This window comes from Phragmites australis, chromosome 24, assembly GCF_958298935.1.
Source record: "Phragmites australis chromosome 24, lpPhrAust1.1, whole genome shotgun sequence".
In the NCBI taxonomy this organism is placed as follows: domain Eukaryota; kingdom Viridiplantae; phylum Streptophyta; class Magnoliopsida; order Poales; family Poaceae; genus Phragmites; species Phragmites australis.
The window spans coordinates 7,389,096-7,461,184 of NC_084944.1; the positions used below are offsets into that span (position 1 = coordinate 7,389,096).

The window sequence follows — 72,089 nt, forward strand, 5'->3', positions numbered from 1 at the left end:
GCATGAGGCTCCTGGGCACATTCAGCGGTGACACCCTCCACACATGATGATCAATGATTTCGATGAGAGGGTAACTAGGTCCAAGTCTACTCACCTTGCTCATTTTACTGATTCTGCATTTGTTGCTTCCTTTAAGCCCTATGATGTTGGATATGCTTTATCTGATTCAAATTGGGTCAATGTCATGCATGAAGAACTTGAAAATTTTGAGAGATACCAAGTTTGGGTCCTTCTAGAGCGACCCCCTAATGTTCACACCATAGGCACAAAATAGGTTTTCAAAACTAAACAGGGGGAGGATGGGTATATAGTGAGAAACAAGGCTAGACTAGTGGCTCAGGGTTTCACTCAAATAGAGGGGATAGACTTTAGAGAGACCTTTGCACCGGTAGCTAGGCTAGAAGCCATTAGGATCCTTCTTGCTTTTGCGGCATGCCAAAGTTTTAAGCTGTATCAAATGGATGTCAAGAGTGCGTTTCTAAATGGTTTCATACAGGAAGAGGTCTATGTCAAGAAACCCTCAAGCTTTGAACACACCAAATACCCACATAGAGTATACAAGCTTTAGAAAGCTTTGTATGGTCTTAAGTAAGCATCTAGAGCTTTGTATGATAGGCTTAGGTATTTCTTGTTAGAGCATGGGTATGTCATGGAGTTAGTCAATAAAACATTATTCATTCTCAGGAATGGCAAAGATTTCCTACTTGTTCAGATTTACGTGGATGATACCATTTTTTGTGGCTCTTCTCATGCACTTGTGGCCAAGCAATACAAGCATGGTACATTCATCCACTAAACAACGTGCACCAAGGAGATGTTGAAGAAGTTAGACATTAGCGACGCGAAGCCCTTGGCAACATCGATGGCTACCTCAATTGTGCTTGATTAGGATGAAGATGGTGAAGCGGTGGATCAGCGGGAGTTCAGGAGCATGATTGGCTCTCTCCTGTACCTGATAGCAACAAGACCGGACATCCACTTTGTCATCTGCCTTTGCGTGCGCTTCCAAGCTTCACTGAGGACATCCCACCACCAAGCGGTGAAACATATTCTAAGGTACCTCAAACACACTCTCGAGTATGGACTCTAGTTTTCTGCTTCCCCTTCACTTTCTCTTCGAGGTTTTCCGATGCGGATTTTGTTGGGTATAGAATTAACAGGAAGAGTACTTATGGTATGTGTCATTTCTTGGGTACTTCTCTTGTATGTTGGTCTTCTCATAAGTAGTCTAGCGTTGCGTAGTCTACTACTAAAGCTGAATATGTAGCTACCGCTAGCTGTCGCTCATAGATTTTGTGGATGGTTGCTACCTTGAGAGACTTTGGGTTAGATTTCAGGAGTGTGCCACTTTTGTGTGACAACACCAGTGCTATAAGCTTAGCCAGTAATCTAATCCAGCACTCCAGAACCAAACACATAGATGTGAGATTTCACTTTCTGAGAGACCACAATGAGAAGGGGAATATATACTTGAAAAACATTGATACCTAACACCAGCTAGCTGACATCTTTACCAAGCCTCTAGATGCTACTAGATTTTCTATTTGAGGGGAGAGCTTGGTGTGTGTCATCCCTATGGTATTGTATGAGGCGAAGTTGCCTTTATATATACTCTATCTTATTTTTGTTGCATTTGCATTGCATCGTATTATGTAAGATAATCATAGTAGTTGAGCTTTGACTTGTATATCTTTAGTATTTTCGATTGCTAGACTTGAATTTAGACTAAGTTGAGTAGTTGTACAGAGCAAGCTTGTAATCTTAGGCTCATCTTGATGCTTTTACATGAAATATTTCAAGCAAGCTAGCTTTCTTTAAGATGAAATTTGGTAATTTTATAAATTATGTATACTATGAAATGCTATATTCTTGATCACCGTGTTTGTAATTGCTTTGGCTTAGTCAATTCTTGTGTTAAGGCTAGTTTGATGAATGTCTTGCTCTAGGCTTCTTAGTTCAAGTCAGTGGATTAGAGAATATTGCACTATATTTTTTGTCTTTATCAAATATTTAGCTCATGATAGAACCTTAGGGGAACATATGTTCCTTATATCACAAAGACACTACTTGAATTGATCTTGTGAAACTTTGATAATTTGCAGAAAATTGAGTAACCTTGAAAAATCAAGTTTCTTGTGCCAAAATGTGATCCAATATGGTTGCCTTGAAGCCTCAAAGTGTTTGTCGTACCCATTCATGCGACACTTTGCTTGGATAAAAGGCAACTTGAGGATAAAAATAAAAAAATGTGCCTAATTGCTCAATTTTGTTTTAAATCACTAGATCTATCTAAGTCCTCGTTCCATATGTGAGCATTTGTAAAGCCTACTATCCTGAATGCTTGTTCATCTAGTTTGAGATTGAAGTTGGCTAGTTCTTAATGCTTATATTGCCTCGGCACGAGTGGATGTTTATGTGGTGGTTGCTTTGAACATGATTCGCCTATGTGAAATTAAATACGCTAACTAATTCTTCGTGTTTAGCTTGTATAGCTTCATGTTCTTATGTCACTGTTTCTTTTTGAGCCTTTGTGCAATTGTGAGCTCCATCTTTTACTTTTCATAGCTCTTTGACGTTTCTAGCTTTTTTAAAGGCTTTGTGGTATACTTGTGAAAGCTCATTAGGATTGCATATTCATGCATTGTATAATGTTTTGTCCTTGATGTTTGCATTGCTAAAAGGGGGGAAATGAAAATTTTGCACCAAATCAAAGAAAAATCTTGCATAAATGAAAAATATGCATTCATCAAAGGGGAGCATTTGATTTTGTATTTTTGAGTTGTTATTATTATTTTGAGATTTTTTTTATTGTCTTTGCCTCTTTTAGGCCTTATGCAACCCTTCTTATGTCAAGTGACATGTTTTTGCTATTTCTTGAGTTTTTGGTCACTTGGATAAGTCTATCTTATTCAAACTAAAATCTTTGTACTTTGAGGTGTTGCCAATGCACTCACAAAGGGGGAGATTGAGAAACCAAGTTGAAATGTACCTTGGTTTATATGTATGAGTGATTGACAAGGTTGTCGATTTGGTTTGTTGAGTTTTGGATTGCTTAAGCTTGGTTTGAGTATTTTGATTATGGACTAACTGGAGTTGGAGTTGGAGAAATATGTTTGCTTATCTCATGTTGTATCTCAAGATGTGCAGGTGACGAATGCAAGTGGCGATCGACGGTGGGTGATCGGGGTTAAGCGGGTGCTTGGTGCCGAACGAACAAGGAGGCCGGGCGGAGTTAAGGGTGATCTTAGCTGTACACGTGGAGGTCAAACAAAGCATTAAACAGAGGATGAAGACGGCGTGTTGAAAAAGTTGAGTAAATGGGAGGTCGGTGCAAGTGACAAGGTGGCCCGAGGGATCAGGAGAGAAAGAGACTTTTTAGTGGTCAGGATCTCAAGACGGAGTACACGTGTCGACATCAGAGCGCTTGCTCAAGGAGTAAGCAAGTGGTGAGTCACGATTTGAGAAACGTACAGAGAAGTTTCACGGTTGGGCCTCAAAACCATGGGAGGATTGGAGGAGTATGTGGCACCACCATGAAGCTTGCGTCGAGGCGAAGCTAAATCGTGAAGGTGTCGTAGATGTTCGATGGACGAAGCAAGAAATGGACCAAAATGCCCTCGGTAGTTGGTAGGAGTATACTACAAGAGAGGGGTATTTTGGTAACAAGTTAGAAAACTTAGGGGTCAAGTTTTCTAGACCTATAAATAGAGGGGTAGAGCTTTGGGAGAATTTGAACCGGCCACTTGAGTCCTTTGTGCCATCCATTTAAGAGCCTAGTGCTACGGTTTTAGAGGAAAGGAAGATAAGTGCTTAGTCTATGTAATAGGTGAGAGTTTTTGAGAGAAAAGTCCTTGTAATCCGCCTAAAATATGGTTGACCTCTTTGAGTAATGAAATTTATGTTTTTGCAAATGCTTGAATTTCCCTCCTTCTAGTCTCTTTCTATTAGTTCCCTTGCAAGTTTGCAAGTTTTTCTTTTTCGGTTGTGATTTTCTTCTTCTTTTTGAGCTGCAATTTTTTCACCTTTGTCAAGTAATTCTTCTTGTTGCTAGAGGTATAAATGTTCACATACTCATGTATTTGAGAGGGTCTTGAATCCCCTTCCCTCCAGACTATCAACTTGGAGAGTTGCTTCTTTTGGTGACTATCTTTTCGCTTTGTTGTTCATTCAAGTTTCAAACTTTTATGCATAAAGACACATGAAATGGTCTTTAATAGAGCCTATAGTTCATATTCCATCCGTTGAGTCATTTTGCCTTAGAACTTTCTTTCTCTCTTTATCTTTCTAAAGTTTATGCTTTCGTTTGTGCATTTTTTATTACCGTTGGGTGAACAAGAAGTAGACCATCTATTTCGCAAGACATTTATAAGGTGTCTATTCACCCCCCCCCCCCTCTAGTCGCCTATCTTAGTTCTACAGATAGGCATCACCTTCACTCGCTTAGACCGTCAGCGTAACGCTCTCTAAATAAATCAAAAAATGCATTGCATAAATAATCAAATGGTGTAAAAGTGTGCATATAATGCATGCTTGAATATTAATAGAGCGACGTGTTTCAAAAATATTTGCAAAAGACTGCCAAATGATTAGGGTTTCAAAGTTTGAAACCCCAAACAAGGTAACCTAAGTACATACAACTTTGAATGGCTGGCGATCAGATCGACGTGGAACTGGCAGTATGACCGTCTATCTGTAGATGGCATCTGACAGTCAGACTGACAGTATGTCGACGGTCAGACCATCATCTGATGGTCAGACCAACTCTAATGGCGGTTAGACCGTGAGACTCTGCCGGTAGCACCTTTCGAGACTGCTGGTGAAGGCTCCGGCAAAACCTTCGATCACGAAGGGTACCGAAATGCTCTATGGGGCTAGTGGAGTGCTTCTAAAGTGATTTGGATAATATTCACCAAGCTAAACTCAAAATACCCTTTGGATAAACTATAGGCTAGGGTTAAGCTTGGGTCTAAATGGAATGGGGATCTATTAGAGCTCAGGAACGATAGAAAAATGGTAGGGAACGTCTCACCTTAGCATAGGGAAGCCTTCTATTGGAGGGGATCACTCCGAGGAAGCTCCGCCGATTTGGAGATTGGGCTCTGAGGTGGTATAGGGGCTTGAGGTGGAAGAAACACGCATAGGAACTCCCCCGACAAAGAGGATGAAGGGGATGAGCTCGAGGAAGTTCCCTCCATTGATCTCTGGTCGTCATGGACGTCGAGGTGGTCTCTCCCTCTCTCTTGGTGTGGGTGAAGGAGTGAGTGAGAGTGAGAGTGTGAGAGTGAGCGAGTGTGAGAAAGTTGGCCGATTTCCTTAAGTGGAGCTTCTGTGCTGTGGCGGTCAGACCAAGGGAAGGGTCGGTTAGATCACGAAAAGCCCACGTTGCAAGCCTACATGGCTGCCCCTTGGCGGTAAGACCGCGGTTGAGCCCGGTCAGACCGCGAGAAGGGTTTTTGCTAAATTTGTTCTACTTGCCCTTTTCTATTATTTTTCATCTCCAAGGCATTTAGAGTTTTCCTAAAGGGCTCTAAACTACCTTCAAGTACTTTTAAAATATGTTTAAACTCAAGTTATCAAATAAATATGCATAAACATAATACTATGATGATTATAAATGCTTAATCATGCCATTAGCGTTTTGGGACGTGACACCGACAGAGAGAGAAAGATGTGCGGTATTATGGAAGAAGGGATAAGGTCACGAGCAAGTGTTTCCTCATCATTTTACTGTGTGTAGTCAGGATGTGTCCAAGCTATAGGATAGGATGCTTAAAGCTTTGTCGTATGGTCACTTCGTGTGTAAAGCCTGAGTCATGATAGAGGTGTTATCATTTCATGGTTAAAGATAAGTCGTGTGGTCATTTCGTGTCTAAAGTGTGAGTCACGACAAAATACTGTGTTGCAGCAAGGTGTTGTCATTTCATGCTAAAAGCTGAGGCGTGTGGTCACTTCATGTCTAAAGCACCATGTTCTTGTTTGGAGCCTTTGACGGTGATGCCTCTTTACTCATTGATAAATAATATTTACAGAAAGTAGAGTATACATCTGATTGCATCTATTTTGCAAAACAATGTAAAGAAAGAACATGTGTTACCACATCTTTCCACTACCGCCGAGACGTCTTGTATATAAACACAACCTAATCGATTCTCTACTCACACATCTCCTGACCTCGAATTGAATAGAGAGAATGGTGTGTCCTCATCCTCTCGATGGCCCCATCGATTCACCACCTCCACACCTCCATTTAGATGTCTATGTTAGAGATTTCTACGGAAACCACGATGCTCTTTGCTCATTTTGGCCACCATGTCGACATGGAGATAATGTTGTAGTCCAAGTTTATGAGCATTTCGGTAACGCGGGATGTCGATTCTTCCGTGGTCTATATTTTAGAGTACGAAAAAATAATACTCACCTTCTCCTGTTTTCACAACACCATTCAATTATCTCATCTATAATTTTTTCTAAACGGATGATTGTAGGTTCCAGTACAAGATTGACCCACGCATAGAACCACACATTCAAGAATATATATGTCACCTTCACATTGTCATCGAGAAACTACAGGAACAATTGTGTTAAGAGAGATCTAGAAACATCAGAAGAAGCAATATCTCGTCTCGCATTGCGAGTCAGAGAAACAACTGGGAGTAATATCGATGTGATCTTGTGGTAGGCAGAGGATTTAATTTTGTATTTGACATGTACTATTTTTCATTCCCTAAGACATGTAAGGTGAAGCGTCGGTACACCACAAGGGGTATCGTATATGCCATCGTACATTCGGTCAACATGTTTTTCATGCCACTATTATGAAATCGTCATTGTACCAGTAGTTTGAAGAAAGATATTATGACAGTAACAATAACATAGTACTTTGAAGAAAGACAATTACATAACACAATGAAAGTAGCAATGACATATTTGCCTACAAGTTACATACCCTTTTAGGGATGAGGCCCCTGGTCGCATCCGTCATCGGGACCCTACGCCTCCTCGCTCTCACCTAGTTAGCTAAGTACGTGAGGTGGTCTAGTAGGCCGCACAGGACGTCCAACAGGCGGTGGAGTGGCGTACTCATCCTGGGAGGGCTTTGTCCCTAGGAGTGGCGCGCTGGGTAGCTATGACCCACCGAGCTCATCGCCCTGTCGAAAGATGAAGTCGTACCTAGGGACTTGAATAACGTCCTTGCTAAGCAACTCCATGTAGCTACCATGTGCCTCTACATCTCGAAGATCCTCGATCTCTGCACATGGAACAACGAAGAAAACATGTTACCATCGATAAACTGTGACATACGTAACAATTTATTATGCATGAAGCGAGTGTCGTACATGAGCCGGGGACGCGAGCACTCGAAGAACCTGGGTCCGCGAAGTAAGGGTGTGTCATCCCGCTGGTGGCATCGAAGGGGTCACCACCATTGGTGAAGGCTGGCCTAGATGCTGTGACGCCGTAGTGCAGGTCAACAATGCCGGAGAATGAAAGCCGAGACAACATGCCACTGTACTGAGGGTGACTAGCCTTAGTGAAGGACCGCCTCAACGTAGTAGGGTTCAAAGAGGAAGCCGGGGTCAAAGACGTCCTCGACGGGTCAACGTTGAACCTCGGACGTACCGGTGGTGCGGCAGCTCGGTGAAGGTGGCAGACGGGCATGACGAGATATGAGCCGACACTCGTGGTCCTGTCGTAACGTCCGAGGATGAACTACATCTCATCGATCAGAAGACCTTGGCCATGTTTCAAACATGCAGCCAAATGCCACGCGCATCTCCGCCCTTGAGACCTCGTCGCCACTATTGAGTCGCAGCTTCGACGCACGTGCCTCCACATCAATCTGGTGCAGTATGTCCCTCTGCAAAGGAAACCTTCAGTTAATGAAACAATTTTTTTTACCATCTATTGTAGTAAATATGTACTCGCATAGTGTTATTCATACCTCAAGAGAACATGCATGGTCCCTGTGTGTCGGGTACGTGTCGTGGAAGCTTAGCTACTGTGTATGTCACCAGAATCCATGTCTGAGGCGTGAACAATGAGAGGTATGCCATGTATGCCTCCTCAAAGTGTGGCTGATCCTCATCGACAACATGCTCGACAACTTGGTACCATTCGTTAACCCACCGCTGCACATGTGACACAAACATGCTGTGGAATGAGCCCCCCTCCGTGTCAACCAGGAAAAATAAATATATGTGAACAGGAGTAGAAGAGGGTCGTATGAAAAACGTAATTATAACATTACGCACATGTGTATGTTGATAGGCACCGACCTAGCCACCTATAGCGGGAACACTTGGAACTTCCCGAACTACCACATCATGCGATGCAGTGAGTACTGCTCGACGTGAATGTTGAAGATGAGGGCGCAAGTCGTGAGCCAGTACTCCCAATCACATAAGCAGAGCATCAAAAGTCCAAGTGGAGCGCGTCAATGTATCTCGTCCTCCTTGTACCGAGTCCAGTTGATATGTCCACCTTCAACTCATCGAACTAGTGAACAAAGTCCGGGTACGCGTGTTATGTCTGCGCGCTAGACCAACTTTGTTGTGCAACTAAACTAAGTTAGAGAAACAAAAAAAAATCCGTAATGAACATATACGTACACAAGTAGCATAGCACTTTCCTATGTCTGGACAACAAGGACCCCATGGTCGGGCCATCGACACCGTCCACAGTAAACTGGTACGAGCTATGGTCGACAATTGATCTGCTGATGATGATGCGCTCGTACGATCACATCTGAACCAGCAAGGGACACCCGTCCAGGATGGCGTTGATGTCGGTCTTTGTGCAACCATCGCACAGTCCGCGGTACATTGCAGCCAGCATAGCTAAAGCTTAGCTGTACTATAGGACCTCCCCAGAGTTGGCATCCGCAACCTCTCTGGCGTAGAGGATCGTGATCCTCAAGACCGTGTTGACGTGGGTCTCGGTGAATATGAACCAACCGAACAACCACAAGAGGTACACCTCCAGGTGGCATGAGACGTCCTCGTCGCTTGCTTGTGGGTGGATGTTGTCCGCCTGTAAAAAAGGAACAAATACCAATATCTTATTCTGTTAGTAATGTAACGGAGATGAGAAAATAGTATGAGATATACGTACAACAAACTGAACGAGAAAGGCCTTCGTCGGGCCATGCTTCCTGGTCCCTGGAAAAGGCCTGAATGGGGCTACGTTGTTCCTCCATTCAATGGCAGAGAAGCGGGCTAGCATCTTGTTGCGCTAGCCCACGCCCATGTACCTAGCCCTAACTACGACACCCATGCAAGGCAGGCCTATTAGAAGCGAGACGTCCTCGAGCGTGGGCGCCATCTTGCCACACGAGAGGTCGAACGTGTGCGTCTCGAGAAGCCATCTGTCGACAAGAACCGCGAGGAGGGCCCTGTCATAGCTTAATCGCTTGGCCACCTTTGAGGCCCCCGCCAATGCGTCCACCTTCACCAGTCGACAAAACGGAAATAGGCCAACAACACGTAACTTGCAAACATAATACAGTTAACGATGAATAACGATAAAAATCAGTATGAAACATTAAATATGAAATGAACAAATCTCGAAATCCAGCGCTCATCAATCCTCATGAGCTCATCTGGCACACGAGGTCATAGTACTAGGAGCTCATCAACCTGCACCTTGGTGCAGTACAAACATGCCTAACGTCGACCTCAAGGTCAAGCAGCTCCAGGTGTGCCATACCTGTATGTTCACAAGTTATTTAGATTTGTATATGCAAAACAAACATGGAGTAAGAAGTGTCGACCACTCTAGACCTGGTCTAAATTAGTCTTTATTTATGGGAACTGAATAAATAAACGTCCAACATATAACATGACATAATAGATTGTTCAAATCGTACATAAATATGTGAAAAATCACAACCAAACACGTTACAACCTCGCACGTAGTGATAGTCTCAGTACTTAAATAGTAAAGTACAATGTTGTGCACATGAATATCCATCACACCATGAATTACAACATTTATCGATCTAAATGAGCTGAAGCCGACGACCGATGACCCCGAGGACGTCTGCCATCTGCACTAGACCCGGAAGGACCTGGTTCCATGGGGTTCACACCAGGGACAGTAACAGTGCATTTCTTGTAAGTGTGCCCTATTCTATTGCACTCGCTGCACAATTTCATGTGACGCCCAGCTTCTGCATCATCCATGTCATTATGATCCTCGTAGTCCTGTGTTGTCCCTTTTTTGCTTCATCTTGTCAGGATCAGGGATGAACACACAATCGGGCCATGGTTCCTTCATGAAAGAACCATAAATCTTGAAATCATAGACCTCATGGTTCCAAGTGTCAAAAAAAGCTTCCTTCTTGAAGTAGTCGGAGACGTACCTCTGAGTCCTCATACCCATCACAGCACATGTGGCAATCATATGGGAGCTTGGCTTCTGTAGTAGACTTGGCTTGCAGGTGCAAAGGCACCTATCATTAAAGATGGTGCACTCGTGGATAATTCTTTCACGCTTGTCCGCTCTCCTTCCTTTGTCCCTGCATACAATCGGGCCCATGTTCCTTCGTGATAGAACCATAAATCCCGAAATCGTAGACCTCATGGTTCCAGGTGTCGAACAAAGCTTTCTTCTTGAAGTAGTTGGAGACATACCTCCGAGTCCTCATACCCATCATAGCACACGTAGCAATCATTTAGGAACTTGGCTTTTGCAGTAGCATCGGCTTGCAGGTGCAAACGCGTATGTCATCAAAGACGGTGCACTCGTGGATAACTCTCTCATGCTTGCCCCCTCTCCTTCTTTTATCCTTGCATAGAATTTCGTATCTGTGCTGTGCAGTTTCCATTATCTTTACCCAGTGCATCTTTGTCTTATCCGCCTTGTCTTCCATGCACTTAGTCATCTTCGTCCTATAAATCATAGTAGCATTATTTAGCATCATGTGCGCTACTGCATAGCGGTTCCTGAAATAATTGCATGTCCCTTGAAGTATGAACTTTACAATCCCCACTAGCGGTAACCCCTTCACACCTTTCATCACTAAGTTGTAAACCTCTACTAAATTTGTAGTCATAATGACGTACTTAGCCCCATTTGTGTCGTAGAGAAGAGCCCACTTCTCCTTCGGCTCATTCTAAATCTACTCGATAAAAGACCTATTAGATGAGCTGATCCTCCGTGTGATGCCTGCTTCATTGTCCTTTGGCAAGGACTCAAGAGGTACTGCTTCGTCCTCTGGCCCCCTCATTGGCCTCCCTGAACGCACCTATGTTTGCTTTTTCATCAGCACATCTAGTGTCTTTCAAAGAGCATCAAACTTCTGCTACTGGTTCTGACTGCATAACCACTTGAACATGTTCATGAGATTCTTTTTTTTTAATTGGCGAAAGAAGTTTGCACTCAAATGCCTCATGCACCACCTACTCTGTAGATCTAGCCACACATGTCCAATAAAGCTAACGTCCGTTCCATTTTGAAGTCTAGAATTGCCTTGAGCATCCCAGCATGCCGGTCATGTATAATACACACGTTCAGCCGACCACAAACAATTATCATCCTCACACGGTACACAAACAATTATCACCCTCCACAAATGCAAAGGCCAACGATAGAACTTGGGTGTTCCCATCGACCCCAATAGTAGTTAGGATATGTCACGTGAACTTACTGGTAAGGAAAATGTCGTCGATACATAAGATAGGCCAATAATGCTTGAAAGCTTCGATACATGCCCCTATTGCGAAGAAATATCGCGTCAGGATGAACTTGTCAGGTTTGAACAACAATGGGTACTTATCAATATCATAATACTTGCCAGGTTTGTATTCCTTCAAGCAATGATCGGTAGTAAATGTGGTAGATTCTCATGCGACGCTTTATAGGTCTCGAACCACATCTCAATTACCTTCCTCTTCGCCCTCCATGCCTTGTTGTAGATGATAGTTTACTTATACCCCTCCTCAATTTTCCTGATTATGGACCTTGGTTCATAGTTCAGGTTGTTCAGAATATGGGTGTACATCACATTGGCGATAAAGGATGAGGTTATATTCCTATGACTGGGCTTAAGTTTGTCCATAATGCAAGTGTGCTCAACCATAATCGACACCTCCGAATAGTCAACCCACTTTCCCTTAAAGTCGTGCACCCTCCACGGGAAACCCTCATTCGCACACTTATCATCATATTCCTTTTTGCTTGACATGACAACATAAAACTGCCATCGAAGCGATGTCGCCCATAGAGTCACAACATCCTTCATGGTCTAACTGGTAGGATACCTAGCACCTTGAGTCACCTCATTCTACGTATACTCCCAAACCACTTAATTCCCCCTATTCACCATAAGGTTGTTTAAGTTGGGATTGTCCTAGTCTATGAGAATTGGAGCATCGTCCTCATCATCTGAGATGTCATACTCAGGGGATTCGTAGCCTCACGATTATCCTACTCCATCTGTTTAATTAGAGAAACGATTTGTTCCCCCTCATCTGCCTCACCGGTAGGTTCATTTGAATAATCCGGTGAATGTGCACCATTTAGATCGACATACTCCCCATACTCTTCCTCAACACCCTCCTCCTCCGCGTACCCCCCACCCTGTATCTCCCAAATTGGCTCCTTATTCTTTCATTGCACAAGCAACATAGGAGGACAACCTCTATGCACAACATCCTACATATACCTTTTCCACACTTCATCTTCCCATAGCGGAAACACCTCACACTACACACCTTCTCTGTAACGGTTGCCCACAATATTAATGATCATCTCTTGAATCTCGGGGTCAATTTTGAAACCCCGCATCAACCAGGTATACAAGTGTCCGGCACTTTTATGCATAGGTCTAGAGATACCCTTATCCATTGACTGAAGGATAATACTACCCCTTTCGGACCATATAATATTTCACTGTCCTTATAAAAAAAATCCTAAACTGCTACATATCCAACATACCTGACAATCATTGACAAAACCCTTAACATTATTGCCAAAAGAACATAAATAATTATGTCAAACTACATCTACAGTGGAACATTCATTACAAACGTAGCCCGTCATATAATCTATACTGCAACAAAATATTTCCGGGCCATACTACAAACACCTCTAAATCCTACATCTACCACATCAGTTATGACTATACTACATCTAAAACCTACAATTACTAAAATATGCGTATAAATATAATCTAATTGCTAAACTATATTAAACCCTAATTCTAAAACTAGATCTATATATAACCTACATCTAGTGGCTATCCTACCAGATTTGTAAAAAAAAATCTAAATATAATATCTAAGCTATGTTAAAACCTAGCACTAGTGACTATCTTACCAGGTATATAAATAATCAGAGAAAAAAGCATATATTTTTCCTCCGGTAGAACTTCACCACACAATTTCCTCCTCTCCGCTCCCTTGCCCTCCTCTCCTCTCCTCTCGGCTCAGTGGGAAACAAGGCGTGACATCGGCAGGGCCGGCCATGCCGATTTAGGGGGCGAGACCTTTTGGGTGGGTCCATACGGCGGAGACGCCATGAAGGTCTCGCCCATTCAGCGGGCGAGAATTCGATCTCGCCCGATGAACGGGGGAGATATTCCTCTCTCCAGTTATTTAATTCGCTGACTGTCGGGGTCCACAAGATCTCACTCCTTCAATGAACGAGAATAAGGCGACGATAGGTTAGACATGTAATTTTTTAAAACAGTTATGTATTTTGAAAATATTAAAGAAATAAAATATATAAAAAAATCGAAGAAGCAGGGCATTGTTGTGTTGAGTCGTTTGGAGTTACCGGTTGTTGCGGCCTGGCCTATTAAAGGGCCCAGGTGAACCACAAGACCCTTTTGTCTGATTGCCGAGTTTTTTTAAAAAAAATCTTTTATTTATTTAATAAAGTTTAGCAAAATTTTTATAAAATTAATAAAAATTAGGCCCACGTCGTCCGCTAGACGACGAGATATAAATATCACGGAATGAAAAGGTGACAAGAAGGTAAGGTTCGCCGTTTGCAGCACGGATGTACATGCATCAATTGTTTCCTGCACTGCGTTGAGCGGGATCTGAACAAGGCACTGCTCCCATCCACATCAGCAGTCAGCACCAGGCACCAGGAACTTTGTACTGGCCGTTCACGATAGCACGCTAGAACTCGATCGATCATCAGAACGCAATGCAGCTAGGGTTTGAGCGCGTTGTCGGCACGTCGCACAGCCCCGCCGGCGGCCTGGCTTCAGGTTGGACGTCCCACGGTGGCCCGGTGACGGTGAGAGGCTCGCGCCTGTTCGCACCAGTGCCAACTGGGGTCAACGGCGCCACGACCACACGCTGCCCTGCAGTGATTGATACTCACCTCTGGAGCGGAGCTATTTGACTTTTTCGTTTCATCCGCGGGCGGGGAGGGGACTCGTCAGCGGCGGCGCACGTCGCCGTTGGTGCCGACTGGGCCGCCATGGGGAACTAGCTACTTCACAGCAGGGCCTTAGTGGGCTGTTTGGAGCTACACCCACGGCCCGTTACGAGGCCTGATAGGTCACAAGGCCATTCGCCTGGTGATTTTTTGTTTCTATATTTTTAAAATCCAAAAATTACATGTGTGTATATATATGTCTGTTTTCAAAATATGCAATTCTATACTCTTGTCGTCCGTTAGAAGGGTGATAGGTCTACATGGCCTACCACAATAGACATGTCTCGGTACATGTTGCCCTTCCAACAGGGTAAGGGTAATAGGTAGTTAGAATTATTTAATTTTAAATAAAATCAGGAAGGATTATGAAATAAAAATTTTTGAAATAGTAATAATTTTTAAATGAAATTAGGAATGGTTAATTGTGAATCCATTTTAGATATATTTTAAAAAGTGGATTAATCTGATTAGGAGGTAGAAATCGGCAATTTGATTCGCAAAGGTAAACGTCTACGATTAATACAAATTTCGGTACATGGTTGTAAATATTACAATGCTATGGATAGAACATGAATTCTGCGTGAACAGGAGATATTTTCCTCTTCTTTCACGTGCCACTTCGCGCTCCTTTTCTTCCTAGGGACGCAGAAGAGCTTGACGCCTCTGAAGTAGTTCCGCCCGCTTTTGAAGCTCCCCAGTCTGCCGCTTTTGTTCATGCTCTTGCATATGGTTTGTAAAAATAAATATTAGGATTAGAATATTTTCATTCACCACAGATGGATTCTGACAAGGCTTCGTGAAAGGACAATGATGTCGCCTAGAGGATGGGTGAATAGGCGTTTTTGAAAACTTTGTCACCTTGTTCAATTGGTGGATAACAAAGTGACATCCTCTTGGATAAAAAAAAAAGTCATATTGTGCTCTTTATGACGTGATGATGAAGTAAAGCACTCTTCAAATGACATCAACGAAAAAAGACATTGTTCATCCCATTTTGGCTTGTCATATCTTTATTTAAGTGTTGTCCACATGAGATAAGCATCTTCAAGCGACATCATTGTTTCAAATACATCTTCGCTCGAAGCATTGAATAAAGCATTAGTAGCTTGATCATTGAGATATATACATTTCTCTTCCTCATCGAATGATATGAATTTATCACTGAGAGGAAAAATACTCGTATCTATAACTTGATCTATTTGAGAACCCAAAATCCTAAAAATAGTAAGCATCGAGTACTTTACTCAAAATAATTTGAGCCATTTAATAGTAGTGGTTCTATGTGCACTAATTCACTAGTCGTCATATTTACTTTCTAGACGGTAAAGCACTAAAAGAGAGATTTGGTTCTGATACCAATTGAAAGGACAATGATGTCGCCAAGAGGGGGTGAATAGGCGTTTTTTAAAACTTTGTCCTCTTATTCAATAGTTGGCCTAAACTTGTAATAGAAATAAACTAACGAATTTTTCACAAGTAAAAAACCTAAAATATACTAGACTCAACTAGTGCATAAACACCCTAAACAAATGTGAAGGCTACAACCATAGGGTGACAAAGATTATTCAAATCTCATAAGATATGCTAGAAACTCTAATTGAAAGGTCCGAACCTACTAATCGGATGTTCCGATACTATTTATCAAATGCTGGTATAGTTCATCGGATGTTCCAATATATATATAAATAGCTAGATTAAATCTCACAAAATTAACTCAATACACAAACAAATAAGCATACAAGCTATTAAATCAATGTAATGCATAAGAGTAAGGAAATACAGAGATAAATGATTTGTTACTAAAGTTCGGATATCCACTGATATCCTATGTTTCCGTTGAGGAAGCTCGATCACACTTAAATTGTGTCTCTTTCAACTATTTTCCTCACGAGGTTGCACAAAGCACTCCTCGTCTCTACTATGGTCAACTCTTTCTCCACTCTAGAGATAGTGAGTTACGCAACCACTTTCGAGCCTCCTAAAAATCTTCACTTGAGGAAATCGTCGGTAATCCACCACCGAGCCATCTGGGAGATAGTGGTCTCTAAGAGTAATAAACTCCCGAGCTTATGCAAGATCAACACCGAGTGCTCAATAACGAAACTAATGCGACACATGCAAGCAACTCAAGCTTCATACACCTCAATCTATCCTCACTAAGCCATAAAGGCTTGATTCTCACAAATTCTTGATAGAGAGAGGAGTGGAGCACTCAAAGATGGAACATTAAGTTCTAACACCTCTCACAAGCACCACAAAAGGTAGCCAACCAACTTCTAAAGACCTGCCCCCACACAATGAGGCAAAGGGGTACTCATACCCCCACTTTAAAAAACTAGCCGTTGGACAGACTCTACACTGATCGAAACATCCTATCTTTCGAATCTCAACAGTTAGATATGGTAAAAACAACACATCAGAATCCAATGCTAGGATCGGAACATTCGATCCAAATATCAACTCAAACCTGAGAACCTCATATTTCTGAAAATATGATGTTCCAACACATCGGAACTTCCGAAATCAGCACAACTGATCCTCTGAAAAATGACAATAAATTTTGAGCCCGATGTCCGATTTCGATGATCTCGAACTCTGTGGAAAGGTTATTCAGATGGCTACACATCCCAACTGAATTCATAATCTCAACCATATTGTATCAAAACTACTAAGAATCTGAAAGTCAATTTGGACACTTTCACCCATTGTATAGAGCTTAATCCCCCAAGATTAAACTAGGTACCACATGGAACATACCAAACACCACTAAAGCTTGGCCACTACCACTTTGCGCCACTAAGACTAACAATAATAAAGGGTTAAATCCAAAACATATTTTAGATGCCCTAAACTCCTAAAACGAACTCTCAATACAAACGCATCACGCACTATGCACATAGTTTGAGCACTCAACACAACAATTGAGCAACGCTTTTGGTAACCCCTCTTGATAGTATGGCTATCAATCCTATAGCACGATCTTCCACTAGGCTCCTTGAGTCTGGCAAAACTAGAAAACTTATGTTAGTTATATATTTGCCTTGAGCAAACTCATTCGGACTTGACTAACATATCATCCAAGCACCGCCACTTCTCATAGCTCTTCAAGGCTCATCATCAACTCATCTTTTCTTGATGACAATGATCATCCTCACTTCCATCTTGATTTTCACCCGATCTCCAGATGCTTAATGAAGTTCACTAGATTGCTTCCCATGCACCAAACATAGGAGAGACTTAACTCTTCGCGTCATCTTCATTTGATACACAACCAAGGCATGAACCGCAGGCATCAAATATATAAGTTGTCCACTAAGCTTGTGTTGATCTTGCTCTTACAACTTGTCATATTAAATATCTTAATTCAACTCATGCTTCCTTATAGAATCTAACTCTAACTCGCTCTTAAGCATAAAACACATGGCTTAGTCAATAAAACATAATTGACAACTTTATACCTTAAGTCACTTAATTTTCACAAGTAACTTGGCATTTATTCTTATTGTCAATCTTCACATAGAACCTAACTAAAGGTATCGGTGACGTCCTAAGAGAGGGGTGAATTAGGACACTTAAAATTAATCGACTCTAAAAACTTTAAAAGATAAACCTATATCAATTTCTATCTAAATATGCTCTAAGTTCATCTAATGTGTCTACTCTACCGTTCAAAGGTTTACAACTGATAGCTAAACCTATAAAACTACTCTATGAAGGTAAATATGCAAGGATAGATTGTAAAAAGTAAATACGGAAACATAAAGATGGTAGAGAGAACAAATTCGGCACAAGGGATTTTTATCCCGTGGTATTGATGGCACAAATACCACCTCTAATCCATGTTGGAGCAGCCATATAGGCTATAGCTCCCAGACGGCATCCAATCACGTCCCTTGAGCCACCAAGGCCTCAAGTAGGTTGAGGCACCAAGTCGCCAAGGTAAGACCTCACCACAAGCCTCACTTTCGATCACTTGCCGCTGTCTTCACTTTGGAGCTTGAGCCCATAAGGCAAGAGTCTCCGCGTTCCCATACAACAATCTTGCCACCACTCCACACCAAGTCGGAGGGTCAATAAGCTTGAGCCACCGAGGGTCAACAAGCCCGGCGAGTCACTACGACTCCAAGGTGCCGGCGTACCACTTGATACAAACTAGGATCACTCCTTAATCCCCTCTCTAGGCAGAAACACCTAGACACAATTCTCTTTAGGCCTTTAGCACTAATCACTCTTTAATCATGTACTTAATTGCCTTAGATGATCACTTTAAGCACTTTGGTGGCTTAGATATCTTCTTAAGTGTATGTGAACTTATCTGGACAGCAGCACCTTCAAATGACTGAGTGAAGAGGTATTTATAGCCTCAACCTCGTGAACTAGCCGCTGCCCCAACAGTCACATTTCGTTGTACTCACCTGATGGTCCGACTTGTGCAACATTACAAGCGTCGGAACACCCAGCGTGTATTCTCTACGAACTAATCGTTGGAACTCCACTTTCTTTCTTGTGAATGCCAGAAGGTCCGGCGTAATGTACTCTTTGAACATTGGAACATTCGGCATGCATACGATGCCTACCGAGCTATTTGCAACCTCTTTGGAAAAAATGGTCTGGCGTGTTTATTTTGTGAACATCGGAACATCCGAAGTGTATTAGACTTCGCTGTAGACTTTTTGTGAATGCCAAATTATTTTTCATTGTGACTGCCAGAGTATTTTTGTGAACGTTGGAGCTTTTTCTTTGTGAGCGCTAGAATATCCGGCGTGTAAAATTTCAGCAGAAACAACAATATGTATTTTGGGCATAACTTTTCGTTTCAAACTCCGATTTTGATAAACTTAGACCCTATGGAAAGATTGTGAACCGCTATACAAGATTGTATAGAAATCAATCTCATTTCATCACATCAAAATTCATGGAACAAGTCCAATTCATTCATTTCTTTGTCCCAGCTTCGGTGACTTCTCTTTTGTTGCATCCATGAGAGCTACTAAAGCATATACTTGACAAACATGTTTATCTCATTGACTATGTTGTCATTAATAACCAAAATTACATACATGCCCTAAGATGGTCATGTTTGCTACAATCTCTCTCTTTTTGGTTATTGATGACAACACAACCAAAGTAAGAGGCAAATCATAAATGATACTAATTGTAAAGGACACAAGACATTACCTCTTTGCTTAGATGTATGGTAAGAACAACCAATTGATACCAAATGTAAGGAAAATATCCCATCTTGTCATACCTTGTTCTTACCTTCATTTTGTTTTCCTTTTATTGTGCCCGTCATGAAGACAATTCTCCTCCTTGCTCTATCACCACTATCTCCCTTGACCGACCAATGCAAGAGCTCATTGCTTCTTCTCCTCCTTTGCCAACCTTGGCATCTCTAAGCATTTTGCTTCCTTCCTTGTTCTTCCCCTAGGCATGTCATCTTGCTTCATATAACTTGAACTTGTTTTGGTTGCCAAAAGTCTCCTCCTTTGTCAACAATCTCAAAAAGGCTACAAACACATATTAAACTCAAAGGAAAACGTTAGAGCACATGGGAGAGAACTTCATGAACTATGATCCAATAAAATGGTACCAATTGTTGGGATTCAGTTCAAAGATATGATAACAATTGAGTTGAAATGAGTTATGTGGATATCATTTGAAATGAAAATACATAAATCACAATTCATAAAAATCACATAATATAGTCTAAACTCCCCCTATATCTGTGCATACATATGATAAGGGTGAAACATATGCACAACTTAGACAATATAGAAAGATATGAAGTTTAAGCTATATTATGCATGGAGGTAATTGACAATGATACCAATTGACGAATAAGCATTGCATACCTCCAGGAACTTATAGTTTACTCCATGAGACTACAAAAGATATCACTTGCAACACATGTTACTTTTAAAATCACAATTCATAGCATATGCTCCCACTAAATAAGTGCATACAAGTGTTAAATACTTGTGAGAGATATCTTCTTGTCATTGATAACAATGGGGAATTCATCCTATAGATTGGACTCATATCACATAAAGAATATCAATTGAAACAATATGTCATGTAAAGAACCTACAACTAATAAACTATTTAGGTTTCTCATAGATTATAGAGAAACACAAGCAACCTACTATAAGAAAAACCTACACTAGGTATTGTAATAAATTGAAATATGCATATGCAATCCTAGACATGGCAAATGTACTAGATGCAAAACAAAATGCATGAATAAAAATTTAGCTACCATTACCTCTTTTACCTTTGGATAGGTGATTTGGGTATATGATGATCAATGTCTTCATCAATGTGTCCAATCTTGTATACATGGCTTCTTTGGTTGAACCTTCACTTCATCTTCTACGTCAAGTCTTCAAATCTCCGTGCTGACTCGTGGACTTCAATTATTTGGAACCCAAACCGATTGAGGTCCCTTCAGGTTTGTGATGACTACCTTGGGCATCCAAATTGATTAGTTCCACCCTCGATCCTTTCTCCCAACCATGTGTGCAACTACTTTGCTATTGCCCTTCTTCTTGAGCTTGTAGTGGTTGCTCTTGGTCTTGATCTTGTAGTTGGACTTGGTATAGAGGTTGGAGGTCTTGTTGGAGATATTCATCATCTTATTCTTCTTCTTCTTGGTCTCCTTCGTGACTTTCTTGCATTGGAAGGACTTATGATCATCTTGATGATACTTGAAGCATGTCACGGTTGACCCATCTGTAAGCTTCTTCACCATGGTACAATGGTTATCTTGAGAAGGTTGGATATGACCATTGCCCTTTAATATTACCAAGTTCTTTTTGAGCTTCTCCACTTCTTATTTGAGCTCATTATTTTCTTGTGCAATGAGATCATTAGATAATTCTACGACAATATTCTCAAAACATATCTCATTACAAAGGGGTGAGCTAGATAAATTGATTAAATCATCACAAGAAATAGAAGCATATACCTTAGGATTGAAATTAAAAAGAGTTAGATTGCTTCAAAGGGACCTTAGGTTGAGATTCAATACACTTAAATTTTGCCTTAAACTCTTCATACTCCTTATTTAGCAATTCAAATTTGCTCAATAATTATTTATAATTAGATACAAAGGTAGCATCAATATCATTAAGGGCATTTAATTTCTTAATTTCTTTAGATTGTTTCTTTATGGCTCTTTGTTGCTTATTGATTAAATCAAGAAGTCTTTCTTGAGAGGGTGAATCCTCATCGAATTTATCATCACTTACATTGCTTTCCATACCTTTTGTCATAAGGCACTTGTGTGATGACTTGAGTGATGATGATCTTGAGGAAGAGCTTCTCTTAGAGGAGTGGATGGTGAAGCTCTCATCACTTAAGTTTGAATCTTGATCTTCACTCACCCATCTTCCTATATTTGCAAATTCCCCTTGTCTTCCTCTTATTCTTGGACTTCTTCTCCTTCTTAATATGATCAATTATATTGACCAAATTCTTTATGGAGATTGGATGATGGATCTTGGTTTTGATCTTCTTGAGGTTATTCTCCACTTGTGAGATGACCTTGGCTATCTTGGGATCCATCTTTTTTTCACTTGAGGTACTTTACTCATCTTCTTCATCGCTCTCTTCATCGCTCTCTTTATCTTGATCACAATCATCTTCACTTGAGTTTGACTCTTTCTCTTGCCTCCTCATCTTCGTCTTCATATGTGGGCATGGAGCTTGCTTGTGAGAGCAAAGTTCTTGGCGTCGGATGAGGAAGAAGCTTCAATCCGTATGTTCATGGTCATCTCATGGGCGATGATCGTTTCGAGCACTTGACTTGGAGTCATCTTCTTAATGTCATTGTTGTCGTAGATGATGGAGACTATCAACTTGTACTATGGAAGAAGAGCTTGAAGTATTTTTCTCACCACTTGATCATCTTTAATTGACGTCAAACCTAGCCCATTAATCTCATTGACAAGAATATTCAAACATGAATACATTTCATTAACACTTTCATAGTGATGTTGCTTGATGCCATTAAGCTTAGAGATTAGTATATGATATTTTTTATTACACACATCTTTTATACCTTTATGTATTTTAATGAGGTTAGTCTAAATATCATGTGCATTGGTGAGAAAATAAACTCTATTGAAAGCATCGATGCATAGAGATGATAAAAGGATACTCTTCATCAACACATCTAATTATCTTTCCTTGTTCGTGACATGTGGTCATATTCCTTCTTCGGTGACTCTCTAAACATCTAAACCTCGAGCCTACAAATAACAAGACATTATAATTTTTCAACAGGAAAAGTAAGTACCATCAAAATATGGAGCACTATAGGTATCCATCCCAAGCCTAGATGTCACAACTCTAGGTAATTAAACTTATCAAGAGCATTAAGCTCTGATACCAATTGAAGGGATCGATGATGCCCTAAGATGAGGTGAATTAAGACACTTCAAATTAATTGGCTTCAAATACTTTACAAGATAAATCTATATCAATTTCTATCTAAATGTGTTTTAGGTTCATCTAGTGTGTTTACTCTATCGTTCAAAGGTTTGCAACCTATAGCCAAACCTAGAAAACTATTGTATGAAGGTAAACACGCAAGGATAGATTGCAAGAAATAAATACAAACACGTAAAGATGTAGAGAAGTAAACTCAGCATAAGGGATTTTTATCCCATGGTATCGATGGCATAAACGTGACCCCTAGTCTACGTTGGAGCAGCCACCTTGGCTATAGCTCCTGGACGGCACCCGATCATGGTACTTGAGCCACCTAGACCTCAAGTAGGTTAAGCCACCAAGACAAGACCTCACCACAAGCTTCTCTTTCGGTCACTTGCTGCCGTCTTCACTTCGAAGCTTGATCCAACAAGACAAGGGTCTTCATGTCCTCATACAGGAGTCTTAACACTGCTCCATGCCAAGTCGGAGGGTTAACAAGTTTAAGCCACCAAGGTCCAAGGTGCCAGCAAGTCACCAAGACTTGAATATGCTGGCGTACCACTTGGTACAAGCTAGGATCACTTTTTGATCCCCTCTCTAAGCAGAAACAGCTAGATACAACTCTCTCTAGGTCTATTAGCACTAATCACTCTCTAATCATGTGCTTAATTGCCTTAGATGATCACTTTAAGCACTTTGGTGGCTTAGATATCTTCTCAAGTATATGTGAGCTTCTCTAGACACCAGCACCTTCAATTGACCGAGTGAAGGAGTATTTATAGCCTCAAGCCTGTGGACTAACTGTTGCCCTAACGGTCACATTTCGTTACTCACCGGATGGTCCGGCGTGTGCAACATTACAAGTGCAGGAACATCCAGCTTGTACTCTCTACGAACTATCAGTTAGAACTCTACTTTCTTTCTTGTGAACGTTGGAAGGTCCGACGTAATGTCCTCTTTGAACACCAGAACATACAGCATGCATACGATGCCAACCGAACCATTTACAACATCTCTGGAAGAAATGGTCCAATGTATTTATTTTGTGAATGCCAGAACATCCGGTGTGTATTAGATTTCGCTGCAGACTTTTTTGTGAATGCTAAAGTATTTTTCATTGTGAACACCAGAGTATTTTTGTGAATGTCGAAGTTTTTTCTTTGTGAGCGCCAGAATATCTGGCATATACAATTTCAGCAGAAACAACAATATGTATTTTGGGCATAATTTTTCTCTCCGAACTTCGATTTTGATGAACATGGACTCCATGTCTTGTGAAGAGCTCTATAAGATTGTACAGAAATCTATCCCATTTGATCAAATCAAAATTCATGGAACAAGTTCAATTCATTCATCTATTTATCCCGGCTTTGGTGACTTCTCTTTTGTTGCATCCATGAGACCTACTAAAGTATATACTTGACAAACGTATTTGTCTCATTAACTATATTATCATTAATTACTAAAATCACATACTTTCCTTAAGAGGGACATGTTCACTACACTAACCTCACTCACTCTCAAACACATAGCACATGGGTTAGTCCATAAAATCTAATTGATAATATTATACCTTTAGTCACTTAATCTCCATAAGTGACTTAGTATTCACGCTTATCATCAATCTTCTTGAGCTTTATCGTCAATCTTCTTAAGCTTCTCCTTCATCTCATGAGCATCATTTAGAGCTCATTTATCTTGATGCATCTCTCTTGATCACATGACATTTCTCAATGAATTCATGATCAATCCTCCATATATTATCTATAAAACAACTTACTAACAATTTTTAATATAATTATTAATCCATATATATTATCATTAATTACTAAAATCATACTTAGGGTCTAGATAAACCTTCACTTCGCCGCTTTCCTCTCCCTCCGCTGTCCTCTCCTCTCACTCTCAGTCAATTTACTGCAAAAAGCAGAAATGAGCATTGTGCTCGATGCAAGGGCTGGTGCCCCTTAAATAGAAAAAAATTGTTACCCGTTGGAATGATGGCATGCTACCTATCTCTCTTTCAACGGGCGACAAGCCGCTGCTAGCTCTTATCGTCCGTTGAAAGGGTGATAGGTAGCATGTTACCCTTTCAGTAGGCAACAAGAGTATGGAATTGTAAATTTTGAAAACTAAACATATATATTTGCAATTTTAAGATTTAAAAAAAAAACCTTCATCTGGTCATTAGCTCAGTGAGGCTCAGGACCTCAGGGTTCAACCGAAGTCCCAAACCGATGTCACCGCTGGCTTTTCAGTGTGCTCCCACACATTCCGCACTGATCGTTCAACGTGCGATGATGGTCAGTGCCGTGGGCAGAGCGGCGCATCTGCGGACCATGGATGTGGTCAGGTGAGTGATACGCTACATGCTACGTACCACAGCGATAAGCACGTACTACATGAGTACAAATTTCATAGGCAAACCTTCGAAGCTTGAGCAACTGCTCATATTCTTTTGGTTCCTGTTAATGATGGACCCAATTTTTACCACACCCTAGTTTGTAATCCTGAAATGCTGGATCCGTGCCAAACATGGTGTAAACTGTTGTTGGCCATGGTGACCCGATCGAACGGCTTCCCCTACGTTGGCCCCTGTCAGGCCCTATGCTCTTCGTTTTCCCTAAATGCATACGAGAGGAAAGTGGACGGTGCGGCAATCATTCGGGAGTAAGGTGTTGTATCATTTCCATTTATTGGCATGTTTGTATAAGTTCGAAGCTGTTCCAAGTCAAATGGATGTGTGAACAGTTTATTGTATCCAAGAGTCAGCGCACATGCTGCACAGATGCCATGAAACAGCATTGCGTGCACGCATAATATAGAGCCGACCTTTTACGTGCATTTTTTCAGCCAGCTATGAATTATGTCGTCCGGGTTGATAAATAGTGCTGGGTTCCGAGGGCTTTGACCATTTTTTTTTTGCAGAATTTTGGAGGCAAAGAATAGCTTGATTTTCCTTTTTTTTCCAAGAATATGAATGGTAATTAATAATACTCCTAATCACACCACCTCCATTTAGTTTGTCATTTTTTCGCCTTTTGTTTCTGATGTAACATTTGTCAGAAATTGTCAGTTTTGTTACTCTCGGTACGGAATAATGAATTCAAATTTTTTATATGTGAGTAGGACAATTTCAGGAGGACATTTTAAAAAAATCAAAATCTTTTTAATACTAATTTGATATAAAAATATATGTATGCAAAATGGCCGTTGTGCACTAGATATTTACCCTTAAATTAAAACACGCATTACACACACATAGTGGAATAAAATATCGGCATAAAAAAGTTTGTGCACGTGAAGCAAGCGCCCACTCCTGACCCGATAGGCCCCTTCTCGCCCCCACCCCTCAGTCCCCCTTCTTCTTCCCCTCCGACGGTCTTGCCGGCAATGAGAGGGAGATCGGACGTCACCTTCTTATAAATCTATATAGTTAGAGTAGTTTAATCCCTTAATAAATTTCCTAGTAAATTAGGTCAGCTTGGGTTAGGGTTTAACTTCCCCAGGAGGACGGGTGAGCATCATCCATTTCTACATCGGCACTGACGGTGGCTTACAGGAGTTCTCTAACAAAGATACGAGAACAAAGGTCTGTTTTGCTTAGCTTGATTGCGAACATGTTCGAAGGAATTTTGCTCTCCTGGTTTGGGTGCTCCTTCTTCCGGATTGTGAATGCTTCAACCAGCGGTACCGATTCTGTGTTCCAAGTTGCTGGCTTGTTTGGTGGCGCCAGCTTATTGATCTGCTAGGAAACCCAAGATGGTGACCAATGCTCGTTCATAGACTTGCACTTGTCTAGTTGGTCAGTGTTGAGGTTGCACTCATCTGCATGCATCTCCTACTGTGTTCCAAAGTCTGAAGCCTCTTCGTTTCATTTTGGTGGATTGTTTGTATCCCATCCTTCGTGTTCTTCGTCTCCACATGCTTGTACAGTAGTCCGACGTAGCATGAGGTGGTTGGGACCCATGCCAAAGTTGGATATGAGAATTGGGGAATGTATTTGTGTAATTTAATTAATCTCCAGAATCCTTTATGTGAAACAACGGCTATAATCATTATCATTATTTCAATTAATTCATGCTCTGTTTGTGAAAAAAAATCCAATGCAACGTAATCATAGATCGAATCAACCACACACTCCATCAATTAAAGAATAATCCAAGCGTTAGGCAACAGATTCAGTTCCAATATTCCCTCTGCAATTACTTGGATATATACTACTACCAATCAGTAGTAGCAGCCAACCCTCTCGATTAACTAACAAATTAATCCCCATCAATAATTACACCACAGCTAACCATAGCCAGCAAGACTCGTATGATTGCACCCTGCCGGTCGTCTCCTTCACCTCATCAAACGGCTACGCGCCATGGCACATGTTTTAGTCCAACTGGGGCGGTCTTCGTCAACGGCTGAAGCGGATATACCTCGGAACATTCCGAGCACCGGTTGCCTTCTCGTTGGACTGACGCAGTTTTGTGCTTGTTGGTTTCCCATGGCAACTTGTTGTGTCCGGCCAACCATGGAGATATAGACTGGGCTTCATGTGCCGTGTGTAGAATCGACAGATCGAAGCTACCTCTGTGTTCGTATGCCCCACGACAATCTCGAAATTCACATGTTACGCGGTTGAACAAAAGTTCTACGCTTTACGCGTCCGAATAAAGGTGGTATATATTATGCAATTGAGGCTGAATAATATCATCTCTAACCATATTTCTTTCATTTCGTTCTTTTTCTGATTCTCTTTTCTGTTCCTATTCTCTTTTTTTTTTATCTACAACAGCTTCCCTTCGAGGAGAATCGCGAAGAGAAAGAAGAGAAAATGCCGTTCTGAAGAGAATGACGCTGGGAATACTTTCTTGATGGGAACTGTGAAGGAAAACCGTTGGAGCGCTGAAGGGAAAGAAATTCCTTCACGACAGGATTTTCACCCGTGACGGGAATTCTTGGGCATAGTCTAAAAGGCTGTACTCATTACGCGTTTACGGTTGAGTGATACATGTGGTTATGATGGTACCGGTGGATCCAAATATTATCTTAGAAGGTGAAGACAAAAAACAAGTGTAAATTCTTTATATGATCCTAATCTCAGGTACTCTTCATACTCAACCTCCGGTTAACCCTCAAAGTAGTACCAAACGATTCGTGATCGGTGGTAAGACGTCACACCACTAGCACTTCAAAAAATCTCAACGAGATGCTGATCTATATATGATGGAATATTTGAAGAAAGTGTAACCGACGTATTTTTCAGAACTCCATCAAGCCTCTGGTGAATTGGCGGGCCTCATTGTAGTTCACATCCATAATAGGAATAGAGCGTTTCGTGTGAGGGAGCCTTAAAAATTATTTGGTGCCACGTTCTTGTTTCTTTGAGCCTCCCTCGTGGACGTTACCTCTGTATTTTGTTTCTAAAATTTGTTTCTCCTTCCACATTAATTGAGACAGAACTGCTGCCATTTCCAAAAAAAAAAGGGGTTGGTTTGATTTGCGCCCTCCTTGCGAGGACTCCGGCGTTAGATCATCCTCAATCATATTCCTTTCATTTCGTTTTCTTCCTAATTTTCTTCCCTGTTTTCATTCTCTTTATTTTCTTTCATACGAACGAAAATCCCTTCACGATAGGATTTTGTCCCAAAAGAAAGTCGTTGGGGCTAGTCTTATAGGAGTATACAACATGGACCAAAAGCTCACAATTTTTTTGCTAAAAGCAGAGTTGTCTAAACTTTTTTTTCCTCGCGCCAACAATGTTTTTACCACCTCACGTGCTTTGTGTTTCAACTTTCAACACAAAACTTTAGGGTGAAATAAAAGTTTGAGACAGATCCTAGTTTCCACTACACGCAGATGATTGCAAAACTGCAGACACTAACATCCATGGATGGTACACGCCAGCACTTATATATAGTAGTACTAGTTTACTAAATTCAAAAACTGATTGGCAGATAACAAAGTAAAGTCAAGCAACAAGCACGGAAGCTGGGAATCAACTCACTGATTAAGTATTATAATCTGACAGCGCTTGCAGGATTAATCAAATTAGTAGTCTTCTCGTAGAGCAGAGAACCGTAGAAGCTAAAAAACATACACATGCACTAGTTGTTTGGTTTGACGAAAAAGATTGGTGACGGATCATCCTATCCTAGTTCTGAACCTATTATATTTGTTTGGTTTGAAGAATCAGATGGACTGGTGCATCCTTCATTTCTCACAAGAACAATATTAGTGTGAATACAAAGAATAGGATCATTATACAAAAATTCATAGGATGATCCCAAGTTGATCCTTTGAAAATAACATGGCAGGAAAGAGACAGGCCAGCGTTGTGCTGCATGCTTCGCTACTTGCACACCTCAGCAAATAAGGCATCTTCCTCCTCCGATAGTGCATTGTTGCATTTCTTTTTACTTACTTTTATGAAAAATTATTGCAGCACTTCTTTGACTTTGAGTACTACTCCGAATGCGATTTAATCAATAACAGTACATTTGAACTGAAGTGCCGCAATTTGAACAGACTTCAACAATAGTAGTATCCGAATGTCTCATCCTCAGTTGCCTGAAATTCGTTGAATTCTCTAAGTCAACGAGCTCCACCATTGAATTTACCTTGTGATTCATGCTTGTTAGGTGCTCACCTTCCTCCCCTCCAACACCGTCTCTCACCATTGCACCATCGGGTTTTCAGGTTCAGGGTTCACTTAGGTCCCAAACTATATAAGGAGGGGGGCGTGGTGGCGTGACGGTGGGAAGTGGCGGTGCCACTGACCGCCAGAATGCAAGAGGGTGGTGGGCGGTGTTCCATGAACGGGATTCAAGGTCGCCACCGAGCTTCCAAGGCAACGACCGTGATCTTCTCCAAGAAGGTGATGACAGAATAAGAAGACCTGACAGTGTGGGCCATCGGAGACGAGGGAGACAGGGTGGGAGGCGGTGGTGTGATAAAGGTCGAGGTGGCAGGCAGCTCTAGTTCTACCCACGGTGCCGGTAGCCGCATAGGGAAGCGTCGTTGGGAGGTGGTCGACGACATAGATTGCCAGTGCCTCAGAATTTCCATCGCAGGAGACGTGAGGTGTGGTGGCTCTGGTGTGGGAACGTGAGGAGAAGATGGAGCGTTGGATTTCCATCCTATGCTTAAGAACAGTGACTGAGAGTTGACTCATCTTTAGTCGCCTAGGGATGAGTCATGCCCTAGTAGTATACACAAAGGACTCCAATAATTCAGAATAGTCTCCTATTGTTACGCTGTCTTTTTGGTCCACACGGCACTGCCTGGGGCGAAATAATCTGTTCTAATGGTCGGATGATAGGGACCAGGACGCGTCAATGGCCGCTTTCAGAGTGATAGCTACGTTTTGTAGTTTCAAATTAAGTGAGCTTACCAAAATGATTTATCAAACTGGGGTTCAAAGATTAGTAATAAACGCTGTGGATTAGTGCATAGCTACGTTTGAAATTGCGTAATCGCCCGCGCAATTTCAGGGGAGGCTGAGCTGCGATCATGAGAATTGTTTTCTGACAACACAAGATCGCTGTGTAGTAATCAAGGCTCAAGAGTCATCGATGGTTGCTATTAACTATTGCTACCAGCGGTCACACTTCAGACGGTCGCTGTCAACTTGTCACAGCAACCAAATTCACGGAAATGCATGGCTCAAACAATGGAAACTTACAGACCTGCAACTCTGACTCGCGGAAACGGTAACCTGTAGCCCAAAAGAGAAGCAGTTCATCGACTGATACGATGCAGGAGATCGATCATAGAGTGAAATTTGGCGACAGAACCGAGGCTTTTTGGTTGAAACGTTGTAAATCACACCCACGGTAGAATCCGTGTTCGCCGAAGCTTTTGGACGAATCGATCGGTGCGATGGTGCGAGAACCCCGTGAACGCGCGTGCGACAGAGTTACACTGCACGCGCGCAAGTCTGCGTTTGCCCGTGTGCTTCTTCTTCGTGCCACGCATTCCAGTCATGCACGGCGAGGACAGCCGACTCCCGGTGTAAACACGCCGAGCGCCAGCCGCAGTGCACAATGGAGCCTTGTAATATTCGCTTCGGATTCCCCGGCAGAGCTCTACTCCGTTTACTTCCAGCGGCCTACTTATACCCGCGGTCGCCGCGCCATCTCCCCACACCACCAGAGCTCCCATTCCTAGCTTAATTTGCCGACCGCTTGGTGCCAGGGTCCTCTAGTTCCCGGTGCACGGTTGGCGCCGGGCCATGGCGCGTGGGGGAGAGTCGCTGCAGGTGCTGAGCGCGCTGGACGCGGCCAAGACGCAGTGGTACCACTTCACGGCCATCGTCGTCGCCGGCATGGGCTTCTTCACGGACGCCTACGACCTCTTCTGCATCTCCCTCGTCACCAAGCTGCTGGGCCGCATCTACTACACCGACACCGCCAAGCCCGACCCGGGCTCGCTCCCGCCCAACGTCGCCGCGGCCGTCAACGGCGTCGCCTTCTGCGGCACGCTCGCCGGCCAGCTCTTCTTCGGTTGGCTCGGGGACAAGCTCGGCCGCAAGAGCGTCTACGGGATGACGCTTATGCTCATGGTCATCTGCTCCATCGCGTCGGGGCTCTCGTTCGGCCACACGCCCACGGGGGTCATGGCCACGCTCTGCTTCTTCCGGTTCTGGCTCGGGTTTGGCATCGGCGGCGACTACCCGCTCTCGGCGACCATCATGTCCGAGTACGCCAACAAGAAGACCCGCGGCGCGTTCATCGCCGCCGTGTTCGCCATGCAGGGCTTCGGCATCCTCGCCGGCGGCATTGTCACGCTCATCATCTCCGCCGCCTTCCGCGCGGGTTACCAGGCCCCTGCGTACCAGGACAACGCCGGCGCCTCAACCGTGGCGCAGGCCGACTACGTGTGGCGCATCGTCCTCATGCTCGGCGCCTTGCCTGCGATACTCACCTACTACTGGCGGATGAAGATGCCGGAGACGGCGCGGTACACCGCGCTGGTGGCCAAGAACGCCAAGCAGGCCGCTGCCGACATGTCCAAGGTGCTCCAAACGGAGATCGTGGAGGAGCAGGAGAAGCTGGAGGAGATGGTCACAGCCCGGAGCAACAGCTTCGGCCTCTTCTCCCCGGAGTTCGCGCGCCGCCACGGCCTACACCTCGTCGGCACGGCCACCACCTGGTTCCTCCTCGACATCGCCTTCTACAGCCAGAACCTGTTCCAGAAGGACATCTTCACCAAGGTCGGGTGGATCCCGCCGGCCAAGACCATGAGCGCGCTCGAGGAGGTGTTCCGCATCTCCCGTGCGCAGACGCTCATCGCGCTCTGCGGCACCGTACCGGGCTACTGGTTCACCGTCGCGCTCATCGACATCGTCGGCCGCTTCGCCATCCAGCTGCTCGGCTTCTTCATGATGACCGTCTTCATGCTCGGCCTCGCCTTGCCGTACCACCACTGGACCACGTCCGGCAACCACATCGGGTTCGTCGTCATGTACGCCTTCACCTTCTTCTTCGCCAACTTCGGGCCCAACAGCACCACCTTCATCGTGCCGGCCGAGATCTTCCCGGCGCGGCTGCGGTCCACGTGCCACGGCATCTCGGCCGCCTCAGGGAAGGCCGGCGCCATCGTCGGGGCGTTCGGGTTCCTGTACGCGGCCCAGGATCCGCACAAGCCGGACGCCGGGTACAAGCCCGGGATCGGCGTGCGCAACTCGCTGTTCGTGCTCGCCGCGTGCAACATGCTCGGGTTCATCCTCACGTTCCTCGTGCCGGAGTCCAAGGGGAAATCGCTCGAGGAGATGTCCGGCGAGGCCGACGACAGCGAGGAGGCCGAGGCCGTCGGCAGCGGCGCGGTGCGCCCGTCGGAGACCCAGATGGTGTAGAACGTGGCGATGCGTGTACGGGGGTTCATATGGAGATACGTGTAGGGCGGTTCACTTGTTTTCGTTTTCCCATGTAAGTCAATCGTGCTTTGTTGGAGTAATACGTACATGGTACATGTGTTATATTTTAATAGGCAGGACAGTCAATGTTCAATGCAAACCTAGCTGAGCTCGGTTGGTAGGGTCTCCGGACGAATTATTTCTGAATAACTTCAAAAATCATACGAAAGAACCATAGCATTTCAAGACAGAAACTAAAGAACCATAGCATTTCAAGACAGAAACTAAAGCAAGTGTTGGATTTCAAGTTGAGGACGCCACATGTCTGAACCTGTAGCATGATGCTTAAAAAAATAGTGTTAAACTTATATATAAAATTTGTAATTTTTAATGCAAATAAAGATTATAAGTACTTAAATATAATTAGTTATTTTATTAGCATTAATATAAGTAATAATATTTAAGTAAGCATCTTACACTTTGTCTAAGTACATGTGCCGATGCGTTGAGAAAAAACCCTAATTTTTTCATAAGCATCTCCTGTAAATACTTATTGTACATACTCTTAGTTAATTAATTACCCATATTTAAATATTATGATCTAACGGATGCGTACAATCTCATCAAGTAATAGGTATGTCAGACACTCCTCGACCCCTTTCAAAAAAACGTCCATATTCATTTATATATGTAAAACCTTTTTGACCGAAAAAAGTTCAGATAAAGGTCGCCAGATTGGGGCAATAATATTTCTTGGAAGACGCCACTTACAAATATGCCAAGCGGGCATTTGTTTAGCGTGTGGTAAAGGTAAATGAGGATTCACTGATTCTAGGCAGGGAAATGAACTGTTTATTGCGAAATTCCTGTAAAATTCTGATGTTCCAAACAAGCGCCAAGGGGATTGAAGAACTCACAGCCCTGCATTAAAGTGGGAGCTGGGTTGCTTGTTCTTGTGTAACTTAGTGGTTTTTTGCATTTCTCAATCTATATATATTAAATTTGATTTTGATTCAAACGATTTTATAGTAAACAAATATATTGCGGCCACTGCCGTTAATCGGCCGTAAGGGCCTTAGGCGGGGTCTGGTACCCTTTTTTTAAACAACACTGGCACGCTCAATTATGCTACCATTTCGTATGCACTTTTCTGTAATTTTTCGTTAAACGCATAGTAGGATTAAGAATATTATATTTAAATATAGATGAAATCTAATTTCCGAACGTGTAGGTGTTTGCTCTCTCATCTGCATGCTTGTTCGACTGTTCGATCTGAGAAGGACATGGGGGACAAGTGTTCATCTCCTGAACCCCAATCTTTGTAGAACAAGAAAAGCCATTTCTTTGGTCGCTCCGCTTTTCCTCTGGAAGCATCGACTTCGTCACTCTCGCTCCCACCTTTGACCCTCTTGTCTCTGTAACTTAGGAAGCTCCCTCCAAAAAAAATCTCTCTATCTCCCTCCTCCCTTCCTTTTCATCACTACCCAACCAATTTTTACTGAAGAAAACTTATTTTTACTAAAAAAACCTTATAAGAAACCATCCAAATTATATTTGAATTAATCATTTAATAAAATAAGAGCTAGCACATGTCCATCTCTCGATATGTCATGTGCTAACCCACAACAATCGCAGCCACCAATAATTAACAAGAATCCAATTCTAATAGTCTCGGCATGTGTATTATACCTAAGATCGAAACACATGCATTTACAACAAATTTTATCCCATAAGATATAATAAAGAGTAAGTAATATAATTGTATTACAAGCTTTAAGGTTATTACAAGTTTAATGAAAGATCAACGAACGCTATGAGAATAAAATACAACACTTTTATCTCCTGGCTTATTAAAGTTACTACATAGAGGAATTAACGTTTATCAACAACAAAAGAGGTGGTGCTATTTGCCCTAAGGCATCATCGAGTCACCACGAGTAGCCCACCACTACTCTTATCCATCACTGACATCGGTGGACATAAAGTAACCGTATACTATTTCATCATCTCCAGCAAAACTCAAGAAAGCAAGATGAGTACGAAGGTATTCGCAAGACTTACTCCATAATAGGTATATATAATAGCACGGCTCTAAAGATCATGTATTTGAAGATGCGTAGCAAGGAATATGCTACACAATTAAGTGAATTTGTACACAAAAGTCATTTATCGATTTAAAAGTGTGAGCATCTACTAAACTTAACAATTGTGTCCTTGTATCTTGAGATCATAAGTATAACCATAACTGTCACTTGAACAAACTCATCTCGACATATACCATCACTAGTCACTTCTAATCATACTATATACAACCCAATGTCGGAACTCTACAATTGATGCGGATGGATATAAGCATTCTCATAACCGAGAGTGCGGCAATTTGAATTGATCTTACACCCTGCATGAGGTGTATCTTTACCCACATGACTAGGGTCCATCCATTTGGCCCCTGAGACAACCTTTCTCATACCCAAAACTACTCCTTGCGTTTGCCCTTATAGCACCGGAGTTACTGCGAGTGTGTCCTGGACACCTTCAGCTCCCTGCCACCTTACTTCTCCTCTTCAATTTTCTCTTACGCGTCATAGGGCCACAAGTCAAGTATTAGCATGGCATATAATAATCGGTTCATTCATACATTTATTGAATATGTGGAAGCACGGAAAGTACTTAAACCAACGACAAAGAACGGTCGGTGCTTAATTAATGCAAGTAGTTTGTGGCATCCGGGTTTCTCTTCCGACCTACCCCTAGCACCGCCCATATCTCGTCTCATTCTCACAAACTCTTCATCCCAACATCATTTTCATTGTGAATAACCTTTAAGCCATATAGCTCACAAACGATGATCATACCACCGCTCAACTTCTACCTATGACCTATACATTACTAAACATCTTAGATAATTTTTAAGTTACACATTAACATTGTTATACCCATGTTACAAGAATAGAGAATTATAAGTAATTAAGATAGGAACAAATGCATTAATAAAAGTTCTATCCACAAATTCCGATATTGACTCGCTAAACATGCACAACATACATAAAGCGTTAATTTATCAAATTAGACACCATAAGATCCAAAGTAAAGGTGAAATATGCTTAGATATTTGCCTTGTTGCTCTGGTGTTTAGGTCACGTACACATCCGGTTTGGTATCAACCTCGACTGTTTGAACTATCGAACGTTACTCTCTAAACAATTGAAGAACGTATCGCATAAACAAATGAATGAACAAAGATATATGCTTATGATGTGTGGTTGTGAACAAGATGCAATACATCATGTCATGAAAAGATTTTCCAAGGAACGCCAAAGTGATTGGATTCGAAGAGGTTTAAACATCACATGAGACAACTTAAGGTCACAAGGTATTGATTTGCTCACGGTCTGACCGGCCTAGGTGGCGGTTAGACCGTGGGGGTTAAACAGAGAAGAATACGGTACTGAGTAGACCTAGCGATCAGACCGGACCCATGGCGGTCAAACTGCTGGGTGTGGAGATCAAACTGGCCCAAGTGGCGATCCAACTTCTGACTATAGAGTCTGATTTGAAGTTTGACCAGCCAAGTCATGTCCCGGTGGTCAAACCAGCCCTAGTGGCAGTTAGACCACTGGGCCTAGTTGACGACACCTCGGTGAGGTCACCGGCGAAGGCTCTGGCGATACCTTCAACCAAGAAAGGTACCAAAACACTCTACATGACTAGGGTTGTTTCTTGGTTAGTTTGGGCGACATGCACAGGTGTGAGGAACTGTGATGTCCTAAGAGAGGGGGGGGTGAATTAGGACACTTAGAAACCTAAAATAAATTGGCTCTAAAAACTTCACAAGATAAACCTATATCTATTTCTATCTAAATATACTCTAAGTTTATCTAGTGTGTTTACTTTACTGCTAAAAAAGATTATACATACTCTAGTAAGGTAAATTACAAGTATGTAAATATAGAAACGTAAATAAGGTAGATAGATAAACTCAGCATAAGAGATTTTTATCCCGTGGTATCGATGGCATGGATGCCACCCCTAGTCTACGTTGGAGCTCCACAAAGGGTATGCTTCCGGTCGGTACCGATCACAGCTATTGAGCCACCAAGTCACAAAGACAAGGTCTCAACCTGGATGAGTCACCAAGTCAAGGTCTCACCACTGTCTTCCAGTCACTTGCCACCATGATCACTTCAGAACTTGAGCCACCAAGGCAAGGGCCTCCGCGTCCCCGTACACGTGTCTTGCCGCGCTCCACACCAAGTTAGAGGGTCAACAAGCTTGAAACACCAAGGCCCAAGATGTTGGTGAGTCACAAAGACTTCAAGCTCCAACGTACCACTCGGTGCAAGCTATAATCACTCATTGATCCTTTCTTCAAGATGCAGCACCTAGCTATAACTCACTCTAAGCCTACAAGCACTAAACACTCTCTAATCTTGTGCTTAATCGTCTTGGATGATCACTTTAAACACTTTGGTGGTTCAGATGTCTTCTCAAGTGTATATGAGCTTCCTCTAAACTCCAACAGCATGTCACTTCTTCAAATGGCTGAGTAGAGGGATATTTATAGCCTCAAATCCACCAACTAGCTATTTTTTCAATAGCTCAGAAAAGCTGTTACACCAGATGATTTGGTGAGAACTGTAGTACTAACACCAGATCATCCGGTGAGTACAAATTCAGAAACTAACCGTTGGAACTCCACTCAAAACCTCCGTGGACACCAGACATTCCGATGTGCCTTTAAATCCATCACCAGACCTTCTGGTGAGTTATTTTGAGCCAGACCGCGCCACTTCTTCTTTGTGTAAAATGGTCTGATGCATTCATCTTTGTGACCACCAGACTATCCAGTGAGTTAATCTTCATTCTTCAGCACTTGAAGTCGCCTTTGCAAGAAATGCTCTGGTGCTATACTCCGGTGTGCACAAACTAAGCACCAGACTTTTGGTGGGTTGATCTTTGGTCTTTGCACTTTCATTCTTCTCTGCAAGAAATACTCTAGTGCTATCCAGTGTAAATCACCGGACTATCCAGTGAGGTCCTCAGCCTTCTCCCCTTTGTCAGAAACGCTCCGATGAATTCAACACATAAAGCACTGGACTATCCGGTAAGGCTATCAATCTCTGTGCACAATGCTCTGGTGAGTGCAAACTCTACTGCACTGGACTATCTAGTGAGGTCAATTCTCCTATGACTTCTCCAATTCAATCAAACTTTATCCCGGTTGTGGTGGCTTCTTGATGTATTGCATCTATGAGACCTACTAATATATATTCTTGACAAACATGCTAGTACCAATAACTATGTTATCATTAATCACCAAAATTAGTACCAATGATTATGTTATCATTAATCACCAAAATCATAATCATAGCCTAATGGGGTCATTTTCGATATAATCTCCCCCTTTTTTGTGATTGATGATAACACAATAAAAGCAAGTGACAAATAATAAATAATATTAATCGTAAAGAGCACAAAGCCTTACCATATTGCTTAGATACATGTTCTTACCATTTAATCCCTCTTTGTTGTGGCTCCCCATTTCTCCATTGCCACCATCTCTCTTGATCGACTAATACAAAAGCTTTTCCCTCTTTGTGAACTTAGGTGCCTCATGTTGCTTCTTGTATCTTCTTCTTCTCCCTCTTGTTAACTTCGGCATTCCGAGATATCTTGTATCTTGTTTCTTGCATTGGCCATGAAACTCCCCCCCCCCCCTTTGTCAATAATCTTAAAAAGGGCTACAAACATATGCTGAACTCGAGGAATAAACACATGAGAGAGAGCTTTATAAATCTTGATCCAATGAAATAACCAATTGAAAATATATACCAATTGTAAGGATATAATTAATGATACTAATTGTGAGGATATGAGGCACTGATATCAATTAAAAAGAACGAATAAGGATCATAATTCATGAAACTCCCATGATATAATCTAAACTCACATTTTATGTATGCATACATATAATGAGACCCACTTATGAATACCACTTGTAAGAATATAGCAATATATTCATATCTAGATAATAAGTAGAGGTAGAAAGTTTAAGTCATAACATGTATGGAGGTAATTTAAATGTAGAAATGAATTGATAATGATACCAATTGAAGCATTTAAACACTACATACCTTCGAGAACGTGTTAATTTCTCCATGAGACTACAAAAGATACATCTAGCAACACATGTTAATCGTAAAATCACAATCCATAGGATATACTCCCCTTAAATATGCGCATATAAATTTTGAACTTGCGAGACATATGCACTTGTTATTAATAACAATGGAGAGGGTACACTATGGATTGATTCATGGCACATAAAAGATATCAATTGTGAAACTAATATCATGAAAATAACCTACAACTAATAAATCATGTAGATTCTCATAGGTTAGAGACAAGCACAAGCAACCTACTATATAAAAACCTACACTAGGTATTACAATAAATTGAAATATGCGCATGCAATCCTAGACAAAGCAAATATGCAAGATGCAAAAAGAAGTGAACTAAAATCTAGCTATCATTTACCTCTTTTACCTTTGGATGGAGATTTAGGTATATGATGATCATGATCTTCATCAAAACGCCTAATCTTATGTACTTGGTTTCTTCAATTGAACCTTCGCTTTATCTTGTGAGCCAAGTCTTTAAATGCCCGAGTCAACTCGTGCTTCAAGTCTTCTTTAGAACCTAAATCGATTGAGGTTTATTCATGTTGGTGATGACTTTCTTGTGCACTTAAATGGGTTGGTTCCACCCCCGGTTCTTTCTCCCAACCATTTGTAAAACCACCTTGTCATTTTCCTTTTTCTTAATCTTATAGTGGATGCCCTTGATCTTGTTCTTGCAGTTGGGCTTGGTGTAGATGTTAGAGATCTTGTTGGATAGATTCATTGATTTCTTCTTCTACTTGGTCTCCTTCTTGACTTGCTTGCATTGGAAGGACTTGTAGCCTTCTTGATGACATTTGAAGCATATCACGGTGGACTGCTCCACAAGCTTCTTCACCATGGTTGTACGGTTATCTTGAGGAGGTTGAACATTGTTCTTGCCCTTTAATCTTGCCAAGTCCTTCTTAAATTTTTCTACTTCTTGCTTGAGCTCATCATTTTCTTGTGCAATGAGTTATTAGATGGTTCTATAAGAACATTCTTAACACATATCTCATTGTAAGAGGGTAAGCAAGATAAATCAATTAAATCATTACAAGAAGTACAAACATCTATCTTAAGATTGAAATTAAATAGAGAGGTAGATTACTCCAAAAAAGTCTTAGATTGAAATTCAATGCACTCAAATTTTGCCTTAAGCTCTTCATACTCCTTGTTTATCAAATTGAATTTACTCAATAATTGTTTATAATTAGAAATAAAGGTAGCATGAATGTCATTGAGGGTATTTCTTTTGTTTCTTAGATTATTTCTTAAGGATCCTTTGTTACTCATTGAACAAATGAAGGAGTTTATCATAGGAAGGAGAAATCTCATCGGATTTATCATCACTTACATTGCTATCTATACTTTTAGCTATAAGACACTTGTGTGATGACTTGCATGATGATGACTTTGAGAAAGATCTTTCTTGGAGGAGTGGGTGGCAAAACTCTCATCACTTGATCATGAATCTTCATATTCACTCACCCATTTTACCATGCTTGCAAATACTTTAGCTCTTCCCCTAGTATCTCTCTTGCTCTTGGTCTTCTTCTCCTTCTTGATGTGATCAATTGTTATGACCAAGCCTTTCATGTAGATTCATTGATCAATCTTGATATTGATCTTCTTGATGTTCTTCTCCACTTGAGAGATGAGCTTGACAACTTCAGGATCTATTTCTTTATCACTTGATGTGCTTTGCTCATCATCTTTATTGCTCTCTTCATCTTCATCTTCATCTCCATCATCATCGCTTGAGCTTGATTCTTGCTCTTGTCTCCTCATCTTCGCCTTTATGTGTGAACATGGAGCTTGCTTGCTTGTGAGAGCAAGGTTCTTGGTGTTAGATGAGGAAGAGGCTTCCACCCTATGTTCATAGTCATCTCATGGGCGATGATCTTACTGAGAACTTGACTTGGAGTCATTTTCTTAATGTCGTTGTTGTCGTAGATGATGGAGACTATAAACTTGTATTTTGGAAGAATATCTTGAAGTATTCTTCTCATCACTTGATCATTGTTAATTGACATCAAACCTAGCCCATTGATCTTATTGACAATAATATTCAAACGTGAGTATATGTCATTAGCACTTTTATGGGCAAATTGTTTGATGCTATTGAGATTAGTAACAAACACATGATATTTCTCATTACGCACATCCTTTGTGCCTTCATGTATTTTAATAAGACTATATCAAATATCATGTGCATTGGTGAGAGAATAAATATGATTAAATGCATCAATATTTAAAGATGATAACAGGATACTCTTCGCCAATATACCTAATTACCTCTCCTTGTTGGTAATGTGATGTCTCATTCCTTCCTCGGTGACTCCCTAAACATCTAGACCCTTTGCAAAAAATAAGACATTAGAATTTTCCAATATGAAAAATTTATGCTATCGAAAAGTGGAGCACTATGGGTATCCATCCCAACCTTAGACATCACAACTCTAGTATGTTAAGCCTATCAAGAGCACGAGGCTCTGATACTAATTGTGAGGAACGATGACGTCTTAAGAGGGAGAGAATTAGGACACTTAGAAATCTAAAACAAATTGGCTCTAAAAACTTCACAACATAAACATATATTAATTTCTATCTAAATGTACTCTAGGCTTATCTAGTGTGTCTACTCTACCGCTCAAGAGGATTGCAACCTACTCTAGCAAGATAAATTTCAAGTATGTAAATACAAAAATATAAATAAGGTAGAGAGACAAACTCGGCACAAGAGATTTTTATCCTATGGTATCGGTGGTATGAATACCACCCCTAGTCCACGTTGGAGCTCCACAAAAGATATGTTACTGGTCGGCACCCGGTCACAACTATTGAGCCACCAAGTCACAAAGACAAGGTCTCAACCCGGATGAGCCACCAAGCCACCTGGGTAAGGTCTCACCACTAGCCTTTCTTCCGGTCACTTGCTGTCGTGATCACTTCAGAGTTTGAGCCACCAAGGCAAGGGCTTCAGTGTCCCCGTACACGTGTCTTGACGCCGCTCCACACCAAGTCGGAGCGTCAACAAGCTTGAGTCACCAAAACCCAAGATGCCGGCGAGTCATAAAGACTCTAAGGTGCTAATGTACCACTCGGTGCAAGCTAGGATCATTCCTTGATCCCTTCTTCAAGTTGCGGCATCTAGCTACAACTCACTCTAGTCCTATAAGCACTAAACACTTTCTAATCATGTGCTTAATCGCCTTGGATGATCACTTTAAGCATTTTGGTGGCTTGTATATCTTCTCAAGTGTATATGAGCTTCCTCTAGACTCTAGCAGCATGCCACCCCTTTAAATAATCGAGTGCAGGGATATTTATAGCCTTAAACCCGTCAACTAGCTATTTTCCTAACAGCTTAGAAAAGCTGTTAACACCGGATGATCTGGTGAGAATAGTAACACTAACACCGGATCATCCGGTGACTACAAACTCAGAAACTAGCCATTGAAAATCTACTCAAAGCCTTTGTGGACACCGAACATCCCGATGTGCCTTCAAATCCATCACCGGACCTTTCGGTGTGTTATCTTGAGCCAGACCGCACCACTTCTTCTCTGTGTAAAATACTCCGGTGCATTCATCTCTGTGATCACCAGACTATCCTGTGAGTTAATCTTCATTCTTCAGCACTTGCAGTCACCTCTATAAGAAATGCTCCGGTGCTATACTCCGGTGTGTACAAACCAAGCATCGGATCTTCTGGTGGGTTGATCTTTAATCTTTGCACTTGCATTCTTCTCTACAAGAAATGCTCTGATGCTATCGAGTGCAAATCACCGGACTATCTGGTGAGGTCCTCAACCTTCTCTCCTTTGTTAGAAACACTCCGATGAGTTCAACACAGAGAGCACCGGACTATCCGATGAGGTTAATTCTCCTAGGACTTTTCCAATTCAATTAAACTTTGTCTTGGCTATAGTGGCTTCTTGACGTATTGCATCTATGAGACCTACTAACATATATTCTTGACAAACATATTAGTTCCAATGACTATATTGTCATTAATCGCCAAAATCAAAATCATGATCTAATAGGATCATTTTCGCTACAACGGGGCCAAACTTGAGGACCCCATGGATGAAGTCTATGGTTAGGGTGGAACTCAGGTCTAAATTAATAGGGAAATAGTTGGAGCTCAGGAACGATGGGGAAATGGTTGAGGAAGTTTCACCTTGGTGTGAGGAAGCTTTTTAGGAGGTTGGCCAACTCCGGGGAAGCTTTGATTTGAAGATCAGGCTCTAGGGTGGTGATTGGCTTTGATATGGAAGAAATCATGTGGAAGTGTCTTCGACGAAGAAGATGGCGAGGAGGAGCTCAAGGAAGCCATCAGGAAGCTCGAGAAAGTCTTCTCCGTTGATCTCCAGCCATTATGGTGGTCAAGGTGGTCGCTCCGCCCCCCCCCCCCCCCTCCCTCTCTCTCTCGATTTGGTGAAGGAGGAAGTGAGTGAGAGAGTGAGAGTGAGAGTTGGTCGATGGGCTTTAAGTGATACCTTTGACTTTTGGCGATCAGATCGTAACTAGCGCCGGTCAGACCACAAGCAGGGCCCACGTGCTAAAAGTCTTCATCCTTTTCTCCGTTTCTTCCTATTATTTTCTTTATCCTTCCTAAATGGCTTTAGGGCTTCCTAACCATTTCTAAACAATTCTCACTCATAATTATACGGTGGAAATGTGCATTGATCAATTACATAACGTTTCTAAAATATTTTTAAATACTTAAAACAAAATCAAATTCATGAATCATGATGTCATGATGCGTATGCATACTCGATGACTAGGTTAGAATTTTTGGGGTGTGACAAAACCAAACTCTCTCCTCTCTGATCCTGGTACGTAACAAGCCTGCTGGTCATCACCTAAGCATGGAGATGCAGATCGGTTTTACTGTGGGGTGTAGTGTGCCTATGTGGTTTTGTTGGCTCGCATGACCAGGGTTGGCACCACCTCTCCACCTCAGCTAGGCATGGAGCCACCCCCACGCAAGCTCGAGCCTCATGGTGGCGTCACCTCTCCAGCTAGGCCAGGAGTAGAGTCACCACATCTGCTGAATCTGGTTGTCCTCAAGGTGTGGTTCTGCCTCAGCATCACTAGGTGGAACCTCCATCACTCCCACCTCTTCCATCCCGTGGCCTCCAGGATGGTGCAAATCTATTGCTAGGCAAGGAGGATGCCAGGGGGTCGCGCATCGCCGGGCGTGGCACTGTAAGCCCTAAACTTCTCGCTCCCTCATATACTATGTTGATTTGCTTTTGTATTTCGTACCAATTTGCCTATGTTTTGCTTTAAAATTAGCTAGCAAAATAAATCAAATTGTTTGTTCAGTTGTGTTTGCAGTTCTACCCATTTGCCTTTACAACACTTCAAATTTGCCCAGTAAAAATGCGTCAAATTGCTTTCCAATTTTATTTGTAGCTGTCCTAATTTTGTTTCATGCAAATTTGATTTTGCTTTTGTTTGCTTACAATTTTTAACAAAAATGCCTATTAGCTGGGTGAAAAGGGGAAGAATATATGGATTTTTTCTAACTTTTTGTTAGTTTTTTTTTCCACATTTAAAATGGAATCTAAAAATCGAGGGTCTGGAGCCTGATGCTAAGCAACCAAAAACAGAGAAGTGGGGCGAGTCTTCTGACCAGTTTTTACCCAAAAGGGCTGTGCATCCTGGAAGCTTAACGGATACATACGCGGGCTTTAGCCCAGTCCTTAAATGTAAGGGTTTGAATGTCACAAGTTAATCTACTGATTTGTAGGATACATGCCTCCCATGAGTTTAGAGTTTTTTTTCCCTTGTTCTTCCGAGATGTGAAAATTTCCAACTTCTGGCAGCAAACACAATGTTTCTTCTAATATCTAATATCGTTTAAATCCCTTCAAAACAAACTATCATTTAAATAATGGAAATTATATACACATAATGTTAGCAGGTGAACTAACTAAAATTGAACAAAAAGATTGAAATAGTGATCTTCTCTTACATTTTTCTTTTATATACTAACTTCATTATAAAAGTTCCAAACGGCATCTGTCGACTCCACTTCACCACAAAAGATTTTTAGAATTTTGAAAGAGTCTATAAGGTTAAATCAGCTACACAACTATAGTGATTACATATGTACAAGTTGTAGTCCACCCCCTTTTGGGACAAACTAATCCCGAATTCTTTAAGTTTGGTTTGCATCGTGATAGGAGTACAGGGTACCTACCGGCCGGCAGGCGGCATCACTACATTTGCCGTCTGGCCATTTCTCAGTAACGAAGCATACAGCCCGAAGAAGCCAACAAATTACAGTTTCATTGACAAAGATTCCATGAAGCAAAGTATATGAAAAGCACACGCCAGACAAACCATTTTTAGATCGTGAAAAATAGTTTATAGATTGTGAACGGTAAGAAACTAGATTATAAAAAGTTGAATTATGAATTGTAAAAATTAGTGAAAAGTGGATTACTGCGTTGTTATAATTTAGAGACTGAGTCCAATTGTTTGTTTCAGCTTACAGATTATAATCACAATCTAACAGTTTGTTTCAGTTTGTAGATTATGATCACAATCCAGCTTTTACAATCTGAAACAAATATGACCTTAATAGCTTCAACAAATTCCTCATAAACAACTCGTTTAATAGTACAATTCACATAGAATCATTTACAAAAAAAACACTAAAAAAATGTTAAGCAATAACAATAGTAAATAAAATATTCTCGAATTAGGTTTAAGATTTGTGCCAACGCTTTGTCCTATGTGACAATGGAAGAGGGTTTTCACCTTAATTATTATAAGTTTCAAATTCATTTCAATGGTAAGGGTAGTACAAACAGTCAATTGTACAAGAGGTTTATTATTTCTTCTGAACAAATCAATTATGCAATCGCCAAATCAAATCTACATTTAGCATACCATGTCACAAGTTCACAAAATAAGCATCATAAAACAGCAAGTACATACCACACATCTGTGCAACAGTGTATCATCTACCAATCATCACAAAACACTACCTCAAAAGCTTGCATGCACCGTGTTCTTGATCAATCAAGCCGCCTCCTCGTCGTCGACGGTCTCCTTGGATATTTCCCCGAGCGACAGGCCCTTGGACTCCGGCACGAGCAGTGTCATGACCGTGCCGAGGAAGTTGGTGCCGGCGAGCAAGAACAGCGCGTTGCGGATGCCGATGCCGGGCTTGTACCCGGCCTCCGGATTCTGCGGGTCCTGCGCGGCGTACAGGAACCCGAACGCGCCAACGATCGCGCTGGCCTTGCCTGCGGCGGCCGAGATGCCGTGGCACGTGGACCGCAGCCGCGCCGGGAAGATCTCGGCGGGAACTATGAAGGTGGTGCTGTTGGGCCCAAAGTTAGCGAAGAAGGTGAAGCCGTACATGACCACGAAGCCAGTGTGGTTGCCGGCCGTCGTCCAGTGGTGATACGGCACGGCGAGGCCGAGCATGAAGACGGTCATCTTGAAGAAGCCGAGCAGCTGGATGGCGAAGCGGCCGACGATGTCGATGGGCGCGACGGTGACCCAGTAGCCCGGGATGGTGCCGCAGAGCGCGATGAGCGCCTGCGCGCGCGCGCGATGCGGAACACCTCCTCTGTGGCCTTCATGGTCTTCGCCGGCCGGATCCACCCTACCTTGGTGAAAATGTCCTTCCGGAACAAGTTCTGGCTGTAAAAGGCGATGTCGAGCAGAAACCACGTGCTAGTGGTGGCCAGGAGGTGGATCCCGTGCCGGCGCACGAACTGCGCCGAGAAGAGCCCCCACTCGATCGTTGCCGGAGCTTGAACCGCCGGCGTCGGCGCTGTCTGCGTCCTCCACGATCTCCGTTTGGAGCACCTTGGACATGTCTGCCGCGGCCTGCTTGGCGTTGCGCGCGATGAGCACGGTGTAGCGCGCCGTCTCCGGCATCTTCATGCGCCAGTAGTAGGTGAGCGCGGCCGGGATGGTGCCGAACATGAGGATGATGCGCCACACGTAGTCGGCCTCCGGGACAATAGCGTACTAAGCACCTTCGTAAGCATTTTTCATATTATGCATGCCCTTACACAATATCAATTCAATTATTAAACTTCTACTGTCTATGAGTTTGGGCAGTGAAGACTGTGACCGCAATATATGCAGTTGATACAGCTTCAGTTTGGTGTTCAGCCAACAATGCAGAAAGATTGACATGGTTATTTTCTTAGGATCTTAGCTGTTGTGGAAGGAAAAATGCCTTGGAATGTCAAGACCATGCTTCTTACAAACTTGAGAAACCAGTGGAGAAGTTGCAGTGGCAGTAGCGACTGCACTGGATCCTGGTATCATAGCTGAATACCTGGAGTACCTCCAATCGGAATGCCAGTCAGAGATCCTTTTTTATACGAGTAGTTGAATGAACCTTCTAGAACTTAATTTTTCAAGAAAAAGAATTAATTCATCAAGGAAAAGCCGCCTATTGACAACTTACTCAAGAAATGAATCCTGCCTCCTAACTATCAATAGTGTCATAGTGGTGTTGCTAGTGAACTTTGCAAGTTCAGAACTTCTTTGTATGAAATGAATTACTAGGGTTTATTTTTAAGTATTATGAAAAATATAAAAAATAAACAAAAACCAGTTAATAACTAGATAATACTGACATGCCATTAAAACTGCACCTTATATGAAAGCATAAACTTATTACAGTTGATTACAGGAGCAGCAGATTATTACAAGTGTTTGATGACAGCCGACATACCCCCAAATCCATATGTAGAAGCTGAGGATCCATATATTGAAATCACAATTCAATGAATTCAAAGCAAAGCCGATCGCAGAGGACACCTCTGATGCACAAATGCACAGAACTGGACTTCTCAGCATGCCAGAGGCATCAATAACTACTGAACTTTAGTTATTAGGGCCTAACTGTGATGAAATTTGAGGAAGACGGTCAAAATTTGTACAAGGTGAATAGCCCAGCTGGGTGAAACTTGATTATTAACATCGAGGCACTACCTTATTTGGTTGTACAAACCAACATGTACAAACAAAATTCCCCTTTGCGATAGGCAGAAGAACAAAAGAATAGAATAGACCACCTTAACTAGATGCAGAAAGAAACATCAACATGGAATACAGTTACAAGAAACATCAGAATGGTACAGCGGAAGAGCTAATGGGCTTTGGACCTTTGAACCATCACATATCAACCAGATGCTCTTTGATAAATGTGTTTCGTTCTTGGGTCAACAATTAGGCCCCTCCCGCCATTCACCTCCAAATCGTGCCTGTAAGATTAAGTTCATGAGTACTGCATCGTTTTCTAGTTTGCACGTAAGTGTGCCAAAAGCTGGAAGACATTAGGCTACTTACTGAAAGACAAAATCAGGAACTGTAAGTTGTTCACGTGGTACATATCTGAACAGCTGCACAAGCCTATCCACATATACAACTTTCTTCCAGACCTAGAAAAAAAAAGGAAACTAAAATCTCAAGCGGTACAGTAAAAGAAAAAGAGAAGTCACTATGGCCTGAACTAGGAGGTACCTCTCCATCTACAACCAGCTGCATTGCCAAAACAGCTGTTCTCAATCCCAATGTTGGGTGGAGAACATAAATTGCCTGTTTACAGTGAACGTTGTTAGAAGAACGAACTTACTATAAGATAAATAAGATACAAATTAAACATGGACGAGATACTGACATGAAGGTTCCGCCGATGTTTCCGCCCTAGTATTTGTTGTAACCGCTTCATGAATCCAAAATCTGGCTGCCTGGAAATTTAATAAGATGTTCCCTTTTTATATTATGGGTAAAAAGCAAAGTATAAGGAATTTCTTCATTAATGTATTTATCAGATGCTTACGGTTGTAATGATGCTGCAGAGTGGAAATATACAATGGTATATGGCTTCTGAATCAACGGTTCAAACTCCTGCAAAGAGAAAGATAACATGACATTTCATAATTAACTTAACAAACTAAAAAAACAAGATGTACAAGATAAATTAAGCAATACACATAAGCTAATGGTCTAGAGGAAGAGTAGACCCCATTGAAACTATAAAGGCTAGCAAGACTCTTTCAGTTCCATATTTGCAGAAGTATTCCCTGTAAATACACCGGAATATTCTTGAGGCCTTCTCTACATATCTCCTTTTGGTTTAGTTTTGCTGTAAATTCCTCAATTTCAGAATTGTAGCCTCTAACATGACAACAATACTTGGATTGAGTGCCTTCATAGAAGTTTTACAGTTTAAACAAAGGTTACATTTTGTAGCACCAATGGTATTAGTTATTTTGTGAGTCCATTGCTGGCAATATGGTCTTTCTAGACATGCTATTATGCCAATAATAAAATAGAGTAAATCTCAAAGAACTACACTTATGTGATCTATTATCGCAAAACTACACCTTTGGAACCCATTTCACAAAATTACACAACTTTTTAGCTAACACCGTTACTTTGTACGTCAACTGACATCCTGGGCCCACAGGTAACACACTCTTAGTTTGGATGTGAATTGAGCTACACCCATTAAAGAGATCACATAAATCTCAATGAACGCATATAAAACCATGACATTTACGTCAAGCTGATTTAACTTCCTAACTCACACACATCATGTGCATGGTATTATTAGGCATGCCAAGAATAGAATACAGCGGAGACTGGTAAACCCAATTTAAGAGATGGCATAAAGCTCAGTGAGCACATAGGAAACCATGATATCTACACCAAGCTGATTTAACTTCCTAACTGCAATCCAAGATTTCAGGATCTTTGCACCAAGATATGTAACCATTGGTTCATGGCATAAAACATGTACTATAGCAGCATAACTTTTGCATGACGACATTGTTACAACTATATTATATCAATTACCTTCACTACATGTAGAACAAATCGTTCAAGATCAAGGCAGCGAAGAAGAAAGTGTGCACCAACAACAACCATAACCGGGCGTCCTTCAATGTCAACTCCACCACGATAACTGTAGTTGGTGGAGAACATCAGATTAAGGGCAGTAGAGACATTGAGATGAAAGTAATCAAATATACAGATATATGCATCATTAAGCACAAGCGAAAGAAAGTATAAAAACATAACATGGGAAATTTACATACATTATTTTCATTTCAGCAATCTCTGAAAGATTAAGAGAATTTGCTTTAGCAAGGTATCGTGAATGAAGTGAATATTCCTCTGCTGCAGATAATGAAGGGCAACCTAGATCGCCATATCCAAGTAACTTAGCATAATTAAATCCCTTTTGAGCTTGAACAGATTTTTCCCACTGCTCCTTGCGCCTCAGATCTGGATCTTTAATCAATGACATAAATGAAGGATCCAAATATGAATCCAACTTGAAAGAACTCCTATAGAATAAACCAACAAAAATGAGTTGAAGAAGATCATACATAAACAAAAACTATTTGAGGGTTTATCACAAAAGAGAACCATATAAATCAAAATTAAGCTGCCAGCTAAGAGTGAAAAAGGGCACAATGACTAAGACACAAATCAGCATCAGGTACATAATCATAGGATTAAGAATATCTTGTACAAGCAGTAAATCTAGCTATCATAAGAAAACCATATTTGCATTTCTACCAATGATTGTAATAGCCAGGAAAATAACTGGAACTACTTAATCTCACCTCTTCAATGCCGATCCAGAATCAGAAAGTGGAAGATCAATAGGAGCCGCAGTCACTGTTTTGTCTACCATCCCAGCAGGCAAAGGTCTTATTCTTATTTTCCTTTCATCTATTACCGTCTCACCATTCTCATCCCCGACATCAGCTGGGAGTTTTGATACAGCAATCTCTTCCTCCTGCTTGTCCCGAGGGAAATATAGTGGGAGCAACCTGTAGTGCTTATAATGAGCAGATGAATGAAATAAAGATAATACAAATTCCAGGTTTCAGTTAAAGTACCGCTTGTATATCTCTGTATCAAATGATGATGTAGTACAAAAAACAACACCAGCTATTTTGCCCTTTTGTTTCTCCAGAAAACGTCTAACAGTTCCTGCAGGTAAAAATGAGTTCATCCAGAATGAAATATTTATACTTTCCAATATCTACCACTCACTGCTTCATCTTCTATAAGTAGGAGTGGGAAGTGGGAGGGATGTTGAAACGTTCCCTTTTGGTTAAAAGTTGTTAGTAACACGGCTAACCTCAATATTTACAGAAGAGTATTTTTCAATCATGCATCAGAAATAATCTATAGGGCAAGTGAATAGAGAGAGTGTTTTTTTTTTCCTATTTTGACCCTTTTCGCAAACAATTTCTGATAATAGACAGGCGACAAAACTATTTCCAGTTTTGACTCCTGGGCTCCGCGCCACGGTCAATGGCGCGGATGTTGACTGTGTTCGTGCCACTATTGATGGTGCAGTTACGGGTCAACATCCACGCCATTGTCTGTGGTGCGGAGCCTGGGGGTCAAAACTAGAAATGGTTTTGGGGTCGCCACTACAAGCCACGGCCGATGGTGCGGAGCCTGGGGGTCAAAACTAGAAATGGTTTTGGGATCGGTCCATTATCAAAAAATGTTTTCCAAAAGGGTCAAAATAGGAAAAAAAACACATAGAGTAAACAAAGATTAAAAGAACTCACTTATTGCCACATGAGCAGCTGGTTCACGCGGGTAGTTTTTAGCTTCCGTGTATATGCAACCCATTGCGATGCTAATGAAATAAACAATGAAAATAAATTACTAATAAGATGTGTAACTTCGAAAAGTTTGCAATGTGAAAAGTAAGCATTCAGTATTCAAACATCATTTGTTAAACTATAAAACTAACAATAAGCTCTAAGCATTAAAGCTTTCCGCCCACATGTACCTTTCAAGACCATTCTCAATGAGTAGTTCCAAACAAGACCGGTAGCAGTGACTAAGTGCATTCTCCGCAGCTGTGTGATACTTGACAGCATATTTGGGGCCCACAGTATGGATGACCTTCCTGCAGAACAGTATAATGAATTTGAATTTGTGAGCATTCAACAACTAGTTTCAGCACTATTAGGCTTTTATTGATGGCTTAAATTAATAGTAAATTTTGCAGAAACTATTGTGCTAGATTAAAATATTCAAGTTGTATGGGTTCAACAAGTGCCAGTGACATAGGGTTGTGTCCAGACCCCAGAGATGAATCTCCAGTGTAGGGGCCATGTAAATGTGCAGTACAACATCGAAGAGACAAAAAAAAAGAATATTTTTTAATCAGGGAGATCAATCGTCAAAGCAGTGCTATATCAGAAGATTCAGGACCAACTTCTTCAACTTCCATGAAATTGAGCCAAAGAGTCTTTTATGCCTGTGTTGTTCCTCATTGTTCGAGACTTGCAGAAAACTGTGAAGTTGGAAACTTACAACGAAACAATTTTGCTAGTTTACAGTAAGGACCACAGTCTTATTGTGAAACTACAGAATACACTGATTTTTGTAGCTTGGGCGTCCGACAGTGTTTCAAGATCTTCACACGTACATATATTCATTTTCCCCACGATCCAACGAGTGAAAACACAAATACCATAGAAACAACTTACCTTGCGGGCAAATCATAGGCATTGGTCATCTTCGCCATCCCGGTTCGGCACCCACCCTGCAAAATCGACCAACAAACATATGATACTTCACAATCACGGACGGTTGAAGAAAGCTCTCCCCTGAATTTGCAGCCTATCCAATTTACAAAAGCGTACCAAGGTAGCGCATTCCCCCGCGAGCCCTGACCCAGCTGCGGCGTGCAGCCCAGGACTACTGTGCGCCTCGTCCAAGCTCTGCACCAACACAGCAAATCGTAAGAGCTCAGCACCACAATCCTAAAAATTATCCAATTCCCAACACTGATATGATGAGCCGGTGCGGGAATTGCGACCTCGTTGGTGGAGTTGACAACGGCGTCGACCTCGAGGTTCCAGGGGTGGCCGCGCCAGAGGTATATCCTGGAGTTGATCTCCTGGTCGACGGGGAAGCGCGAGGCGCCACCGTGCCCCCCGCCGCCAGCGTCGTCGCCCGTGAGAGGGTCGGAGAACGAAAGGTAGGCGGGCGCCGCTGGAGGCCCGGATCCGCCCTCCGCATACGCGCCGCCGTCTGCGGCGGAGGCGGGCGCGGGGTACAGGCGCTGGTTGGGGTCGCTCCAGCGCGGCACCTGGTCCAGCGTCACGGCCGGCTCGACGCCGCCCACGCCGGGCGCCATAGCGCCCGCTGACGCTGCCGCCGCCGGTGAGCGCGGCTGCATGGAGGCGGGTGGACAGGCGGCGGTGGCGGCGAGGCGGTCAGGCCGTTAAGCGGTGGACGCGAGGAGGAGGTGCGTCAGATAGAGAGATGCAGATGGAGAAGGAGAGGAGAAAACAAATCTAGTGCCCTTCCTAACTGACATGTGGGGCCGCGGTGCCACCGGTCCCATCTGTCAACGAGTAGTACGTCGTTCGAGGGATCACGACGCGCGTGCGCGGTACAGTCCGTGTTGGTTTGGAGCCGTGCGGTGCTGGGTGCCTGGATCGTGCACTTCCGCTACGCGCACGTGGGTGGGCCCACCGCACTCGCGTCGTGTGGCGGCTCTGCCTCCCGTGACGTGGACGCCAGCTCGGACGATGACAGGCGGGGCCCAGAAGCAGGTCGTCCCTGCAAGGAGCAGGGGAAGCTTCGGCCCGGGTTGCCACCTCACGAGCGTCAGGACAAGCGAGGCGAGTCCGCAGCACAGCAGGACGGGCCTAGAAGACCGCAGGATTCGTGTCCTTTATCCCTTGGATGGAATCTCGCGCACTAAAAGTTGTGGACTGTGCTGTGAACTGCCATGAGGGAACTGTTTATCATATAGGTGGACCGACCTATAGAGACCTGTCCTGCCCGGCGAGGCCTCTACCCTTTCATTTCACTGAGGCCTACTCCAACATAAGCGTCATCGGCATCCACATCCGTATCACTATTTTCGGCACTGCAGCGAGAATTTATCGCTTGTCTGGCTCTAACGGAGATGGCAACTGGCTCTAACGGAGACGGCAACGGCAAATTTGTCCAACTTCTTTATTACTGTTTACAGCGTATGCACGTGAATTTGAAAAGAGTAGGAGAGTAATAAAAGATAAAAAAATAGGTGTCTGTTGAAGATGAAAAATACAAAATATTATAATAGTGATAGAGGATACTATAATAGTGATAGAGGGGGTGAATTTTTAGAGTTTCTATTGGAGATGACCTTAATTATTCATCCTTCTGTTGTTGATTCCTGCATGGTGTTTTGTTTATCGCAGGAGGAAGATGATGAAGGGGTTCGAATGGAAGCAAAGGGGTATGCTCAGTTCAGTGGCTTATATGTCAGTTTAGCTCACACTCTTCATCCTACCTATATTTTTGGATTTAAATTCGCAACTAGTTTGTCATTGTTAGTACTTATCTTATCCACTTATTTAACAGGCTAAATATTTATTTATACCAAAAAATATCAATTGATTAAACATCTCAACATCTATTTAGTAGATTTCATAACTATACCTGATGATTGGCATTTGTCTCCCGGAAGAAGATGAATGCCAATCACCTGCAATAGAAGCTCTATAAATGTGCTTCCATGCCGCAGATAACGGTGTTTTCCATTTGTAAGAAACCTTAGATATGGACAGTAATGAGTAGTGACTAAATATTGTACCTGATAAATATTTATCCAGATCTGCCTCATCTCGGGACCCTTCCAGAAGTTATTGGGTCACCATGGAATCATCATCATGTGCTGGATAATCCATCTGTTATGAAACATAGCATCAATATTGATTCTCATGCTCATTTGTTCGACAGTATATAAAACAATACCAATGCATCAAAACTCAAAAACACATAATGCTATGGTTAAATTGAATTTCAGTTTTAGGAGAAGTGTTGATGACAGGTTCATGGTTCTGTGGCTAGAAGTCATGACTCATGAATATTGCACAATCTGTTTCTTTTACTAATGATGGGGATGTTATCAGGAAATTCAACTCTTTAAAAATGTGTAATGCCAGTTTTTAAATGCTGTAGTTAAATGTTCCTCCCAGAATATAATAGTTTAACAAGAGACAATCTAGCTAAGAGAAGGTGTCTGGAAGGTTTAACTTGCTTATTTTGTACCGAAATTGAATCTGTTTATTATTTGATTGTGCTGTTGCAGAAGTTATTTGGGTTGGGGTTTCTGAAAAATTGTCCATGAAGAAATTAGTCCAAATTTTGAATCTAGTATTCTTTTTTAAACACTGGCCAGAGAACTACCCATTATATTTAATTAGAAAAAAGCCCGATAGACAGGATACATAATTGAAGGAATAGAATAAGGACTCGTATCCGAAGCCAACAAGTTTGAAAACAAAAGCGCACTATTCTCACGAGATGAGGCACCCAAGATGGTGGGCCCTGGCCAACACCCAGATGGAGGACTCATCTCTAATTTGTCACACAAGAGCCGAGGGACTTCGCTCTTTTTGCTCGAATACCCGTCTGTTTCTTTCCTTCCAAATCTCCTAATATACTAAAATGATGAGCGATTTGAGGCCTTTTCGAGAAACAGTATTGCATATTTCCACAAACAACCACTAGCTATGAGTTGAGACGGCGTAGTCCCAGAGGTCTGGTCTGAGAGAGGGCTGATTTGTCCATACGGCAACCTTGCGCCAGATCGCCTTGTGCAAGGGCAGTTTGAAAGAATATGGAGGCAGTGTCAGGCGCTTGCTTGCATAACGAGCAAAGGACAGTACATGGACAACCTCTCTTAGCAAGGTGATTCGTGGTCCACAGTCTATTCTGCACTGCCAGCCATGTGAAGAATTTGCATTTGGGGGTGCCAAAGGCTTCCAGATCAGCTGAACGTAATTGGTAGCATAGAGCCTAGGAAATGGAGATTGTAAGACAAGCTGGTGGAGTATTCTCCCTTATTAGAGAGTTTCCATGAGATCGCATCCAGAGTGCTAGGTTGTAGGTTGACAATATGAACCATAGTTCAGAGCCAGACAAACTGCGAGAGATGGGCGGTCGTGACATGCTGTAGGGAGGCCACATCTTGAATCTAGGAATTGGTAGAGATGGCTTCCTTGAGGCTGAACTTCTTTGTTCTGGAGGATGCAAAGATGAGTGGTGCCTGATCCTTCGGTCGGAGGCCCTGTGCCCATGCAGAGTGCCAAAAGGATGTATTCTCCCCGCTGCCAATGGTGATTGTAGTAGCAGTTGCAAAGAGCATTTTGTCAGTGCTATCGCACAGGAGCTTAATTTCCACCCAATGCTTGTGCAGAGTAGTCCATTCTTGCCAAAACCAACGCTGCCACAGAGCATGTCCAATAGCCTCAAGGTGGAGGATATCGCGGCCACCCATTTTCATTGGCCTGCAGACCTTTTGCCATTTTACCTTACACTTGCCTTCAGAGATGGAGCTGTGGTCGGCCCATAGGAATTGCCACCTAGCTTTATCGATTTTCGCTAGAACCGTCTTCGGAGCATATGGAGAACCATAACAAAATGTGCTTCCAAAAGAAACCGTGGATTCGGGTGCAGGTAATCTGGAGAGAGATGATGGCTACTCTCAAGAATTGGAGGTTGCTCTGTCAGGATGTATTACTACGACAGATGGATCTTATTATTGGATTGCTGGAGATCAAGGTGAAGGAATTGTTCCTATTGAGACTCTGGCCACTGATTTGGAGCTGAAAAGTTTTCAGGGCTTGAGGTGCTGCTCTGAAGATTTGGGAGCAAAAACTTATGACTGCACAAAGTGTTGAAGAGCTGCTCAGAGACTTGTAAGATGTTGGGTGCTTACACTTGGTGGTAGAAGGTATCAGACCAGTGTTGCCAGCAACTCGCCAAAAAAAAGTCCAACTAGTTCTTGGTGCCAGATGATGAATAGTGAAACCCACTATGAAAAAAATATCATCTTAAATAAAATAGAACTGGGACGATGAGAATCCTACGATTCTAAAACAAAAGAAAAAAAAATCAGATATCTATGATACAACAAGACAAAAACTGTAATCTTTTTCCCAAAAGTTGATTTGTTAAAACAAATCTTGACTCTTCCCCATCGCAAGAAGCACATCTCTCGCTTTAGAGAGAAGCAAGGGCCGAGAACAAGCTAAACGAGCAACAAGAAATTATGCAGGTGCCTTCGAGTTTGTCCGGAGCCAGATGGCGCCGTCACGTCCGTTGTCAGACTCGATCAAATTATATCAGACTTAATCGACAATTAAATCGATTAAAACGGAAGTAATTCTAGCCGTCTGGATATATACTCAACAAAGCTCAAGATCACAGTATATACCATCTACAACATAGTTTCATCATAAAATATGAATAGAGTACAAAAGTTTTAACTTTTATTACAGATCTTATTCTAAGTTCCGGATTCTATTTAGATCAGAGTTTTCAAACACAACAGAAAGATATTAATAAAACAAAAGACCGGTGACATCATTGCCCATAAGACACTAATAGGGCTAGCTCAGACATTCGATCTCTATTCCTGGTCATCTCCAGCATCAACGGGATAAAAATACTCATGACCAAGAGCGTGACAATTCAAATTATTCTTACACCCTGCAGGGGTACATATTTACCCCACGACTCGGGTCCATCCTCTTGGCATCGAAGAAAACCTTTTTCATACCTGGAACTACCCACTTGCACATGCTCCTATAGCACCGGGTTACCGCGAGTAAGTCCCGACCATGTTCTAGCTTCCTGCCACCTTGCATCTCCTCATGCTTTTTCTTCGCGTCATACTGATGCAAGGCAAGTGTCAGCATGACATACGATAATTGGTTTATATCACCATTAGATCGACATGTGAAAGTACGAAAAAAATTTAAGCCAACAGATACCAGGAACAGTGCTTAAACGATGCAAGCGGTCTATGACATATGGGTCTCCTTTCCCGAACTGCCCCTAGCACCCGCTCACGTCTCATCTCAATTTTTCCAACTCACCAGCCCAACTTATCATTCCTTTGTAACTGTAGTTAAAATTCTTGTAACTCGCGAGCAACGGTGATATTCATCAGTCGACTTCTACCGAGGACCTATGCAAGACTAAATAATTATCATGTCACTTTTAAGTTGGACCATGTCATAAAATTACCCAGGTTACAAGGATCAGTATTAACAACTTTGTCAAGGTAGATACGATGCAACAAATAGGATCTGTCGATTCCTGACATCGACTCATTATAACATGCATATACGACATATAGAAAAACCTAATAAATTGACCAACAATTCATCAAAATATAGGAGAGATATGATAGATGCTTGAATGATGCATGTGTGATGCTTCCCGCGTAGCACTCACAGAACTCTATGGGTTCGTTCTCAGGTTCGATCACGTGAGACTCCGAAACATCGATTTCTAGATAAAGATGACAGTGTATTGCAATGAGTATGATGACATGCTAAAGAGGCTCCACAGTGTATGACAACCGTGGAGATGCAGTGCATCATGAAATGAGCTTAAAGCCTTAAGATTTTCTTAATTTGGATTTTTGTTAAATATTTAATAATTTATGGATTAATTAAGCTTAAAACCAAGTTTAATTCTAATCAGAAATTTAAGTATGTTTAATATAAGTGTGAGTATTTTTAATGAATAGGGCATAATAAAATAAGATTAACAAAATTAGTTTCACAATTTTTGGAGTAATATTTAATTTCCTATGCATTTTACAAGTTTCTGTCGAATTAATAGTTGAACAAATAATCAATTTCACAATTTCTGAATTTACCAAATATTTAAATGCCTGAGATCCTTTTTACACCTGGGGACTCCAACCTCAGCAGCTGACAGTGGGCTTGGTGGGTTGACCCAAGTCAAAATTGACCTGCACCATGGCCAGCTAGGGCGGGCAGCACTTGCGGCCACGCCGGCGGTGAGGAGGTGGCGACGCTCAGCCGAGGGAACATGGCTGGAGCATTAGCGCGGCACAGAGGACTCAACTAAGGCACACGTGATCAACGGCGGTGGTCGGAAGGCAATCAACGATGGCGCATAGCGGCTGCAGCACGACGATGACTCGGTTCGACATGCCAGTAGCACAACAGCGGTGCAATCGACCCATCCGAATGTTCCTACAGCACCTACGCAAGCATGCGGTCTCAACGGCATGCCTATTTGCTGATGAGCCTGGATTCGTCTCAGTCGACGACATGCACAGGCGGACGGCGGTGCACACGCACATGAGGGAAGGCGCATCGATGACATGCCAAAGGAAATCAAATGCGCGCGTAAGGAACAGGTAAGCGAGGTGAAGCTCGCGCAGAGTTGTCTAGGTAGAGGAGCTTTGGACCAGCATTGCATCGGAGAGGGGCGGAGTGGAGGCGCCAGAGCCGAGGAAGATGAGGGGTTGTGCGATGGGTCGGCGGCAAATCCAAAGGGGAAAGCTCGGGGGAGGTTCCACGAAGCTCGGGCCCATTCAAATTGAGCTTAGGGTCGTTGGATTGGGGCTCAGGCATGGCAAATTTGACTACCGGTGTACTGCTATGCTACGCTCTGCTCTACTTTGGAGTCTAGCCGAGTGTGTGTGTGAGAGAAGAGAGATTGAGCAGAGAGAGGGCTGGGGGGTAAGGTTGGTGGCCGAACTCACGCGAAGCACCTCGGTGGCCAGCGATGTGGCATGGCCGGCCTCAATCAACAAAAGTAGCGGCCTCCCTCTGGAAGCCACTTGGCTGAGAGAGAGGAGGGAGGGGATGACGAGTGGGACTCGGTGAACAGTGACTGATCAGAAGAAAAATATATCCGCCACTTCTTTAATCCAAAAGAAAGCCTTCCCAAGCTCCAAAATTTGTAGGGAAAATTTTACGTGAAACTATAATTCATGTGCAATTCATTTTAACTTGTTTGACCCAAAAAATCTTGAGCAAGTTTCAAATTAAAATTCCTCAAATTTGCAACATTTTCTAAATTGATCTAATCTTTAAGGCTTTAAAATAATTCCCATAAATTTGGAAAAAAATTACTAATATTCTTTTCATGTCGTGGAATAATTTCTAAAACTATTTTGAACCCTATGTTTCATAACAAAATGTGAGTTGCTTCACAAGGCATCAATTATTATTAAACTTAACCATTTTTGTTTAATTCTTTAATTGTATTACTTACTTGCTTAAAACTTTAATTATGATGCTAATGATGCTTATGAATGCTTAATGACCTGATTGAGGACTTTGGGCTATCACAAAACTCCCCCTCCCCCCTAAAAGAATCTCGCCCTGAGATTCAGGTGAAGTTATGGAAGAGTGTGGGGGAACTTAGGAGTTCTAGAAATAGGACATCAATGGCATCAGAAAGATGACACGACTCCTAGGTTTCTTAGTGTCATATTCACCTAGATAAGTTAATCCTTTAGCAAGAATTATACAAGACAACAAGTGGGTATGGTGTGAGTGATGGTGGTGTCATCATCCTTTCTCATCTCAGTTCACTGACATGAAAAAGTAACAACTTCTACTTATATTCATGAGAGAACAAAGGTGAGGTGATCTCCTCGGTTACTTGATGGTGGTTGTGTGCATATCTAAGAAATTTAGGAATACATATTCCTACCAAAACAAAGGTGGTGTGGGTGGGACGATAGGAGTTCCATTGCTTACAACAAACTTGTCTCAACAATAGGCAAAGATATGACAGCTATATTCCTATAGCATCATTTACATATTGGAGAAAAGCTCAAGAAAATCAGTGCTAAGCTGATCTTCATGTTCCCACGTTGCCTCATCTTAAGAATGATTGTTCTGTTGAACCATGAGGAAATTAACTGAATGAACCAAAAGGTGGAGGAGATTAGACAAATGAAATAAGAGGGGAGATTAGTAAGACAGTGCCTGAAATCATATGGAAAGTGTCACATGAGTGATTTATGTCGCTATACCGGTGGGTACTCATATGGTCCATGTTGAGGCTTATCGTATTGGTAGTTAGCACACATGAAGAAGTGTAGGCCATAGATATAGGAGATGTCCTAGGACTCGCAAAGCCTACAAGAGTCGTCACAGAAGCACATTAGGAGTTCGACCTCATGTGGGATGAAAATCCCCCAATGTTTCTTAGGTGGGTTTGGTGGAGTTGATGAAGACATTGCAATTGAGATAGTTGAGGAAGGAGTGATCTATCCATGGATGAGGGTGGAGTTATTTATAGTGGTTGGAGGCTAGTGCGTGGACTGAGTATATAGGCTTGGCTGGGGGCTAGAGCATAGGATTCCCTATGAAAGCTGGAAAAGTTGTGGCATTGATGCTTGGCAGAGATTTTCTGTGAAAGCTGTTGCTTGGTGGGGTCATATCATTCTCCAAAAGTTCAGCAAGGAGTTATTATTCTCTCTGCATGGAAGGCAGAGAATCCTATGAAAGTATTAGGCTTACAAACATATTGGTAGAATGATAAAACTCGGTCATTTCATTGAAGAAAGTAAAATACATCAGAAATAAGGATCAGCTTAAGAATTCATTGACTGACTATGGGTACAGTACGTGAGGCAATATGCGTCGACTCGTACCTTGCTCGTACACATTCTACGACAAGTTACAATGGTATGTAGTACTCTATCGCTAAATGAAGCATGTCTTATGGAAAGATAGATTGGCGGGTGTAAGAAAATAGGGCGGTACAGTCCAGGACATAGGCTCTCAAATGCTGCAACGTCTTTTCAGTGGTACCCCTAATAGGCCAGTGTAGTCTAACGAATAGACTTTTCAATGATACCCCAAATAGGCCAGTGCAGTCTCGGCCATAGGCTCTCAAATGCTGCAACATATTTGCACTGCCTCCAGGACTTCTTGTATATAAACAAAACCCACTCTATTCTCTATGCACACATCTGTTGACCTCATATTTAATCGAGATAATGGTGCATCCTCATCCTCTCGATGGCCCCATCGATCCACCGTCTCCACACCCCCATTTAGACGTCTATGGTAGAGATTACTACGAAAACCACAATGCTATTCCTTGCGCGTTTTGACCGCCATGTCGACATGGAGATGACGTTGTAGTCCAAGTTTATGAGCATTTTGGTGATGCAGACCATCGATTCTTCCTTTGTCCACATTTTAGAGTAAGACCAAATAAAATGCATATTCTTTGCAATTTTCACCATACCATTTACTTATCTCATATACCACTTTTTAGATGGATGATTGTGGTTTCCAATACTAGATTGACCCATGGTTGGAACCGCACATTCAAGAACTACAGGAACAATTGCACCAAGAGAGAGCCAGCAACATAAGAAGCTGCTATATCCCACCTCGCATGGTAGGCCAGAGAAACAACTGGGAGTAATATGGATGTGTTCTAGCGGATGACCCAGGTGTTGATTTCATATTTAACATTTACTGTTTCCGCCAATGTATTTCACGTAGGGCATTCATGTGCAGTATGCTACATGTATCGTACTATCGTAATTGTAGTATATGACGGTATTGTCAATTCATGTTATGCTACATGTATCGTACTATCGTAGTGGTCGGTATGAGTAGTATCAATGTATCCTGAGGTATTGCATTACACTTATGTAATTTTCATTGCACGTGTTGTTTGTAATTGAATAAATTGTACCCTACCATGTACCAGTTATTAGTGGTACCCCTATTGTGTCGTTGCAGTTAGGACGGCACACAGATACGTTCAAAAGTTGTTAAGATTGCACGATGCTAAGCTTTTGGAAGGTAGGAGAACACGGGTAATAAAACCAAGGCTGATAACATAGTATCGACATAAATATCCTACATGACATGTCAATCACATAATAGAAATAACATAAACATAAACATGTACAAGTATTGTCTAATTACATAGTCAAGGGGCGTCTCCATGACTACGGGCGCGCTTGATGCACACGCCCGCTGGCCTCCGTCTGGCAGCTGCTCTGTGAGACACTTGGTTGGTGGAGAACATAAAGGGGTCGCGGGGAGGGTGGCGAGGCCGTGCAGCATCTACATGGGTGGCAGGGTCGGCCTATGATGGCTACGTCGGTGGAGGTGCCCCCTCTGTCTACGACAGGCCCTCCTCGTCGACCGGCTCCATCAACCAGTCATCTGTCAACGAGAGTGACGAGCCGAACACTACGTCGAAGGATGGTGGAACTGGTGCATGGTACAAGTCTGTCAAATGCTATGCATCACAATATAGTTGAATTGAAAGATAAAATCTCGAGTGATACCATTGCTAGTGACAAATCTAGAACTGAAGTACCCGAGTGGAAACCCGGAGTCGGCATGTAATGCAGCAGTGGTGGCCGAGACGATGAGGCGGGTTCCGTGTGGAAGCCTTTCGGCGTAGCCCGAGCGCGTGACGGTGACGTCGTCTGTGTGGTAGGCCCGACGATGTCTGGTACCCTCTGGCGCAAAGCACGTCGAAACCCATCGAGACAACACCGTGCCAGCCGATGCAAACCGGCCATCAGCTCACCCGAGTCAACCCACAGTGGGATCGACTCCCAGCGGTCCACGAAGTCTAGTAACTCCGTGCCGACGTCCCTACATGTGTCCGCCTACTATGCCCGAGCGACCACATTTAATAATGAGAATGAAAGTCAGTACAATGAAACAACCTCACGTACCATTATGCGGTACACTACCACCGGCTCCATAGCGAACGTTTCGGTGGCCTCCGGCTCGTGCTGCGGTGGCTCCGGAGGCACATGGAAGCACCTAACCCGTGTCACCTCATGGAACCAGAGCAAGTATGCGTCCTCCATCCTAGGGTAATAAGGCCCGCTGGGGACGTGGACATGTGTAGCCGTGCCCACCCACTTGTCCACCCACGCCTGCAACTTACCCCTCCAAGTTGCATTGTACGCGATGCCCTGATCCTTACTCGTTATCCTGTAAGACGAAGTTACGATTACGAAACAGATAACATGGATAGTAAAGAACCTGTACCAACAAATACTTACAAGTGAGTGCTGTCTGTCGGTAGTTGCGGCAAGGGGAAGTACTGGTGATACCCGAACTGCCTGAACACTTTGTCTAGGTAGTGGGGCTCGACCGTGATGTCGAACATCAGCCATCTTCGCGTAAGCCAGAGAACCTGGTCCCTGTGGCACAAGTTGGAGAGGCCAATAGGCGCGTGCGTCATGACCGCCTCATGGTCATACAGTGTCCAGCGCACCCTGTCCGTCTGCAGCTGGTTGAATGCGGCAACGAACTGAGGATACGAAGAGCGTGTCGTCTCCGTCACCCAACTCGACTGCATGAAAAAGAAAAATGTCAGGCATATATGCGTCATGAAAGAACAATATTGAAAAAAATGTGTTAACTTCTAATACTTACATCGCGCTTGCACCAGAGCGAACCCATCATAGGGCCGTCCACTGCATCGTGCAGATCAAAATCGTCAGGGAAGTAGAAAGACTGATCATAAGTGTCGTACGAGCTCAGGTGCGGGCACTCTATGCCGAAGCGCTTGTACGACCACAGGGTCAGGAGCAAAGGACAACCTATGATTGACTCGGACTCACTCCTCCTGCAGCAGGCCTCGCACAACACCCAATACGTCTGCGCTAAGACTGCGGAGCCCCAACTAAACTGAGGGATCTGCTCCAAGGGGTCATCCGCAATCTACTGCGCGAAAAAGAGGAAACTCTTATCGACGGTGTCCATGTGTGTGCCGGTGAAGAGGACCCAACCGAACAACCACAGCAGGTACGCCTCCAGATGCCATCGCACTCTCCAGTCCTCTGACTCCAGCGTTAGGTGGTCCTCCTAGAACTGCTATGTGATGTTGCTCGTCCAAGGTTTGATGCCAATAGAAAATTGCACTTTTGATGGAAAGATTGGGTGCTTTCCTCTAGTTACTTATGAACCTGCCAAAAGAAGCAGAGCTAACCGGCCGGTTGGGACAATAGAAATGAAGCCTATCATATCTATTAAGAAGGAAGTCATTAGAACTTTCATGATGGATAAGGTTTTGCCTGCTATTCGAGCAAAGTGGCCATGTGAAGATGTCAACAAGCCCATATATATTCAGCATGACAATGCTCGGCCTCATCTTCAACCTGATGATCCATTATTTTGTGAATCTGCTAAACTAGATGGATTTGATATTCGCCTCATCTACCAATCGACAAATTTACCAGATTTTAATATCTTAGATTTGGGGTTTTTTTCGTGCTGTCCAATCTATTTAGTATAAAAGGCCACAAAAACAATAGCAAATCTTGTTCCAATTGTTCATGAGGTGTGATCTTTTTTCCTTTTGTTTATTTATACCCACAATGTAATGCATGGAGCTAACCTTGTTCACATGCTATAGGCCGTCCAAGAGTACTCAACAAACAAGTCCAATAGAATTCAAACACCGTGTTCAGTAGGCATGCATGAAACAACTTGAACAAATATAGTCCTAAATTCAAGAACTAATATAACGGAAGATTTTTTAGTCCGAGTGACATAAATCGTGTTCCCACTAGTTTTGCCGCTAAACAATTCATTGCTACTGCGCTATATGTACACAAGTAGACACTGTCTTCGCTCGTCCAATTTCTCCATGCTCTCTGTTGCCCTCGTCCAATACTCTGCTCGTTCCGCTCTCCAGACAGCGCAGATGCTTATTGCCGCCCGTTCATCGTAGTATGAAGCATGCCAGGGTGCATGCAGCTACTCACATGTGCATGCAGAGCTCAAGCTCTCTGAAGTGTTTCGCTGTCCAGCAATCGATACGCATGCAGCGACGACTTTGGAAATATGGCACCATTAACTACAACATGGGTAAACTCGTCCAAAACTGGCTACCAAACTCCCCAACGACAAAAGTTTTCAACCATCATATAGAACGCTCTAGCAACAACAAATATGAAACCAGAAGGAATATTCCGATAGTTCCTATCTCATTTAGTGTTACTACATTTTCCAAGACTTTGACTCATAGTAGTTATGGAGACAAACTAACTAAATAAGTACACATTTATTAAGAGATATAGGAATACATACTAGTAGTAGCTTGCTTTAATATATGTGCACAAAGCTACTAAAAGGATAAAACATAGGATGAAGGGAGTACCATTTTACCTTTTACTACTAAAAACACTTTGAGTGACGATAAAAATTTAAATACATGCCAACAAATAACACTTTGAGTTCGAACGTAACAGTGAATTACTCACCGATCATGACGAGAATATCACTTATTTAGATACGTACAACACTACTTGTCAAAATATATAATGACCAATTAAAGAGTACATGTGTGACAATTAAACCATCAAGTGAACTCGTTCCTCGCTGTTCATATTTTTTTGATAGGTTGCTACTAAATTTTTATGATGTTTTGTTGCTTATGAATATGGTAGAAAAGTATCACAGGCTCACTTGGACGTCATCTCTCGAAAGCTAAGTCTACTCGGACTCAAAGTCGAGCTATAGTCAGACTCCAAACTCAGTTCAAAGTTTCATAACAGCACATCAATAAAACGTTCATAAATTTTACATACGGAGTCCAATTGAGACGTTCTTTGATTTGCTGAAAAGCTTAAGACGAGCCATTTTCAATGGATGATCTCACCCTTATATTCCTTATAGATTAATTAGAGTCAATGAAATAATGTGATGAGTTACCGTTGTGGGTCTTATAAGCATATCGAGGTCAGAGACCAAGTTATGTATGTCTCTCCACACGGCCACACAATCTTAGATCGATCGACCCCATCACGTACCCTATATTTTTGCAGCCAAGAGGTGTTGATCCATCAAAGTGCCCTTCTACAAACTAATCAGCACTTGGTTTCTACCTGTCATTCTGTCAACGTGCCCATTGCGATCCTCCATGTCCAGGTACGATGCCGGTTGTGATCCACTTCACTGGGCTAAAGGCCGTGTTAGAGTTTAAGCTGTTTTCAATATGTATAGATAAGATCTTGTAGTTAGCTTTGAATATGTATTCTTGTAGAGATATAGCTTAGGCTTTAAGTTGTAATCTATCTGTAATCGAATCTATTTGTAAACCACGCCGATGGTTGTTACCGGCTCCTATTAATACACACCACGCGGCCTCCCAGGAGTACGCTTCTACAATCTCTACATGGTAATCAGAGTATATACCTCCACCGAAACACATCTATAGCGAACTCGTCTTCCTCTTCATCTGGATTGGTTTTGACCTCTTCTCTCCTCTTGGTCACCCGGTCACAGAGAAACCCACCCAACCTACGCAATGGGTAGCCTAGGATCAGCAGGTTCTAAGCTATTTACTCAGATGGAGGCTTTCCAGCCCTCATACGTGAAAATAAAAATCGGCTGTAATTTTTTGTTGAGTAAATTTTAAAAATCTATAATTATTTTAACACATGTTGTAAAAAACTTAAACTCTGGTGCTCATTTTAAAAACCTATAATTATATTGACATATGTTAAAAAAAACTTTGGAACCGTCTATGGTAATAGTACGATTACCACAGAAGGTTCACGTAAGGAACTATTTGTGTAAATGACAACGACGTAAGGTACACAGACAGTTTATGTATCGAAAATGACTTCATTAAATTATAATTATAATTTTAGTGATTAATGACAACATAGTCAATAAGACTAACATGTTTGTTTGGAATATATGTTAGTAGGTCTTATGGATGCAATACATGAAGAAGTCACCGTTGCTGGGACATTGAATTAGAGAACTCACCGGATGGTCCGGTGCTCCGGGTGTTTGAACTCACTGGAGTATATTTGTTAAATGGGAGAAATGCCTGAAGACCTCACCGGAAGGTCCGATGTTTGAGTAGATTGCTGTCAAATTTGTAAAATTTGATAAGAATTCGACTGAATTGACCATTTGGAATATCGGAAAAACTGCTCAAAATTCGGTGAGAAATTAGCCAAATTCACTCGATCAAGTTTGTAAAATTTGGTAAGAATTCGACTGAATTGACCATTTGGTAACCGCTCGAATTCAATCGAAAACCGATCGCGTTTTTCCAATTTTTTTGCATTGAACACATTTTGAACGGATTCTTCAAAAACTTCCTGATTTACTGAGCGCATTTCCCGAATTGAAGTGAAGTTCAACCAAAAAAAATGGCTCAACCTTGTAAAATCAAAAACTAATTCATCTGAGCTTCAAATCAAGTGAACAAATTTTCTTGGTTTCCTTGTCACATGATCTACATGATAAAATTATTTATACTCATAAAAAAATTGAATATTTTCTGTGAGAAAATATATTTTCTAAATCTAGTTAAATACATAGTTAATTCTTTGCTAATTGAAAAATCATGAAACTAATTTTGTTAGTCTTCTTACATAATCCTATGTCTTTAATTAATACATGAACTCATGAAATAGTTATTGTAACATGCATGATCGTGTAAATGTGTTGCAACTAGATTAATTCATAACTCACCCATCACACCTCCAAAATTAGTGAATCCACTTTTATTAGTTTAATTATACTATGCTTTATGTATAAAAATAATGGTATACATGAAAAAATTAATTACAGTGTTGTTTCTTAACATGTTCACTTTGTGCTTGTGAATTTTGTAAAAATTATGGAGAAATTAATAAAACTTTAAATGAAGCGAAATCAATTTTAAAGATTCTCTTAAGATATACTTAAAAAAATATGTATTTGCATGTTGAGCTTTTCCTTAATATAATAGGCCAAATCATCTTGTTAATATGGCCCATTCAACATTTTTCTTTTTTTTCAAACTTACTCTCCATGAAATATGATGCAAACAACATTATTTTTGAAATTTTTTTCACATAAGATCTTATAATTGTCTCTAGTATTTTTAGAATTTTTTATGATTTTTTTTAAATTTAAATCAAAATAAAAAAGGATCGAATTCAAAATACAGTGCAGACTGAATTAGCGGAATACCGTGAATACCGAGCAGTTTTCAACGAATTTTTAAACCTTACTTGTATGTAGGCCCAACCTATATAAACTCTTCATGTAAGAATAATCCACCACACAAACAACACATAGGCGAATCCTACTGAGGGGCAGGATATTACACTCACCCCTCCTTGAGTGATGACACCCTCAGCTTTAGCAATATACCGTACACATGACAATTGCCCAAACCACCCTTCAATGCCAATGTCATGGTCGTGCTACGGAGGATCCACAAAACCGTCTATTTGTCGATCTGATACCACATGGCACTACTATAGAAAAGTTGATATATACCTTTTTTTACTGTCAATTCTAAAATAATTAAAAATAATAAAGTATCACTACTGATTCTTACTAAACCTAATAGTAATAACTTATTTGATAAAAAATCGGTAATAATAATCAAATATCACTACAGATTCAGTTAAAAAGATAATAGCGATAATTTCACTATCAGTTCTAACTATTAACCGGCAGTGATAATAAAATACAATCTATTTTGAAAATTCATAACATTTATAACGGAGAGGAAGCGCAGAAGCGGAAGTGAGGATCGAGGCGCGCTGCAGAGGCGAAGAAGATAACGGCGGCGGCGCTCGTACCCCCAGCGGTGGCGATCGATGGGCCACGGTGGCTGTGGATGCAGCGGCACTAGCAGCTGCGTAGCTAGCACAAGAGAAAACGAACGGCGGTGAGGCTGTGCGCGCACTGCAACGATGTATAAATCAATCGTGGTTAGCACCCGGCGACCGGCCACCCGACAGGGTGATAGAATTCGAGCACCGAGAGCCGGAGATGCTAGTGTCGATTTGAAGCGGCGTCAGTGACCGGACTCCACCCAAACGGGATTGCATATCAAGTAGGAGTACCCTTCTTTTGAGCTTGGGCAAGACATTAATAGTAGAGATAGTCAAATGGATCGATCAGACTCGTTTGGCATGGGTCTGACTAGTCACGATCCGATAAGCCCGACTAGTGTAATAGATTGTGCCATATCGGTCCATATATCGCGCCTTTGTTCATGGTACGATCCGTCATACATCGTGTCGTGCTGGGACGGTTCGGGCACGATTGCAGCCCAACGGTACGTTCGGCTCGGTGGATACGGTGCCACGGACAGTTGAAAAAATAAAAATAAAAAATAGGTACACAATTTAAAAAAATATATAGAAAATAGATAAAATGAGATAAAAATATAGAAAATAGATAAAAAAATAGCTGTAAAACTAAAAATATATATAGAAAATACAAAATAGCCGGATCCAATCATACCGGACCGGATCGTACCCATCCGTGCCGACCTGCGTTAGGTCGTGCCCGTGCCGACCCGACTTAGCTAGGCCGTGCCATACCGCACGCTCAGCCCATGACCTCATACCGTGCCGTACCTGAGCCGTGTCTACAATACCGGGCTCGAGCCGATCCAATAGACACGGCCCATTTAGCTATATCTAATTATTAGTACCTTGGGTAGTTAAGATATTCTCTAAATAATACTACTCCTTACTATCCAAAATAAATATCGATTAGACATAGTCTCTAATATAACATTTTAGTTAGTAATATTTATAACAATATATTATTTTAAATAGAAGAGAACACACCTAAAACTGAATCGCATTCTCTTCACTTCCTAGCATGTATGCGCATGGAGCCGAGAAGAGAAGGCGATTCGGTTTCACGTGCGAGCAAAAGTAATTGCGACAGGTGAACCGGATGTCCATCATCGACAGGATCGCCGAGACACCGAGTGTGGCAGGCTTTGTCATGCATAGGTCAGCTTTGCAATTTAGTGATGTATCTCATAACAACATGTCACTAATAAGTAGATTATATTTAGTCATATGTGTCATATATATCCGTCACCAATGATTGAATTATTAGTTACGGATATTAATATGAGTCGTTACTAATATCGTTAGTGACGGACTATTCGCTTGCCGTCATTAATAAATCCTCATTAGTGACGGTCGTGGTTGTATCTAGATCCGAACCCTACATTAATAAGGAGTAAACACTGAACTCGTTATTAATAATATACTTAGTAACGATTATTGAGAAGCCGTTATTAATAATATATCTCTTGTAATAATTTCTTACATAGCGTTGAATCTCTCCTGTCCCCGTGACTCTACGATCGCTTCCAACGTCGGCGGCTTGATCAAACCAGTGGCATCGTCGGCGGTGCACAGCCTCGTCTAACGCGCTGGTGTGGGCGCACGCATTAAGAAGGGCCGAAATCCAAAATTAGACAATATACGCGACCGTATTTACCGAAATAGACAATATGTTAGCGTATTTACAATTTTAGCATCCGTATTCGGCACACCGTGTATCGAATATGGCACTGTAGCTCATATTCGGCAGTGTCATTTTCGGCACACCGTGTGCCGAAAATAGACTGTAGCACAGTATTTCGGCATACGGTATGCCGAATATGGACTGTAGCACCGTATTTCGGCACACCGTGTGCCGAAATACGGTGCTACAGTCATTTTCGGCACACCACACTCCGAAAATGAACAGTACCGCGCGTGAACAGTAACAACAGTGCGTTTGAATTTCGCTTTTCCTCTTTTCCAAAACGGTGGTCTTCTGTTACTCCAAAAATGTTAAAACTTTTTTTACATATTCCATAATCCATGTGCAACCCATTTTAGTTGGATTCACCGAAAAATCCTTTGTATATTTAAAACTAAAATTCTTCAAAAAAGACTACTTTTATAACTTGTAATAATATTTAGTGTCTCAAATAAATTCCCAAAAATTTAGAAAAATTCACTAATATTCTTATTATGTGATGGACTAATTTTCAAAATTATTTTTAGCCCTATTTTATATGATGAAAAAGTGAGTTCTTTTGTAATGCTTCATTTATATGTATTTTTATCATTTCATGTAAATGAAGCATTACAAAGTAACTCATTTTTTCATCATATAAACTAGAGCTTAAAATAATTTTAAAAATTAGTTCATCACATAATAAGAATATTAGTGAATTTTTCTAGATTTTTTTGAGTTTATTTGAGACACTAAAAATTATTACAAGTTATAAAAGTAGTCTTATTTGAATAATTTTAGTTTTAAATATACAAAGGATTTTTTGGTGAATCCAATTAAAATGGGTTGCACATGGATTATGGAATATGTAAAAAAAGTTTTAACATTTTTGGAGTAACAGAAGACCACCGTTTTGAAAAAGAGTAAAAACGAAATTCAAACGCACTGTTGTTACTGTTCACGCGCGGTACTGTTCATTTTCGGAGTGCGGTGTACCGAAAATGGACTGTAGCACCGTATTTCGGCACACCGTGTGCCGTGTGCCGAAATACGGTGCTACAGTCCATTTTCGGCACACCGTGTGCCGAAATACTGTGCTACAGTCTATTTTCGGCACACCGTGTGCCGAAATACTGTGCTACAGTGTCATTT

General features: G+C 42.0%; 2 protein-coding genes and 1 pseudogene across 3 annotated transcripts; 1 reads left to right on the top strand and 2 right to left on the bottom strand.

Annotated features, from left to right (window-relative positions):
* Positions 1–30,723: 30,723 nt before the first annotated feature.
* Positions 30,724–32,808, top strand: LOC133907111 (probable inorganic phosphate transporter 1-8). Its single transcript, XM_062349138.1, has one exon. The coding sequence runs from the start codon at positions 31,055–31,057 to the stop codon at positions 32,675–32,677; it is 1,623 nt and encodes a 540-aa protein (XP_062205122.1). The 5' UTR covers positions 30,724–31,054; the 3' UTR covers positions 32,678–32,808.
* A 12,880-nt stretch (positions 32,809–45,688) lies between these two features.
* On the bottom strand, positions 45,689–47,312 carry LOC133907343 (probable inorganic phosphate transporter 1-3; annotated as a pseudogene).
* Positions 47,313–47,446: 134 nt separating this feature from the next.
* Positions 47,447–53,151, bottom strand: LOC133907342 (uncharacterized). Of its 2 annotated transcripts, XR_009907953.1 has the most exons (15): positions 52,697–53,151; positions 52,521–52,598; positions 52,365–52,420; positions 51,659–51,778; positions 51,432–51,502; positions 50,745–50,838; positions 50,466–50,675; positions 49,932–50,183; positions 49,690–49,798; positions 48,671–48,738; positions 48,509–48,578; positions 48,352–48,426; positions 48,178–48,269; positions 47,821–48,092; positions 47,447–47,730 (listed from the first exon to the last, which is right to left on the bottom strand). XR_009907953.1 is itself a non-coding variant. In XM_062349366.1 (14 exons), exons 1-14 carry the CDS (start codon positions 53,057–53,059, stop codon positions 48,011–48,013), a joined length of 1,740 nt encoding a protein of 579 aa, XP_062205350.1. In that variant the 5' UTR covers positions 53,060–53,151; the 3' UTR covers positions 47,762–48,010. The 2 variants fall into 2 exon arrangements, 1 of the variants encoding a protein (XP_062205350.1); XM_062349366.1 differs by lacking the exon at positions 47,447–47,730 and having other exon boundaries at positions 47,762–48,092.
* Positions 53,152–72,089: the final 18,938 nt, after the last annotated feature.

Coding starts and splice junctions, on each gene's coding strand:
- LOC133907342 (XM_062349366.1), bottom strand. CDS start 53,059: ATGCAGCCGCGCTCACCGGCGGCGGCAGCGTCAGCGGGCGCTATGGCG. Junction 48,579..48,670: donor TCTGCAGCATCATTACAACC/GTAAGCATCTGA, acceptor TTAAATTTCCAG/GCAGCCAGATTTTGGATTCA. Junction 48,270..48,351: donor AGCTGGTTGTAGATGGAGAG/GTACCTCCTAGT, acceptor TTTTTTTTCTAG/GTCTGGAAGAAAGTTGTATA.
- LOC133907111 (XM_062349138.1), top strand. CDS start 31,055: ATGGCGCGTGGGGGAGAGTCGCTGCAGGTGCTGAGCGCGCTGGACGCG.